General features: G+C 35.3%; 1 protein-coding gene and 7 non-coding genes across 8 annotated transcripts; all 8 read right to left on the reverse strand.

Annotated features, from left to right (window-relative positions):
* Positions 1-14,477: 14,477 nt before the first annotated feature.
* On the reverse strand, positions 14,478-15,882 carry LOC145680459 (heat shock protein hsp-16.2-like). Its single transcript, XM_081751021.1, has one exon. The coding sequence runs from the start codon at positions 15,520-15,522 to the stop codon at positions 14,962-14,964; it is 561 nt and encodes a 186-aa protein (XP_081607147.1). The 5' UTR covers positions 15,523-15,882; the 3' UTR covers positions 14,478-14,961.
* Positions 15,883-42,971: 27,089 nt separating this feature from the next.
* TRNAA-AGC (transfer RNA alanine (anticodon AGC)) lies at positions 42,972-43,044 on the reverse strand. Its single transcript has one exon. It is a non-coding gene; the product is annotated as a tRNA-Ala (tRNA).
* Positions 43,045-43,123: 79 nt separating this feature from the next.
* On the reverse strand, positions 43,124-43,196 carry TRNAA-AGC (transfer RNA alanine (anticodon AGC)). The gene has a single exon. It is a non-coding gene; the product is annotated as a tRNA-Ala (tRNA).
* Positions 43,197-56,873: 13,677 nt separating this feature from the next.
* Positions 56,874-56,946, reverse strand: TRNAA-AGC (transfer RNA alanine (anticodon AGC)). Its single transcript has one exon. It is a non-coding gene; the product is annotated as a tRNA-Ala (tRNA).
* Positions 56,947-57,024: 78 nt separating this feature from the next.
* TRNAA-AGC (transfer RNA alanine (anticodon AGC)) lies at positions 57,025-57,097 on the reverse strand. The gene has a single exon. It is a non-coding gene; the product is annotated as a tRNA-Ala (tRNA).
* Positions 57,098-57,175: 78 nt separating this feature from the next.
* TRNAA-AGC (transfer RNA alanine (anticodon AGC)) lies at positions 57,176-57,248 on the reverse strand. The gene has a single exon. It is a non-coding gene; the product is annotated as a tRNA-Ala (tRNA).
* Positions 57,249-57,326: 78 nt separating this feature from the next.
* Positions 57,327-57,399, reverse strand: TRNAA-AGC (transfer RNA alanine (anticodon AGC)). The gene has a single exon. It is a non-coding gene; the product is annotated as a tRNA-Ala (tRNA).
* Positions 57,400-62,677: 5,278 nt separating this feature from the next.
* TRNAA-AGC (transfer RNA alanine (anticodon AGC)) lies at positions 62,678-62,750 on the reverse strand. Its single transcript has one exon. It is a non-coding gene; the product is annotated as a tRNA-Ala (tRNA).
* Positions 62,751-72,089: the final 9,339 nt, after the last annotated feature.

A 72,089-nucleotide genomic window follows, 5' to 3' on the forward strand; every position in this document is an offset into this window, starting at 1 on the left:
CTTGAGCTTTTATATTCACGCATATTATTTAATTGAACCCAGTAAGATCTATTGATTGCAGTATGTCTTGACTTGTTAAATACTAATAATATCATAGGTTTGATTCATTAATTAGGAATTAGTGGAGAAGTCTGCAAAATGGTAATGTTATTAGTTAGTTAAAAAAAAAAAAAAAAAAAAAAAGAGAGAGAGAGACAGTTATAGCTAAAGTTAGAAGTAACAGTGGCAATAAAATGGAGGAATCTTCAGTTTCAAAATTTGTGTTTCCAATTATACAAATGTGGCTAACTGGTCTCCAACTTGCACACGGTTTGGTTCAATCTGGTAACGAACCCTATTTCCCTCAGTTTCCCCCCCCAACCAAATCCAAATAATATAGAGCCAGCCTGAATTAGTTCTCCTTCATTTCAAATCGTTGTTTGTATAACATGTTATACTGATTCCAGTTGTAAATTGGCTTTGTAGGCTCTAACTGGAAATTTTGATAAACAAGTATGTGACCCGCAGCATACTCATAGTTATTGAAAGGTTGTCTTTTACTCTTATGAACTTAGATCCTTTCAATTTCCATTACACCCTGCTTAACTACAAAATCACGCATAAATTATTAGTAATGAATAAAAATATAATAAGACTGTATTATTTACTTAGATTATAAAGGGTGTATTATTTATTCAGATTATATTGAGTCCGAGGTCCTTCAGGTCGAGAAAGTCCGAGGTCTTAAATTTAATCCAACAGCATTAAATAAAATTGAAGAAGTAAAACACTGAAGCCTTTATCGTTCAGAATTTTGCAGCAGCACTCATTTAAGAATGTGAAGTTTCAGAGCTTTATCGTTGTTTCGGAAGCAGATAATTTTGAAAATATAACTCAAACTTTCTGTAACACTTTCGAATCCAATGGAGTCACTAAGATATTATATATCTGTAGCATGAAATAAGCAAAGTCCCTACTTCGTTTTACCACATAATAATACAACGGGTTTTAAAATTTCGAATCCTGTAAACCGTAATTAACATGTTCAAGTTTGCTATTTTCTAGGGATATTTTGCTCGTATCTGTAATCAGTTATCATTCCTTTGCGTTACTTCCTTCATTTGTGCATTGGAAAACATTTGAAAGCTCACGTTCTTCTTGGCAAATGCATTTTTTAAGATTCATTTTATCTAACTTTAAACAAAAGTATAAATTGTGGTACAGTAAATATTTATCATTGCTATTCTTGACAGCGGGCTCAAAACCACTTACTAGACCTAGTATAATTTATATATATATAGGGGAAACTATACAGTCTTGGGCACTCTGATAGTGATGGGCACCTATGCCAATTATTTTCAAATAATAAGAGTCTGAGCGCCTGTAACGAGCTATTGACGACTTTCAAATGTTGGCACGCCTTTCTTCTTTACGCTCACAGTTTGCCAATTGTCTTCCTTCTTTCGTGTGTGTGGCAGGGTGTAGAAAGGTGCGCGATGTAAAACGTTGTGATGGTTGTTGTTCATTTCTAACGAATTCTTTTAATCAGATAGGTGTACTGATTAAGGTTTCCTTTCATTATAAATCAATTGTAAATCAAAATTTTGTGTTTGGAGTGATTATTAAATGATAAGAGCACTTCATGCTAATGAGATGTATGTCTAAATGAGTTTTGCTCTCAAATCATGAGGTGCTCACCACTGTATTTTAATTTAATGGAACATGACAGTGATGGGCACCTAGTGCCCATAACTATATTTTACTATACGAATTTTTTTGTCGTTATTTTAAGCCTAAAGTGCATTTCAGGCTGTTGTGTTTCTTGCTCGAAAATTTCATGAAATTTAAAGGTTATTTAACAGTGATGGGCCCAGTGCCCATTACTGTAAACTCACTATGCTCATCACTGTATGTTTATATTGGATTACGCCACGGCCTCCTTTGTTATACAAGCCAGGACCTTGAATGTGGCAACTGCGCAAATCGGCCTGTCACAGACTATCCACCTTCAACAGTTGGCAGTTCACAGACTATTTCTCAACCATTTTAGCGAGGATCCTCCTTTTCTCTAGACATTAATGCAGAGAATTTGGGCAGCCGGTTGTGCTGGGTGGATAGTCTGTGGAAGGCAAAAAGGCGCAGTTGCCATTTCAAGACTGGTCTGTATAACAATAAAGGCGGCCATGATTAAGCATAACAATAGAACTAGGCTTATTTTATAGAGAGCCCTTTCTGGAAAACATGTACAAGGGAGTGTATAACTACGATCTCGGTATAGGGCCCATTATAATCAGGTTACTTAAATAGATTTAAGTTTCTCATGTGTCTGATTACATTTAATTTTAGGGAAAAGGAGGAAATCTGCACTATTACCAACATGAAAGGAAGGTTTCGACGCTACGACTCAGCTAGACCTAGATCATGATCCCAAAATAGAACAAGAAGGGAAAGCACTGCACAAACGTCAGTGTGCGTTGGAAGTCCGAAGCCTCTTTTTTCATATTGTTAAGTGTACAGTTTTTTCCTTGAAAATTAATAACAAGGCCTACAGTCCTCGCGCTAGGAAAAACGCCAGTGAGTTACGTTGTGGCCATGTACAGTACTTACACGTGAAGTTATGCAGTATGAAATAGGCCTAGTAGCTTTTTAAGCTGAATTCTGTGATGTAATGGCCAGTGTCTATCGGTGGTTTTTGCATTGATGCCTCGGATGTGATTACTCAGCACATCATTTTCCACTGCTGTTAATACCGGCTTTTAAGAAACTATTCACTCAGGTAGCTACCCAAGTTAGTTTTGCGGCGCTGAGTGAGAACTGAATTATTTCCAAGATTATTTAAATACAATTTAAATGCAATCAAGTTTTCGTGATTTGACTCATGAGAAGTTTTGTGAATTACTTGGGCCCGAGAATTGTAACCTAATAAAACAGTTTACAGATAAAGCTCCAAATGGTCATGAAGGAAAATGTGAAGATTTTTGCCTTTGTAAGAAATTTGAAGAATTTTCTAAAGATGAAACGCTCATAAAAATCCACACAAATGATGAGTTGCCGTCAGATAAAGCCTCAAACTCATCAAGATTACAACAGACTGAAAGTGCTTTAGCTGAACAACTTGAGGAAGCAAGCACTTTTCTACAAGTTGAGGTGACACCAGAAGAGCAAAACAGAACTACTGACCGGCTAAAATGTATCCAATCAAGAAATCAGATATGCCGCTTTTTAAGGACTGTTTGGTATGGCCAGAAACGCCAAAGAGGCAATATTCAAAGATTCTCATTTGTAATAACATCAGATAAATGGAAAGAACTGCACAAAGAGGAAAGAATTACAGAAGAAAACCAAGAGAGGGAGAAAGAGGAGAGAAAGAGGAAAAGAGAAGTTAAACAGTCAGGTCCAGCTGGGAAAGTAGAAAAAAGACACGAATATACTCCTAGTGTTAATCTATTTTCTTCTGAACATACAGGTATAACTGGAGCTTATGTGGAGAAATTACCTTCTGGCCCTCCGGCTAAACGAGTGCCTTTTGGCGAACTGCAAGAGAACAAAAATGAGGGAGTTCATTGTTCTTCAGCATCCAAAGAAGATTCAAACATATTGAAAGTGAGGGTGTTGGAAAACAGTACGGAACAATTAGAAAACCGTCTTGTTTCACTTTCTGGATTGTGTAACCAGTGTGGCGAGAGTGTAGGATCTCGTTTACCAGGAATGAACTGCAAACGCTGTGGACAGGCTTTTCATAAAGCTTGCCTTCTTGCTGTGGAGAAGCCTACGATTATGATGTATGTTACTGTATCCAATGTTTGAAAAATCTTAGACGAAAGTGAAAGTGACAGCGATTAGGCAAACAGAGTGCCTAATTTCATAAGTTCTTAATTTTTTTTAATTAAAAGTGTTACTATAAAATTACAAAAAGTCAAAACGAGATGCTGTATTATGCATTTATGTAACAAAGTAATGTATCTTGACATTATTAAATAATTTTAGAAATTTCTGCACAGGTGCCCATAACTGTAATCAAAAGTGCCCAACTCAGTCTCTGTAGGGCCCATCACTATAAAAGTTATAGTACTTTTTAAAAAATATATATTACACGTACCTAACATTACATTTCATTCCGATATCATATTTATTTTAAAGCCCATACTGTAACGATATTATTTGACAAATATTAGATACATATGGCCAAATGTATAAAAGTTATAAATTAATTACTTAAAAAAATGCCTTAAGGTGCCCACGACTGTATAGTTTCCCCTATATATATAAATATAAGTCTCTATGTTTGTGACTTAATAACCAGCTTGAATCACCCGGCTGATCTTGATCAAATTTTCAACATAGATGAGGTTCAGGCCTAAGATGTTTTATTATTATTTCACTTTGACGGTGCAACTTACGGGATATATATATATATATATATATATATATATGGAAAAGTAGTACACAGTGGATCAGAAGGCGTTATTCATTTATTTATTGCACAAAATTCAACTAGCGCATATCAGTTATTCTGTTTTCACATTACACACTTATTAACGAAATATCAACAACAATGGATGCTTCTCACTTGTGGTGAAGTGAAAAATCTGTTTTCCTCGTGCTAAAGTAAAAAATTAAGTAACAGAAGTGAATGCTCTGACTTTATGATTTATCTTGTAATTTACAATATCATGGGAACATGGGAAGTAGGTAAGAATGTATTTGTAATATAGCATTGTTTATTTTGTTCTTCTACTTTAATAGTTCCTTGTGGGAAATTGTTTGGATTGACAGCAACAAGTACACAGTGGATCACATCGGTGTGGTACACAGTGGACTGATCCACTCTGTACCTCATTGTGTTCATAGAAGTTCAAGTATTTGGCATACTCATTTAGAAACACATCATAATATTGGGATCTTACCGAACTTTTACGATCATGTTACATGTTTCAGATGAATGGTTTGACCACGAAGAAATACACACAAGGCAACATGAAAGAGATTTCGATGAGAGAAGCAGTGCAATTAGTGGTAGAGCAGTGATATTCTATTAGACGTGTTGGTAAATTGAAGAACAGAACTTTGAATAGACATGTCAAAAAATAAGAAAGTACCAGGTGACAATGCTAAAATGAAGTCAAATTATTCTGTATGACAAATTTTCTTTTCAGAGTTGGGCATTTATTTCCGAAATATATATAAAAATGTGCAACAAAATGTGCTAGTCTACCGTGGCCGTGAGGTATTTGGCGTATGAAATTGCCGAGAACAACAATATATCGATACCTGTTTCGTGGGGAAAAAACAAAATTTCAGGTCTAGAGTGAATCGTTATAAAGATCTTAGTATTAGAAATCCCGAAGATGTGTTGGAAAGCGTCAATCTTGGACTCTCAAGATTGTTGTCATTCAACAAACACAGTGTTTAGGTATTCTTTAGTAATTTATGTAACTTATCTACGAAATATCTCAAATTCTGTAGCCTTTCACGTATTTCCAACTTAGACATGAACTAGAACAGTTCAGACACCCAAGAAAGTAATAGCAGAGAAAGAAGCCAAGCAATTAAATCTGCGCACAAGTGGCGAAAATGGGGTCCTCGTTATGACGTGTGTGAGCATCGGGTATATTTTTGCCACCAGCTATGGTTTATCCTAGGAAATATTTTGAACAGCATATGATCAATAAGGCATCGCCTAACCCACTTAGTTTGAGAACTCCATCAGGATGGATGAATGAAAAATTGTTACCACATTCTAGCAATAAAATACAATCAGTTGGATGTGTCTGTTTTCGTATCATTGAAAGCACATTAAAATGCAGCTGTGGGTACTTGATTGTTACAAAACCCAAGAGTACCCATGTCAATATAAGCAGCAGCTCAATTTTGGGAATAGTATTTGCACGACCAGTGATTCCAACCAACATCAAAGCAGGTTTTAGATAGACAGGAATGTTTCCTTACGATCAAAATGTATTTACAGACAATGGTTCTTTTCTACGCTGTATGTACGCAAAAACAGAGGACCAAATCAATGTACCTTCCTCAAGCAACAATCCTTTAATTCAAGAAGCAGAGTATGTAGATGCAGATTCGAAAGAAAATGCTTTCCAGAAAGAAGAACTTAGTGTTTTTGTGTCACCTCAAGAAACATCGTAGAAAGAAAGGCAGAAGCCGTTTTTTCACAAACACTCCGGAAACAGCCAAACGTTTTGACGGCAAAGCCAGTAAATAAAGGGGGTCTAAATTCAGCAGCAATCTGAAACAAAAAGGATAAAAGAAACACGTTCCGTCCCGAAGAAAGTGAAAGAAAATGGTAGTTCAACGGAGAATGATGATTTTCAGCCAATTGTATTATAAGATTCTTCAGAAGATGATACTTTAGAAAACGAAATCTTTTAGTTTGTCACACGATTATGTCCCTCAGGCTAAGGAAGACGGTCAATGTTACTTTAGAGACAGAAACTACTACTTATGATGATTTGAAACAGAGTCAAAGAGAAGTTCAACCTGGCGATTACGTTCTTGTAAGATTTCTTTCACGGACACATTACATTGGTCAAATCACGACTAGGAAAAACAATGAAAATGACTAGATTTCGTTTCTAAGAAGCGAGAAGGTACCTGAAAGTTCCATCCAACCAAATAATCCAGATATTTCACCCATACACAATATTTGAATAGTAAGAGGGCTTCCAAACCCTATTGACTAATAATTTGTATAATCAGACAAATTGAATCCAGTACAGAAAGTTAAATTCTCCAATCTTATAATAAATTGCTTATGCTATTGTGCATAATTACTTAAACTTCTAAATTTACTAATTCGGAACCAATGATCCTCTGTACAAGATATCAATTTAATTGTCTAAACCGTTTGTTTTATAACAGTCGTTTGTATTGTTTATTTTGGTAATCAATTCCTGAAATTAATAGTATGCTATTAAGATCTTGTAATACTTCAATTCTAACTTTTATTTAGAATTTTAAAATTTATTTTGTAATGTGAGTAATAGTACAGATTTCGACAATAATGCTTACAATTTTATGTAGATTTGGAGATTTTCAAATGATGGGCCCCTTTATCATATGTTTCTATTCATTATTTTCAATATATTGTTCCTTTGATAAGGTGGTACACAGTGAATCACTTTACAAGCATTAGCGTTAACTGTAAGATATAGAGCAGCGCTACAAATAAATAAATTATTTACGAATGTAGTGGAGACATGTGTCCATGTTCTATACTAAACAAATTCCAGTAATACTTACATTAAACGGATTTATGCTGAAAGCTTTAAAAATTGATCCACTGTGTACTACCTTCCCCTATATATATATACAATGATCGAAAACGACCGATATTAGTGTCGAATTCATAATTTTCGGGGTCGCTGTGATGAACAGTGACACTTCCGATGCCGTTTAAATCCAAATTTACCCCTTTATGTCCAAAATAAAACGTATTCTTCGCATGCAAAGAATGGACATTCTGCTAGTAAAATATAAATCCTATCTCAACTAATAAACTTATCCGTTTGTGCCAACAAAAGGAGGGGAAATATTGTTTCCATTAGGGGTAAAAAGTAAATCAGAGGCAATTGGCAACAGTAATAAAGACATCACTGGGTTTAAATGGAAAACAGAGAGAATTACTGCAAGTTCCCGTATCTAATGAATTTTCAATCTAGGTTTTGATTGTTGTCTTTGATTTACATCAGGATTAGCCTTATGAAAAGGATAAAGAGCTGTTTTTACTTCTATAGTCATATTTTTTTTTATGTGAAGAAAAACATGCATGGTACGCCCCAGTTCGGACACAATCCACTAGAAAAAATCTTTCCTCTTCATCATGCAGTGCTTCTGGAGTTTAATTTCATAAAGTAAAATATATTACATAACAGTGAAGAAAAATTCAAAACGGTTTCGAGGAACTCTTCACCTCATCCTCAGCACAACATTGTAAATTCAGTGTTGAACTTAAACCATCAATTTTATTCTAAAGGATGGATAAACAGGAAAGTTCATATCATGTCTTAAGTTAGCAACAAGTTTTCTTTAGACATGCTGAAGAAGAGGTGTGGAGTGCCCCGAAACCGTTCATAGATTTAACCGTTCTTGACATTTAACGTGAGAGAACTTCTTATTTACTGTTAAATCTATCATATTAATCAGAAATTATATCTCACAAAGTAGATTTCACAGGTTTAATCAAACGATTCGAAAGTAGAGTGGAAGCTGTATATTCTAATACTGGTATTTTGTAATGGTAATGGGTATTTTAATTGTAACATTAACTCCCAAGAAATTTATATTTCATGCTAGAAGTTTGGTGGTGTAAAGAAGCATTTTTTTTTTTCAATAAGAGAAGTCTGCTGTTTCCAATGCTTCACTATGAAATATTTCACTGCAGCTAACAACATCCAGATATAAGAAACAAAAGAGTTTGTCTCTAAAATTTGGAATTCAACTCAATCTAGCCTTGCGCCACAAACATTTTTATAAGTAGTCAATCAATGAGATTGTGGGTGATCCAATTTTGTTGACAAAGGCAAAGGCAAGAACTGCTGAGATAGTATACAGGAAAAACATCTTGGGATCCAATCTAAGTTCCCTTTCTCTCTCATTTCTTGTTTCTTTCTTCAATTTTCCAACTTTAATAAAAATGTGTCAATTCTCTTTTAATAAATACAGAATTTATAATTTTAATAAGGCATATTTTCACAACATCGCCATTGAAAACGACGGGCAAGTGAATAATTTAAATAACTTGCAATACTAAGCTAAGTAATGTAAGTGTATTGGAATACACAAGATGATGAACCCCAAATGTGGGTTTAGTTCAATATTACATTTATTTTATTTATTTATTTAACAATCACCAGATACAGCTCAGAGGCCATTTTACACTGGATATCTAACAACAGCAATAACAATGAAAAGGATTTGGGAAAGTATCGGCCAGGACCTGTTTAGTAGGTACCATCCCGGCATTTGTCTGGTAGTACTGAGGAAAACCCTGGAAAATCCGTCAGGATGGTGGGCAGCGGGAATCAAACCCACGACCTCCCGAATGCAAAGCCAACGCTCTACAACTTGAGCTACTTCGCTCGGTAAATAATTAGATTTTTGAGGTAATGTAGCTTTAGAAAAAAGAAAGCCACAACTAACACTATCATTTCACCTTGGAACAGCACCTTGGAATAAGAGTGTTCACCTCTAGTTCAACTCCAGCCAGGTAAGTTTGTGATGGATAACATCGCGTCTACGAGTCTTCTCGGAGTTCCATTCCGTCCCACATTCTGATATTACCAATTCTTAGATAGTCATTCACTTTCATTAATCATCCGTGCGGCGGCTCTGTGGTAGAGCGTTCACCTCTGGTGCATGGGATTCTTGGTTCGATCCCAGCACTTGCCAAGTGAGTTTTGTGGTAGACAAACACCGTGTGCGTGGGTTTTCTCGGGGTTCTCCCGCTTTCTCCCAACTGTATTGATTCCACTATTTCATTTAATATCATCATCAGCCTAGCCAGCATAACAGTGGGACGAAACAAACAAACAAATAAATAAAAAAAATTAATTCTCCACAAAAATTCCACGCGGCTGAGAATTTAGTCAGTAGAATAAGACCATTGTAAGAGAAAACCATTATTTGAGCTCAGTTCATGCCAGGCATTCCGTTACAGACCTACAATTCAGTAAAATAATTCACCAAATAGATGAAACTTTTGACATATAAGAAGCAACAATCAATTATTGTAGTACCTGCAGACTACAGATTACAATAATATTGCACAGTGAAAATTTGTGACTGGGTAAAGAGCTGAACTTGGATCCGCAATTTAAAATACACAAAACCTCTAATCTAGTTTTGTAGCCAACTGGTTCATACTAGCTTTGCTATTATAAATAACTTAAACTAAAAAATTCCCTGAATAAAGCAATATTAATTTAAAAATAATAAATGCGTAACAGTTTCGTCAACTAACGGAACATACTGGCTTCATCAGACACTATATCAATGTTGCTTTGTTTAGTGAATCGTATTTCTAGTTTAGTTGAAGATTAAAGAAGATGACATAAATTCAAACGAATAATGACAATAGATGGAATAAAGACATCGTAGAAAGAAAGAAAGAAAACTAAGTACTTTTGCACATCTGAAGGAATATGATGTTGTCCACTGTTAAGCTGTCGAAATTGCTTGGTATGCCAGACATTCACCAGGTACCTGGGACAAAGCAGCGGGCTCTCGTTTTGTCACTGAACTATTGTATCCTTGAAGAAGTAATGAACTAATAATAGAGCATAAAACAAATTTCACTTACCAATTAGAGCTTCAGCATATTAGTGGACTGACATCTCTTCTCAGTAGAAACATCACCGAACAATATTTTTGATTAAAGTATATACCATGTTCCAGAATTACTGGCTTAAGAGTACATTATAAAAGTGCGGACAATTTCCTTGTGCCTATGAAGTTTTGGCCCGGGACAACCTGGGTTCAATTCCCGGCCGAGCTCATGTCGCTCGGATCTTACATTAAAATGAAGATTTAGGTTACCTATAGCTTCGATGCTGAAAGACACACTGAACTCAAATACGGCCAACCAAATTCTGTACAATTTCCTCGCGTGCAAAATTGTATTCAACGAAAAACTCACCAGATAAGTTTCTTATGGATAACGCGCGTGATCAATATCAAACATAAATCTTTTTGGCTGGCACAACTTTATTAAATTTCCACCTACGTATTGGTATAAGTAGAGAACCTTCAGAAGAAAAATGCATAATTTTAAAAATATTGCACCGGTTATTATGAACTGTACTACAACAACTCTCTTGTCACCTAATGTCGAACCTCATTAGGACAAATAATACTGTAGTTTAGACACCTTGCTTAACACCAAAACAATATATGTATCACCAAATAAATAAAAATAACGGCAGATAGAAACATCCTAATTTTATGTGTTTTGTATTCTTAAACATAAAAGAAGAAAATTCAGCTAAAGTACTTTTATTGGATTTAATATTAACGGCAATACAAAAATACATGTACATACAAAATGAGCTTTGACTGTTGACAAACTATGTCACAACTAGAGAAATTCAATAATATATAGGTGCCATATCCAGAAGTTTTACACTTCATAATAATGAAATATCTACACAAATGACTACGAACAGAATCAGTCTTCGTATCTACAAAAATATTAATGTCTTAGTACATGTATTAAAAAAAATAATTATCATAAACTACGAAATTAACACATACACTATAAAACAAATTCTTAAGAAAACGAATTACGTAAATCTCTTCAAACAAACGAGTTTTTTCTGAAATACCTTACTAAACGTATTAAGTGAAAGAAGCTCTTTACCGATACAAAAAACATGATCAAGTTCTAAATTAATACAAAATACAGTCTTTCAGTTACAAGATACGGCAGTACAGTTCTCAGGAAACTAAAAGTAATAATTCGTGACAATTGAGAATATCAACGCGCAAAAAAAAAAAAAAAAAAAAAAAAAAAAAAAAAAAAAAAAAACCCTCATAATGAAGGCGTTTAAAAAAGTATCCTATTAGGATCTTTCTACTTTTCCCGCACTCACAGCATACATTAACAATATATTAGTATCTCTATTATGGCCATCAACATATCATTTCATGATAATAGTAATTTTTCTAAAACACTTAATGATATCAAGCTTCGTATTTTATCAGCCAGTTTATCATATTTCCAAACGTTTACTGTATTTAGGTATACGTACTTGTTATGGCAATTATTCCCCCCCAGAATCTTACAGGAAAATATACAAATTCAGCAAATGTAGAAAAGAATTCTTCCAAAACTCTGTGACTGTGACTTTCGCAATAATATTACAATAAATACACATATGACTAGACTTTAGTCTAAACACAAATTGAAAAAGTAAATTTTCCTTGTATCAATTAAAGAAAAATACAATAATAGAATATCCACTTTTGTCTTAAATACATTTCCAATATTTTGCATATAACAAATGGAAAAGTTTTGACAAAAATAATAATAATAATAATTCCACACAAAAAAATTTCGTACTTAAAAAATTCCAAGTAATACAGTCAAAGGCGTTTATGATTTCATTCACAGTTGCGTACTCATAATAAAAACTACAATGCATAAAACACGAACTAATGCGAAAACAAATCAACTTGTGTTAGGTGAACACTAAAAAGCACAAATATTATTTGAGTCAGGGCGGGAGTACAGCAGGAAGCTCGCGCGGAATCAAGCGTATCAGCGACGGTGGGTATACACATAAACAAAGATGTGGGAAAACACTATAAAAATATATGACTTTAGACATTTCTATGATTACTCTACACAGTCTCTTAACTTTAATATGTATTCCTAAAAATACACTTTGCACTTCGTATTTCATGTAACAGACTACAGTTCGATGCACTTTGATTATTTATTCAATTTTATTGTGGAATCAAGTGACGTAATTCTTCTATAAATTTTAAATATAGAAACTTGTTCACGTAGGCGCCAAACATGTAACTGAACTATTAACACAAGAACAACACTAAGAAGTGTTTGTCATTACCATGTAATTACTTTCAAAAAGTTTTATTTTTTTAAATCTCCGTACAATTTCAACATTTCCTGATGTCTTCCTCGGCAAATTGGAAATTACTATTGTGAACTTATGTCACTTTTCATGACGAAAACAACGTCATTTCAGCTCATATTAAGAATTAACGAACAACACTTAGATGGAAGTTAGTAATTTTCCTTTTTTAGCATGTTTGATGTAACATGAAACAAGATACGCACTTCCTTAAAATCGCCAAGAATTGATTAGTTGTTTCCATGTGTAAAGCAGAAACAATGTGCATTTAAGAATTTACAAATAACAATATCTTAGATATGAAATAATTGTAGACATATCAAAACCGGGGAGGAATAACAGGAATTGTTGAAACTGTAAGAATATTTTTAAAAATAAAATGCATTCAGAGATCAAGTTCCTTACCTAATAACAATCAACAGTAGGTTACACATTGGAATATTTGCTCTTATGGCTGTTATTTTAATTTATGTTAGCTCTCAATATTTTAAATCTTTTCGTATTAAGTAGGCATGCGCCAACAAAACCAAGGAATTCTAAATGCCTTCACAGACCACTTTGGGTACCAATTTAGATTAGGGATCCACATATACTGTATGTAAAATTTACAGAAGAATGCTGTAGTAATATTTTAATAGACGTGTGTAAATAGTAATAATTAAAAAAAAAAAAAAAAAATGTTGCGTTCTTGACTGTGAGATGGGTATCTACGCAAAATTACATTAATGAAGATCTCACATGTTATGCACAGATTCCTACATAGTCCAGCCATTAAGCACAGTATACAACGTGAATTGAAGTTAAGTATCTAAAGGCAGTGTGCTAACCTTTGACGTGGAAGCATAGAAGTGTTCGAGAGTTAAGAAATTAACATATTTCTGAAATTTAAATAAGTAATGTGGGCTGATATTTAGTATCTCCCCCAATCTTGCACATATAAGATTTCCAATGTTATCTCCAGTGTTACTTACTTCACAAAATGTAGCTGAGCGAGCGAAGGAAGTTAGAAGGTCCGCAGTTTTTTATATGGTTATAGTTAAGGAGCCGTACTTCCCATTTAGGGAAGGACGAGAAACGCCGTACTTTCAGGAATTATTCATTGACTATCTAGGATGTTAAAAAGTAGGTAACAGACTGAGTTCTTGCCCTTGCACTTAGGGTGTTTAGGTAGTGCAACAGTAAGATGTATCCTCGTGCACGGGAGATGAGAAGTAGCTGTTCTTAACTATTACCTTTATATATATATATATATATATATATATATATATATATATATATATATATATATATATATATATATATATATATATATTTAATTAACCTTTATTACAACTTCTAAAGATGAACAACAAAGTACTCGGTTCTGAGGTCATGAAGTGAGTTGGGACAGATACTAAATGCCATCCGTAATGTGTGATGTCACATTATTTTAGAACGTTAACGTGGAAGCAATAGAAACCCATAAGGATCGTACCTCTAGTGTCTATAATAGCGTACAAAATACATAATTCAGCAGGTAAGGCAAGTGCTTTTATGTTATATAAAAGCTAATGCGCGCTTCTCCCTTGCTGCGATTCTACTCTGATTCGGATAATATTAGTATCTTTTATTGGCAACCTATCATAAGTTAGTGTTATTGCACAGTATTTTTTATAGCATATGTGCACTTAAGTCCTCCTAAAGTGAATTTACACCGAGGAATAAGAGTTTAAATACCAAAAACTATAAGGTACACACAGCCGATTCAGTGAAAAAGAATTTATGCATGGATTCCTATAGTAAATCTGCACCCTACTTTGACCAACAAACTTGATGTTGCCTATATTTAGGAGAAGGAGTCTAAGTACTCGGATCATTCATTTCTCCTGTAAATTTTGTTTTTTTTACGTGTTTCTGGACACCTTGTACTAAACACACTCCCTTGATTTTAATCTTTAATATAGGGTGGCATCCGGATTCTTAAAATGTACTTATTATTTCAAATGGATATGCCAAAGTATACTCTTGCTATAAATTTAACATTATTGTCACTAACATATAGAATATTACTTGATGAGAAAGAAGTCACTCTTTGATAAGACACAGTAAGAAAAGACAAACACCGACACTAGCTATTAAAAATACGAAGCTGAATTTATTAAGGCATCGAAATTTTAACTTACGTTGTTCTTGGTCTGAAAGCTTACTGCTTCCTACTTTACGTAAGACCCACTATTTCTTTGCACAATGTTACAACAGAGAACTTCCTGCCGGTAGCATTACTAATGAAGCGCACAACACATTTTACACAAAATTACTTCCTTCCAACACTGAAGTACGTAGATAAACTACATCATAGTTCTACAAAAATTACAAATAGCCTACATGTATGGACTTATTTCTTGTCTTTAGATTCTGCCTCGAAATTAATGGGAATTTCTTTAGGTTTCTCCGGCTCCGGCAAACTAGCTTCGATTGAAAGCACACCGTCATTACTCAAAATCGATTTCAAAGTTGATATGTCAACCTTTTCTGGTAAAGTGTACTCACGAGATATCTCCTGATATAACTTGCTCCCATCTTCTGCCTCTCGCTGCATCTTTGCATGAATAGTAAGCTTGCGATCCTTCACTGAAACTCTAATGTCTTCAGGTTTGAAGTTCGCGACATCGATGTTAATTCTGTAGAGATTGGATGCAGTGTCTGTAGTCTGAACAGGTAAAGATCTTGAAAAGCTAAACGGCAATCGTCTGAAGAAACCATCAAAATCTCTGTCAATTCTTTCCATCTGTCGATCCATTTCTCGGATCATGCTTCTCATATCGGAGACTGGATCCCATCGCGATCCTCCCCAAAAGTTTCGTGAAACTGGTCTGGTTACAATAACTGGGGAGACAAATGACTTAAAACCCGAAGACTTAAGAATTGGAGCTAATTTTCTGCAGTGATGAGCCATGGAGAATTATGTTCAGTAACTCTTCTCCAAAACACAGTTCTAAAACAATATTACTTGTTTATGTTCAGTAACTTTTCTCCAAAACACAGTTCTAAAACAATATTAGTTGTAAGTTACTAAATAATACACAGTCACTGTCCAGTGCAACTTCACAAAAACACACTACCACTTGCTCTCCAACTTAACAGCTCTATTACACAACTCAACTTGGTTCACTCTCAACCCCACCCTGGTTTTATATAGTTTTGAATTTCCACAAAGTTCCCGCAACTTTCATCATCCTTTGCCAGAACGCACTAGAAAATTGCGCCATGCACTAATGTTTTGTCATCAGCTGATCTTAACTTCTCGAAGTTGCCACTAGGTGCCAGAAAGAGCTAGCAGTGTTTCGAACTGACAAATTTCTTTGTAGTAGGATTTTTTTTTTTTTTTTTTTTTTTTTTTTTTTACATTTGACTCAAGGAGGGAATTTTATGATTTGCCTTGATTATTTTTTGTCTCTCCTAAGTTATTATCTCAAATGTGTATTACTGTATTAGACATTTAGAAAAATATAAAAGTTAAAATAAAAATGTATCTTCGAAGAATTTAGCGCTCACAATGTTGGAACACATATGTTACATTATTCGTTTACCATGAGATTTAGTTGGTACTGGCATCTACCGACGTAACTCTGAACTTGATGAATAAATCGGAATGGAAATCATATGGATAGCTAGCCTACAAAGAAATTCTGTTGTAGAAATAAAACATTTCTCGTTTTTTTCAAATAGGAGAGTTGGGAATGAGGCACAATCGCTAGAAGTGAAACCAAACCAACTGATAGGATTTAATTGTGAATATTTCCTTACTGCCACACTGCAAATCAGTGCATCTTTTAAAGAAATCTCTACTGGGTATCCAGGCACAAAAGGGCCCTTGACACACATAGCAAAATTCAAACGCACAGACATCTTTTTAAAGTGCATTTTTGTATAATGCACACCTTTGAAATAATGACATACAAAATGACGTATATGTCAGACTTCTACTAACCGTTTCATTCCCGATTCAACACATCGCCATCAATAGGGGGTCTACAGGAGCGGGCATTATCTTTTTTACATTTTGGCTCAAATCCGCCTTCATGCCGGTACTTAAAGATAAAACCGAACTGTGCTCTCATAATTGGATATTTTCCTTCATTTGTTTATTTATTTTTATATCCATAGTTTTAAGTTGGTCATAGACATGACAAGGACAAAAAATGCGACTTGTACAGATGGAGAGGATTAAAAAAAAAAAAAAACAATACAAGACAGAAACTACTCATCAAGGATATAACAATACATGAACTCGACTAAACATTTCCCTAACGAAATCATTTTATGTGTACGTATGTATTCAATACTAAATATTACTACAATACTTTATTTTTTTAAGAAACAGTATAATCAAAAATTTATCTTATCAATGGTTTAAATCATAGCATGTAAGCTTTTTGTTAGTGGTTCCACTCCTGCTATAATTTTTACACTTTAAATCTCAATCTGTTACACTTATAACTGGTTAATTTCTAGTATTATTTTCACACTTCAAATTTTAACATCCCATATTATTTGGTTTCTTACCTGTATTACAGCATTTTAGGCTATTTGTTAATGGTTATACTCTTGCTATTATTTTCACACTCCACATCTGAATGTGTTCTGCAGTGTGTGGTTTCTTACATGTTTAGAATATACTTGAGTAAGTTTCTCATCTACAGTTACCATAGGCAGGGCAGGCGCTAGCAGTTTTGCCGCCCTGGGCGGTACTTTCATATGCCGCCCCTTTCATCCGCAAACCATATTTTGACAGAAGACGTTCAAGTGTCAAGAAAAAGTAAGATGCACCATTTAAAAATATGTATGAAATGAAAAAGTAAACAAAATATTGAATTACTTCTCTCGAATGCTTACCTAATATTTAAACGACTTCATACATGACACAATATTCAGTATGCTCGATTTCGTTGTATGTAATATACAGCAGCGCATACAGCAAATAAAATTAAAAAATATGCTTTAGTTACGACTCAGAATGTTAATTTTTAAGCTTATTTTATACCGGAAGGTGTTTCCAATAGCGTATGGAGTATGAAGATAATATAGTGGATCAGACATTGAAGGCAAAACTAAGTAATTAACCTAAGCCTTACAATGTACTGAAACACAGTAGAAATACTGTACATAAATTTAACATACCTTAATTGAAAGAAACTTTGTTTGCTTTGAGATGAGCAAATTCCTTTATCACATTTGCGTAGTCCAATGTTTCACCAATTAGTATTCCATTGATATCATCACTAGACCATTTAAGCGTGTTTCAGACATAGAAGAACGTAGATAGATTTTAATAAACTTAAGTTTCAAAAAACTTCTTTCTCCGCTTGCCAATGTTACCGGTAAGGTTAACAAAATCATAAGTACAACACTGACATTGGGAGCGAAGTCATGTTCCTTAACTTTAAAGTCTCTTTTGGTGAACTTTTAGGCTTAATTATAGCGGATAACACTTTCAGTTCGTCTTTCAAATCACTGGAGTTAATATGTTTCGATTCTTCGCGTGTTAAAATGCACGCAAGTTTACACTTTTCAGACAGAAGTTCAGGTAGCATATCTTTAGGATTACTTATATTGTAATTTTAAAAACTCGAAATACTCGTTGTTATGTTTAAGTTGTCCAAACCTTTCTCTTGAAACTAATACAATCGCGCCTAGAACTTTGCAATAAAAATCTATCTTGTTTGTGGATCTTCAATAGCTTCATCCTCTGCCTAGTACTGAAACTGTCTCATCTTTCGACTTCGAGCTTGCACTGTATTACCTATCCGTGGGTCATCCATATTGAATGCTGATGCCAACTCCATCGCATCAACTAAGTAAGATTGAAACTTTGCATCATTTCTGCTCCTCTCAAAGTACCCAGATATATTTTCAAGAAACCCAACTGCATCCAATCCATGAGAATCAATGCTTTCAAGACTTTTGCTTACTATATTTATGTGGAGTGAAAAGTCATAACAGATAACGAGTGAGCAAAGGAAAGGAAAGCCACGCAGCTGGTTTGCTCTACATAGAGAATCTTAGGCGACTATTCTATCTGTTCTATTGTCATTACTTATTTGAAGTAAGACATCATAAACATCCTCTCTTTGATATCTAAGTGGAGTTAGAGCATCAATTCGGCTCTCCCACCTTGTGGTGCTGAATGGTTTTAGAGTGAGGCTGCTAATATGTTCCTTTAGTATGACCCAACGTTGAACTGACGCAGAAAAGAAGTCATAAACTCTTTTTTAACTATACAAAAAAAATGAAACGGTGGACTGAGATGATGTGGCTAACGACAAAGTTTAGTAAAGGAACATAGAAGGCTAGGGAATTTATTTCTAAAATTTCCTTCTGCATACCTGAATGTTTGCTTTTCATATTGAAACCATTGTCATGTCCTTGGCCCTTCATGTATTGGATAGGAAGTTCATTTTTTTTTCTGTTTAATTATTACTTCTCAGTCCTAGACCAGTAGTGTCTGTTACTGATACGAAACCAAGAAAGTGTTCGCCAATTTTTACAAGGCATTCTCCATTACCGTGTGTAATCTATACAGAACGAACGATTATTGTCATTTGCGCTGTACCAGAAATATCTGGTGTACAGTCTAATTGTATAATATTTTGCAGCTCTCAACAAAGACAGAATTTTACTTTCAATTTGTTCCCTGAGAATTGGAATAACTTCATTTGGACATATTTTTCTAAGGATTGGTGGTATTTATTTTGTCTTTCCGTGGTTCTTTTAATGTGTTCGACCATGACATTGTCAAACTTAGCAAAGAAACCAGTTTTAGAAAATTACCATTATTACTTGTGTAAAGTTTGTCTGATGTTCCGGGTAACGGTAGACATTGTTCACCTAAGAATTTTATAATTGCCACTAGTCGTTCTACGAGGGCTATCCAGAAAGTAGATTACGTTTTCGTCTGTGTCCGCTAGGGGCGGGGCTAGCGCGGCCATCTTGGGGTCAGAGCGTTGCGCAGCTCAGTCGGCATCTAGCCGTGCTAGTGAGAGGTTCGTGCTGTGCTCCGTTAAGATACTGTGACGGTTTGAAATGTCTGCGTTAATTGAAAATCCCGCGAGCTGCGAGGTGCGTGCAGTAATAAGGTTTCTGACAGCAAAAAACTGTAAACCGATAGAAATCTATCGGCAGCTGTGTGAAGTGTATGGGGACAACATTATCACTGAAGGTGGAGTGCGACAGTGGGTCATAACATTTAAAAATGGCCGAACCAATGTTCACGACGAAGATCGAAGTGGGAGACCCAGCAAAGTGACTGCCGAACTTGTCGAAAAAGTCGATGTTAAAGTCCGTGAAAATCGAAAGTTCACAATAACGGAACTTTCTTTGAGTTTTCCACAAATTTCGCGAAGTTTTTTGCTCGAAATCATCAGCGAAAAGCTTGGTTACCACAAGTTTTGTGCAAGATGGATTCCAAAAATCTTGACAGAGGACCACAAAAATCAGCGAATGGCTGCAGCGTTGCACTTTTTGGACGCCTACAATAAGGATGGTGACTCTTTACTCGATCGCATCGTTACTGGTGACGAAACATGGGTGAAACACGTGAACTGTGAAACGAAATTGCAATCAATGTAGTGGGGGCACACAGGTTCTCCCCAAAAACCCAAGAAATGCATGCAAACAATGTCGGCAAGGAAGATGATGGCGACTGTTTTTTGGGACAGAAAAGGTGTGATTTTGGTGGACTTCCTGGAAAGAGGCACTACAATAAACGCTCAAAGGTATTGCCAAACTCTGCAAAACCTCAGAAGAGCAATTCAAAACAAGCGCAGAGGAATGTTGAGCTCTAAGATCTTGTTGATTCACGACAACGCCCGGCCCCACACGGCAAATGTCACGCGTGAAGTTCTTGAATCTTTTCAGTGGGAGTTGTTTCCTCATCCGCCGTACAGTCCCGACCTGGCACCAAGCGACTTCCACCTATTCCCAGCAATGAAGAAGTGGCTGGCTATGCAGCGTTTTGATGACGACGAACAACTGCAAGAAGAGGTAACGAAGTGGTTGAAGTCGTAGGCGGCCGAATTTTTCGACGAAGGAATTTCCAAGCTCGTACATCGCTACGATAAATGCCTTAATTTGAATGGTGACTATGTCGAAAAGTAGTATTTGTGTGTGGCTTTCATCTGTATATAATAAAATTTGTTTCCTATACTTTGTTGATTTTTTATTCCAAAACGTAATCTACTTTCTGGATAGCCCTCGTATTACGTTCTTTCAATGTTGTGCTTCGGCATTTAACATTCTGGTGTCCTGCGTCAATGTAAGACCACTCTTCAGTCTTACCGAAAGCTCCATCCATCTTCTTTGTGGCTCAAGGCGAATAGGAAACCTATCACGGCTCAGACGTACAGTCAGATAATGACTAGGGTACGTAGTTGCCAATCTATCCAGCAGAAAGAAAGTATGAAGTTGTCTATCGAAAACGGGAAAATCCTGTAATGTATGCGCAATTGCGCAAATGATTCTAGCAGACACTTCTCAAGAAAAAAATATGTGTACGATTTCCCATATTCGGAATGAACAATTTGTAAATTGGATAAAAACTCGCTGTTAGAACTTAAATGTCTTTAGATGCAGTAGGCTAGAACGGTTCGTCTTAAGTCACCTCTGTTCATCGTCATTCACGTTTTGGTAACTACGCAGTCCTCCTGTCCACCGGGAAAGGGATTCTTCAACATTAAATTCAGTTTCCTTAATGCTGAATCCCTTGCTGTAAGAACATCAGGCAGTAGATCAGACCGTTAAAGAATTTTCTGCATCTGCTGGAAGATACGCGTGATGTCATACATGAATTTTCGGCCCACCCGTCTAACATTCCTTTGGCAGCAGCTCGATCCTTTTTTCCTCCTTCCCTGAAAATGGCCCCCTCAAACCATCTTGCATCCAGGTAAGTTGTGAAGTATGGCGGCAACCAATGTATGCAAGTGTTCAGCAAATCGCACCTCAAAGTAGGCAGGGACAGTATGGAAATCAGGTGTTGTTTTGTGCAGCATTTTTGTTTTTATTTTCGATGTTCTGAAGTACGTTGCAACACATTTCAAACCTGACAGCCATTGTGTCACTTCAGGGACACAGTCCAAAATGTCCTCCATTCCAAGATCGGATCTGTGGCAAACACACCAAATAGTAAGGATGTTACGGATGCTAGCACTTTTTCTGTGTTGGAGTAGAATGAAAGTGCTAGTATCTCGAGGTAGACAAATGAGTACGCGAAACGAAGGAAAGAGGAATATCTGAAATTTCAAGAATGAAGCTCTCCTATTTTCTATCTATCCACAGAATACAAGTTAATATATGCACTCGCAAAACCCAAGTAAGTAATGTATTGTTCAAGTTCTCTTCCCGTAATTTAATGGTTTATGAAGCGCACTGGGTATCCAAACTGCTGGGCCTGGGTATCCATTTGGATACAAAAAGGTAGCTTAAAAAATGCCCTGCAAAACGCCGAACATGTATTTCAAATTTTGACTGTTTCTGATTTTGAAAACCCTCCTCCGTAGACTATAAGTCATTACTCGGTATCTTACAGCCCTATATCACATCGTCATAACTTTTTAAGGTTGTAAGTAAAAACTTGTGACCTTTATTGAGACGTCTGGGTTGCGAGTGGAACGAGCAAGAAAATTTTTAACAAATCTATTTCTTTGCAAAACGGCAACAATATTGATTTAATAGGGCGCCAATATTTTCGGCGCGTCGTCTACACATTTTGAACAGTTTTTCTTTCTTCTTGCTCGTGTGGCGCCCTCTTGCTATCAGCACCCGGGGCGACCACCCCGCTTGTTCCCCCTAACTACGACTCTGCTTGAGGGCAGTAGTTGTAGGTGATGTTTGTATCCAACGTGTGTGGCCCTAGAAACAAAGGATTGGAGACAAATACCTTTTGTATTCGTAATTGAGAAGCACCAGCGGGTCGCCCGCAGACAATGGGTAGAAAGTATAGTTGTATAGAAATACACTATTGTTTAAATGACATATGATGACAGGTAATGGTTGGTGTAGTATTGTATGCAAAGGAGTTACAGAAAAGAGAATAATAAAAGATGTCAAAGTTGTAAAGATAAATGAATTAAAAAAAAAACTTGGAAACTTGTTGAACAATGGCAGCTTGTTATAAAGAATAATAGAACTATAGATTACTTTGCAGGTGTATGTTTTAAAATAATAAAAGAGAAACCTTGGGAAAATTATTGAACAAGGGTAAATTGTTATAAAGAAAGAATAAAGCTATACAATACATTGTAGCTGTATGAAAAGAATAATAAAAAAGAAACCTTTTACCTGTATACTTTAGCCGGCGGGGGAAACGCGGACGCGGCGCGGGAAGGCGCGGGGGCGCGAACGGAAAATACCCGCGGGCGCGAGCGCGTGACGTCATTTGAAATTTTTATTTAAATATTGGTTTTAAAAAAATAGACATGTATAGTTTTGTTAGCGATGGAGAACCGTCAGTTTGTAGAAGACGTTGATGTGAAGCATAAGTTAGACGTTGAGAATGAATATCCAGATTCTTCAGATTGTACATTTGATGAAAATGAATTAGAAAGATATGAAAGCGATAATATAACAGTTTATGAAAGTGATAGTGATGCGGGAATAGATAATGAAGTGTATGAATTTTCGGAGGCGGAATCAAATGATGAAGTGGTATCAAATGTGGATACGCCGCCATGTTCACCTGCATCATCAGAATTAAGTTGGAACTGTGAATGTGGTGTTAACTATGTGGATGTGAACTGTGTAAGAGATTGTATATTGAAATGGAAACCAAATGATTATTTAATATGCTATGCATGTTATTGGCATGATACATGTGAATGGTCTCATGAATGTTTTTATTGTAATGAAGACGTTTTAGACATTCGTGTTTGGTCTGTGTTAGTGAATCCTCGTGTACAGGAGGAATTATTTGATATTTATGCAGAAACACATACAGTTATTACAACATTAACAAGAGATTATTTTAATATTACATTTGGTGAACTATCAGTGGATGTGAATGTACGAAAAGAACTTTTAAGTATTTTTCTTGAAAAAGACAGATCGAACGAGTATAGCGAGGTGTGTTTAGAAAACGTACTGTACATAATGTATTTCGAAAATAATTTTTGTGTATCATGTAGTGAAGAACATATTAGTGAAGTTTGTGTTTTAAAAACTATAAGTGCATACTTACGCTTTAATAATATTTTTTGTGAACAATGCTTGCTGCATCTTGAACATGAATGTTTATTTCATCATGATATTGGAACTTTTGCTGTAGAATATTTATCCAACAACATAACTCTTTTTGATTTATTTGAAGTGTTTGAAAAACACCATAGTGAAATTTCAAGTATAAACTTTATACGCAAAGCGCGTGATTGTTTAAAGAACACTGAATTTGTTGGACAAATTATACCGTTTTTCTTAGAACGTAAACATAAAATTTCACCATGTGTTAATGAATACATTATTGACATACAAGGTTTTAAGATTTCAAATCATGAATTTATTATACGTGAATTTTATTTAACTGCCTGTGATGATACAGTAAATTTGCATTGTTTAATAAAATCACCAGTAGAATATAATGTACTTCCATTAGGTTGTCAAAAACAAATTGAATGGTTAACATTAAACTTACACGGATTAACTTGGAATGATAAATGCGGTTATACTGTATCACACATACGTAACCTTATATATCAACTTTGTAAACAAGATGCAACCTTTTATTGTAAAGGTACAGAAAAAACACTTTGGATTAAAAATATTTTTGCACTAGCTAATGTTATTGATTTGGAAAGTAAACAGTGTCCACCATTAAACACATTGCATGCAAACGTATTTAATGATTATTGTGCTTTTCATGAACAAATTAAACTTGACAAAAAATCAGGATGTGCATTTCGTAATGCACAACAGTTATGTTATTGGTGGAAGTTTCAACGTACTATAACATTAACTAATGCATTTGCAAAGTTGTAAAAAGGAAATGATATGTTCTTGTAAATAAAAATACAAGATTTTAAATTGTAAATAAAAAATTTTATTAAACTAATCTGTTTTTTCTTTTTCATTATAATGGTTACATGATTGAATACAATTTTATCATTTTGTTTAAGATTATTTTTTTGAATAAATTTAAACATTCGTTAAAGCTTTTCTTTCGTACAATATGATGTAGAAAGTACAGCACAAATTGTCCACACAAGATTGAATTATCATCTTGATATGCGGAACTACTGTATTTGTAAAATATATATTACAATTTTTATTTAAAAAAGTTTTTATTTCTTTTGGAAATGGTAATGCTAAACTATCGAAATAGTATCCTCTTTGATTTTCATCAAAGAATACACACACCCAATGTGTGCCACCTGATGATGAATTGCTTAAATTTATAATAAGTCCAGCCGGTGGTTGCACAGTTTTTGGTATTCTATCAATAGGATAAATGCCATGCACATTTGCACCAGTAAGTTTATCACGAAGTAACACTTTTATTAAATCATCCGTGTACATAACTTTTGTTTTTTAAATTCACATCACTTCACTTCACTTTACATAAGTTTATACGCATATATGTTGGAAGACCTAGTGGAGTATATGGAATATTCTCATAAAACGAAATAACATGTTTAAAATATTAATGACAGATTTTTTTATAACTTTTCCAATATCGATGAATGGTGCTAACGCATAAAAATATTTTTAACAAACTTCATAGTATGATACCTTGCAACTCTTTGAATAATCAAGCAAAAATATTACAATATACAATGTTTAACACACTTTGTACCAGTAGGGCGCATGTAATTGATATGCTTAGAAGTGAACAGTTATACTTCTTTTATTAAAATGATACTTTTAAAAAGTATTATCAGTATATATATTTCTATCTTTATCAATTTGAATTAAAGAATCAAACTGGGCGTAAACAATACATGTTATAGGTTCAGTTAAATTTTCACAAAAGGAAACTTTAACATTTACAGGTGCATCACGCACAAGGTCCCAAGTGCAATCATCTAATGTTGCTGTAGGTGATAGAATAAATGCATAAAGAGTATAGCCGTGTGGATATTCTTCAGGAGTAATAGTATGTGCATCATCTTTATAATATAAACCAGTACCGGAAAACAGAGAATGGTAACTTAGAAGGTACAAATTGTTTTTAAAATCGGGGGTGAGGGGACTGGGAGGAAAAGATTTTGATCCAACTTGTAGCTGCAGTTTGTTAACGTTAAAGTGTTGAAAATGAAATGGATTTAGTTCAGATTTTCCATTAAATGCCGAATTGGAAACAAATCCGATAACAACACCTTTAGGTACGTTACCCAGGAAAATATTATCAAGATTATATGAATTAACGTTTGCAGGAATAGTATATGATCTTGTTTGTACTCTTGTAAGGGGATATTTTGTTGTTTCATGATTCATATTAGTATTGATTTCCATTGCCAAATGAGGTGCAACATCGATGCGACGTATATGCAGAGTAACATATTCAAGTTTTACTTTATAAGAAGTATTTGCAGGAGATAATAAACAAAAAGCATCTTTACTACGATGTAATTTTATACGAAGACCTACTTTATTTACAAGTGCTCTTGGTAATCATGCAATATCTGTATACAAATGCCCATACATTTCAAATGATTTACTATTTTTAATATAATTAGCACGTTGTTGAAAACCTACATTAGCATTACCTATGGTATCAAATTGTTTGGCAGTATCTTTATACCACATACCTAATTTCAAATGTGTATCAGAAGCATCACGGGAATAATTTAATAATGTTTCAAGGTACGCACGATAACGATAAAATCCTGATGAAGAAGTAATTAATTTATCATTTAATGAAATGTCAATTTGACTAAATAATGAATGTAGGAAATTATTTGTTGGTGCTACAACATCAGTGTCAGCTAATGTTGTGTCATCAGGTTTTGTAATTTTACAACGTACGTAAAGATACAGATATGCCGTATGAATAAATTCTCCTGTTTCACCGGGAATAAAAAATTCAATAGGTCCATCAGAACTTAATGTTGAAATTGGACGGTATTCAGCATTAAAGCAAGATTCAATTGTAGTTTGTGTCATTGGAGTGCTAAATAAATCGAAATCGTTGGTACAACATTCCACACTGCTTGAATTAAGTAGCGCCATTATGAAAACATATCTGTAACACGACTTATTTTTCTTTTTACTTTTCTTTTGCTTTTGCTTTTGTTTGTACGCTTACGTTTAGTTGGAGGTCCAAAACGAACAATTGCCGGAGCTTTACGCTTGCGTGGCCGTCTCTTACCACTTCCAGTTAATAACTGACTAACTTTGTTAGTAGCTTTTGTCTTTGATGTTTCACCAGCTTGTTTTACACGTGCACGAACAGATTCTTTAAATGGTTTATTTCTAATACATCACCCGCTACTTGTATTCCCGTTTGTAAAGCTTGTCGACCTAAAGTTTTTGCACCCTGTTTAAGAAATGGTAATGCAAAACGAAATAATCCTTGAAAGAAACTACCTATACCATGTCCCCGTTGATATACAGGTCCTGAAAAGTATGGGATACCATGTCCGTAATGTCGTATAAATTTCATTTTTAAAATATAATTAATTAATTACTTTTTATTAGGAGAGCGCTTAAAATGAAGTGTAACACTTAGTGTCCCAGAACGAAATGGTAAATTTCGTCCTGCATGGTCTTTTAATAGTATTTCAATACTGTTAAATGAAAACTTTGCAAGTGGAAGATAATGAATATCTTGAAATGTTAATGTTTTCACTTTACCGTATTTTACATTTGATATTGTTGCAATACGTAATAAAGGTGTTTTTGTATCACCTAGAAACTGATATTGTATGATATCAGTATAAATAAAAATTTGATGAGAATATCCAATATCAACATATGGTTGTTTAAATCCACGTTTATACAAAACAAGATCTTTATGTTGACGAAGTCCTAATTGCATTGCTAATGTTGCTGATAATAAGGCAGATTCAGCACGATCACTACAATCTACTTGTACAATATTTGATATAGAAAATTTTATGTCTTTTGATATCTTATTTAATTCATCAATGATATGATGTGCAGAGTGATAATATCCACTTACAATTTTACCTTTTTGTGCTTCTTCATTTTTTATTTTATACCACATAACATTTTCTCCATCGTTAACATTATAACATGTTAAAGGAACATGTAATTCACTTAAACCTACATGCCAATCGGTTTCTGATAATTGAATATTATTTTTTAGTTGATTAATAAAATGTGTTGGACTATTTGTAGGATATACATCAGTACTTGCGTTTGATACAAGTGTAATGTAAAAACTATCATCAATACTTTCAGAAATCATTTTCGTTTAAAGTGAAGTGTTAAGTTTGAAGTTCCAAATTCAAATGGCAATTTTAAACCGTGCTCATCTTTTAAGTTTACTTCAATCGTGTTAAAATAAGATTTTACAACTTTAACATATTGTGGTGTGTGAAATAGAAAACATTTTACATCTCCGTGCTCAATATTATATGCACTAACTTTACGAACTAGTGGTCCAATATTTTCTTGTTGTTTTACAATATCAACACAAACATTAAAAACGTTTGGTATATTATATTCTAAATTGCATGGAAATTTTGCACGCGTTACGGTTGGAACATCTTCACTAACTGGTTTTACAAAGACAGCATCTGTAAACTGTTGTATTTTCATTTATAAATCTAAGTAAATGTTGCAATCCACGTGTCATTGCAATAACACAAAAATCTTTCAATTTTAAAGAATGTCTAATTCCAACTTGATTTTTACTTTTATAATATTTTAACATGCGTAATTCTTCAGGAATCATTTCTAAAATGGATGGAATAGAAGTATAGTATCCTGGTGTAATATCAACATCTGCAATTTCAAGTTCATCAGTAACGATGGTTTCAATTACATTTTTTTCATTTTTACCCACATTATAAAAACTAAAAGGAACATTAAGTTGTGTTAAGGCAACATACCATTCTCCTTCACTTAAATGAATAGGTTGTGCTAACTTTACTATAAATGAAGAAGTCGTATTATTAGTAAAAATTTCACTACTAGCATTTGAAGGAAGAGTAACATAGAAATCATGTTCTATCATTGAACTCATTTTGAAGACTGAACAGAATTTGTTTTAATCCATGAATTCATACTTGATGGATATCCTAACCACTTTACATACATCATATCTTTTTTCGTTTTAATACTTTCTCAATTAAAAATGTTTTGTTTGAATTTACATTTACTTTTTGTAATTCTTCTGTGTAAAATATTCCTTTAATTTCCTCATCATTCCAATCTTTTAATTTATATGTAATAGGATTTGTCCGAATACATGTATCAACAATAAAAATTTCTTGTGACCATTTTGGTAAATATCCCTTTTCTAATTTATGTTTATATTTACTAACACGCACATAATTACCAGGCTGAAATTTACATGTTAATTTCTTTTTATTCATTTTATCACCGTACAACGTATTCCAAACTTGATCAACATTAGAATGATTTACATTTGCCGGTGCCATTTTAATACTACTATGATACGAATGATTATAATTTTTTAGAAATTGATTTAACACATCTATATAACGGTATATATTAGAGGCGTAAAATAACGATACAATTTTTCTTTTAATGTTCTTATAAAGCGTTCAGCTAATGCACATTTAATTTCTGAATGTACACTGTAATGATTAATTTCGTATTCTTTAAATAAACGTTTTACATGTCGATTATAAAATTCTGTACCTAAATCCGTTTGTATATTAAACAAAGGTAGTTTAAATTTTTTTAATTTTTTTGATTGCTTTTGCCATTTCAGGACCTGTTTTTGTGTTCAAGGGAACACAATACGCATACCGTGCAAAAATATCGATACAACATAATATATACTTATAATTTTTGTTATACTTGGCAATATTTTGCATATCTGCTAAATCCATTTGTAATGTTTCATTTGGTGCACTAACATAATATTGTTTACGTTCAAACACTTTACGTGCTGGTGCGTGTAATGTATATGCATCTTGAGATGCTAAACAATTTTTAATTTTCTTTTTTGATAATTTTGTTTTTGCTTGTAATGTTTTAATACTAGATAAAGAAGCAGGATTCGTATAATCATAATATAATTTTGACAATTTTCCCATTTTTATTTACATTTTATATTCTTTCCAATTTTTAAAAATATTTGTTACTAGTGTTGGACTTTGTGATTTTTTAACTTTGCTATGTGATTTCACTATAGGAGTAGAAATAAATTCACGTGGTACATTAAGATCATCCAATAAACTTTTAAATTCGTGAATGCTTATCGGATTTCTTGAATATTTTCGTGTACGAACAACATCATTTATTAAATCAATAATATTAGAACCTGGTATTATTTTTCCTTGAATACGTACTGTTCCTGATTGATCCCAATGAATTTTATTAGAACTTGTTAACTGTTTTAATAATAGATCTGTTTTCCTTCGTTGTGCTTTTGGTACTGATTGTAAAATGCCTGATACAAAGGGTAAAATAGAATTATTTTTTTCTTCTTCAAGTAATGATGATGATGTTTGAGGAACATCTTTTTCAATAATAGTTAATGTAATTGGATTTTGTGAAACTGATGAAGTATAATTTAAATATTGTTGTAATGCTTGCTGATACAATTTCCATTTTTCATCAATACTAAGATTACGACGTTTTAAAATACTATTCATTTCTTCATCAAAACGCGATTGATGTGAATATACTGATTTTATATTTGCATGCATTTGTTACATTGCATTTTCAGGCACTAATATCATTTTACGAAATTCCGACATACCTATCTTCCAAACAAACTACTTGCTACTGCACCAAGTAATGGTCCTAAAATTAATGGTAAAAATGCACCACCTTTCTGCAATAAAATTTTCTTTTTCTTATTAAGTGCTGTACGTTGTGCAGATAAAGCACGCAAGATCTTCTTATGTCTACGTAAACGTTGCTTCTGACGCGAATTCAACGGAATGTTTCCTTTTATTGTGTTTTTAGCAACTTGTGAAATAGTACGTATTAAATTACCAGATGCATGTCGTATAATTTGTTTTCGCTTTGCGCTTTTGCATTTGCACAAAGCACGGAGAGTATCAAAGTGTTGTTTCACCTTCAACTTCTTGAACTAAACTAAACGTAAACGACTGAATTACTGTCTTTTACATTTGCATATACATGCATTGTTTCATTAGGAAAAATATTTGTACGTAATCGTAATGCATCATTTGTTTTTTGAGTTAAGTCAAATAACATAAGTGTGAGGTTCACGTGTTACATCTTCGAACACATTCACAACTTGTTTACTATATAGTGGAATAATTTGTCTTGCTAAATATTGTATTTGTAATTTATCACGCGGATTTTTAAATACTATAATATAATGTGCATTTAAACTTATATCACGTGCATGTTTTCCTTTTGGAAATAAATTTTGAACAATAAATATTAATGTTATTTTTTTATGATGTGCATATTTTGTAAATAAGTTTGCAACATCACCATTGGTTTCAGACATTAAGTCATCTAATATTAATAACGAATTTTCTTGTATTTCAAAATTATTCATATCTGGAATACCTTCTATAAAACGAATTTCTGAACTTGCATCCAAATTTGGTATAACTGCACCATAACACCAAACAATTTCATTAAATTTCATAGTAAACATTTGATCACGTTCATTTAATAATTGCTTTACAAAACATGTTTTGCCTGCACGTGAAGGACCAGCAATTAAAATGGTTGATGGATGTTGAAACTTTAACATCTTGTATTAAACTGAATGCATACAATAGATACTTTACTTTATATACAGTCATTCATGCACTCACTCACACAATTAACAAAATAAATTAAAAATAAATTAAGAATAAATTAAAAAATAAATATTAAAACTTAAAATGACTAGAAGCTGATGTTGTTATGAGTATACTTTGGTCTACAATTTATGAGTTTGCACAGCAAACGATGGAATAAATAAATAGTGATACTCTACTAATGTTCTGTTAAAAATAAATAAATAAATAAATAAAACCAATCACTTATAAGCCAAGCTAAAATTATTATTGTACGTATCAATGAGGTAAACTTTTTGTCTTTGGTACTGGTTCGTCACTTTGTATATCGTCAATACGTTTACGTTTTTTGTTTACCTCTTGGTGTGTTTTTGTCTCTTTACGTGAAAAGATAGTGAAGCCTTGTTTCCGCACAATGCTATTTGGATTTTCTATAGTTGTACAATTAATATTTCCTGTCACTAATCCATAGAAACTCTCAAAGTTTATTCTTTGAGAGGTCCTATCATTTAGTGTAATTCCCCGAATTTTGAAAATATTCCGAAATTCCCCTGCGGCATTTTTAAGCCGCATACTATAATTTTTTGGCCCTAAGCCTATAAACGTTACAAACTTCCACCCTTCTTCAATTTCATCAGTGAGATCACCCAAATAGTTTCCAAGCTTCAACGGAGGTTCCCTATCTTTTTTACACGTAAACATAATACTGTCTGTGTCACAATAAATTACGTCATCAGGTCCTACAGTCACAAGTAAGTCATATAATTGTAGCCTGGCCCATGAAGTATTAAAACCAGCAAGCACGACATTGGAAAATTGCAGAGGTACATTTTCAGTTTCCAAGTCTTTATATGTTAGAATAAGATGTTCGTCACCAACTGGAATAACACTATGAACCTCATATCTCGGTGTAGCAAGGTACCTATGGAACTCTGTCCCACTATCAATAATTACACACTGTGTCATATCTGTACGTTGACCCCATTTTCCGTATAAGGAATTGAGGTACAACTTCGCGCATCGTCCAGGGTTCGACCTAATATTATCTTTATTTAATCTTATGCCTTCGTGAACATAGTAATCGTCAATATATTTATCCTTGTCTTCTTCAGTTTTACACCAAGCAGGATACCCTGATGCTTCCTGCTTCATCTGAAGAAACGTATTCACATAGTCCCGGAATAAACTAGGTGAATTCCGATCTTCAGAACCCATGAGTTCAAATTCCCATATTTCATAAATTTTGACGATCTTATAACCGTTTTCAAGAGCACGGTGAAGCTCTGGTGTACAAAAAGTTCCAGTTAATGCACGTTCAGTATCACTATGTGTGCAATTATCAATAGTTTCTCCTTCCATACATAGCCTACAAAGTCCAAATATTAATCGGCTTTGCGCTACATACGGTAAAATGGGAAAAAAGAGTTGTTTAGGAGCCAATACAGTACATTTTACAATCCCATGAATTTTTCCCACATCTGGGAAAACAGGCCCCTTATGCACCTTAGGTGCCCCCACCGGAAGAGGTTTCCTTGCCATTACGTAGGGGTATAACGATGTAATATCATAATAAAAATGGATTCATCGTCCGCACAATTCACATATGAACGGAACACTTCAGTACGGCCTCCGTTGTAGCAACTCTTAGGAATAAGAAAGTCGGCAGTAGTATCACAATGTTCTTTAAGGAACTTTTGTAAATCTACATCTGTGCGTACTTTATTATCCCAAGAGCACTCCCATATTTCATACAAATTCATTATAGAATTTCTGTGAAATATTTTCGCCGGATTTCCGTATGTTCATACCTTTTTTCAAATGTGTTGTACGGACCATGTGCATTATCTATTATGGCATTACGGTTATTTGGAAAACACGTTTTACAAGCATGCCAGTAACATCCCATAAATTCGAACACGGCATTAAGCTCTGCATTGTATCCGTCAACATTATACCTTCCAAAAGATTGTTCTCCGTTTCGTCCAGCATGCTGGATTTCTATACCCAATTGGTGTTCCGTATACTTTAGCCATTTCATTGCTTTTTCACTGGTTTTCGTTTTATAATGGTACACCAAAGGTGGTATAACAGAAATACTTTCTTCTGGAAGATATGATGTACGATGTTTGCATGGCTAAACTTGCAATCGTAGACGAAATTAAAAAACATTTTAATCCACCCGTTTTCTCTTCTATAATATTACTAAATTTAATAACAGCTTCTGTGAGAATTCTCACATCATTTTCACAATACTCCAGCATTTCCTTTTGCAAATTAAATTGCTCTCCCAATTGCACCCGTTCTTGGTGCCAACCCTCCAACCGCTTTCTTTCTTCAGCACATCGCGATTCAGGATCATAGTACTCTATTCCCGGATATGGTCCTACATAATTTTGGTTCTCTACTGTATTAAACAAGTATGGGAAATCTCCCTTCTTTAAATTTTCTGAAAGGCCTAACGTTTTAGGTAATTTTGATAATTTTACACCAACAAACAAATAACTATCTCTAAAAATTATTTTATTATGAATAGAAATACTAAAAATCTTTTGAACCTGAATTAAAGTTTTTGGAATGATATGCTGGGACTCAATGAGAGATCTCAAACAGAAAATGTTATCAAATCGACTACCATTATGACTTATGACACATACTGAACTAAATATGTGTCTATGTAATAAAATATGTGTAATAAATTCATCAATGGTTTTAAAAGAAAACGAGCGGTTACCGTTTTCATCACCGCATGTACTGCAGGCTTCATCAATGCCTTTGTTCATACATTTATGGCATACATGTCTAACGCACACCAAGCAAACAACGTGTTCCCGCTCCCCACGCTCATTTTCCCGTTTGAGCATGGTTTCTACGTCATAGACAATATAAAGAAACCTCTTGATATGAGTAGGTTTTACTTTCTTCACATAACATGAGTGACCTTCTTGTACATGTTCACGACACGTACTGCAAAAGTATTCACCATATGTATGATCGGATTTACGTGATCTTAAATCATAAAGTGCATTACAGTTGATGCAAACTTTGACATATTCACACACATTTTTGCGAATTTTATTACCTTTTAAGTGATTGTCAAAACATTCACCCCTAGTAAAATATCTATTGCATGCATTGCATTTCATTTTATACATCGTAACATCTACTTTGTGCATATGTTCGCAAGATGAACACATTAACTCACACTTATGTAAACGATTGAGACCTTTAAATCCCTTTAAACAATGTAAGCAGTACTTTTCTTTTCTTAAAAATGATGTTATTGTACGAATAGGACGGAAATGCCCAATACTTCCTCTTTGATCGTAATAAATATAAATCGGTTTTGCATCCTGCAACTCTGGTCTTTGTACTTGTGTTTCCGGGTAACGTACTCTAAATTCACGTTTGCTTTCGGGCACTTTTTCATAAATAATAATTTGATAATTTGGACAAATGTTTTTGAAATAATTCAACGTCATTAAAATCGCAACCATCTTTTCCTTTAACGCTAACACCTGCCTGAGTACAAAGCTTAATAGCTCTACCTTTTAATGTATCTCTAGTTGGATCTGTTAAATGACTCAAATTTCCACGTGTTTCGGTATGCTTTGCTATACCCCAAGCAATACTTTTAGGCAAACAAACTTTCTCATTATCGGTTCCCGGGAGCTCAACCAAATGTTGTACTAAAAATTCATTTAACGGTAAATATTTGTTTAGTGTGGAATTATTATCACGTGTTCTTCCAGCACCAAACATCGAATTTAATATATGAAATCGAAAGAGTACATGATTACCTAAAAGGAAGTCTTCATTACTATTTAACACTCTAGTAATGGAAGCTAAAACGGACTTAGCAGAAATATCTTTGCGGCGTCTCCATGGAACATACACTGCTTTCTTATCCTTACTATTGGAGGAATCAATGTACATTCCAACAAAATCGTTAGGTCTCGCATTGTTTAGTACATTATCCAATGAGAAGTTCATGAGGTTTTCAATATAGGCCGCAGGATTTCTAATTTCTTCATTCCCCATTGGCCTTACCGCCATTTCATGTCCCACCAAGTTAAACTTAATGAAACTTTTTCTTTTTTCATGTACTACTTCGAAATTACCTTCCCCTGTATTTTGAACATCTGTATGTCCGCTACGTTTACTTGGAGGAACGTAGCCGGAGGTACTAGGCTGTGGAGAACCCATTCCGTAACCACGAGTATCCCGTGAACATTGTACACTTGATACCTGTTTTTCATTATTTACAACATCCACAGGATTTTGTCCGTTTTCACATAACTCGTTTAATAAAGCCTCCACATAATCAGATGTTCCAAACTCATCGGAATTTGCTAAAACTGCGGAATTTTGAATTGTTTGTGTACCATCTGCTGCTTCATTTTCTAATTGTTCATTAATAATTTCATCAATTAAATTAAAATCTTCTTCTTGAAGTATGTTTTCCAAGGGTTGACTTTCTTGGTGGACCGAGGTTACGGAATTTTCAACAGATGGTATCACATTATTATGAACCAAAATAAAACGCGATCCATAATTACAAAATTCGGCTACCTCGGCTGCAATTATCCTATCACTTTGTGCACAATTAAAATAATTAAAATGTACGAATTTGTCATGTGCCCACTGGTACATGACTTGCTCACGGAAAAATCCGTGTGCAAATAAGTCAACAATGTCAGCACTAGACATCGTGTATTGTAATATAAGTGCTTGATTATCATGGTAAAAATTAAAAAGAGCTGATAGCAAGGTATCATACCTTTCACTGCCACGAAATCCTTGCCTCTGCTTATCCATAATTCTCCTCCAGGTCTCCAACACGCGTTCCTTCGTGTTCAGGCCTTCTATAACAGCAGCCAGGTAAGTTTCATCGATTTCATTGAACTCGTTTACCAACGATGTGCCGAGGAATTCCATCTGAAAATATACGTACAATAATTTTCAGTATTTTATAAACAAACAAATACAAAACATATACAATAGAATTTTCATCTTTAAAAAATCATCAAAACTGTTATACTGTTGAAATATTAAAATTTTTAATAAAACACTTAATGAGTGTAAACCGAAAAATATTTAAAAATATGATCTGAAAATAATAAATACATGTGTTCGCTAAAATCGTTATACACAAATGTATTAAATTTAAATAATTGTATTGCTTTATTCAAATACTCGCATATATATATATATATATATATATATATATATATATATATATATATAAAACATAATATATATAATTTTCATTAACATTCAATATTTCTTTGAAAATCAGCAAATTCAATCTTAAATAATCAAGTATGTATAATAAAAATGGACTTACGATTTTCTTCTAATTTAATTTGCTAACTCTGCTGAAAGTCTCACAACAGTTCTTCTTTTTTCCCTTTAGCGTTTTTTTATGCTGTCTCTTGTGCTCTCTACTATTCTTAAAATCTTCTTTATATATGTACAACTGCAACAATACAGTTAATATTAATACTTTTTTCTAAATATAATATTTTAGTATTTCTTTTAATATATGTTTCTATAAATTTATTCACTAAGTAAATATCGTGTTGAAGGTATGGATACCAACAATCATATGATAATATTTCCACAGCAACGGGGGTATATATACACAATGCCTAACAAAGAAAACAATAAAACTAGTTTAAACCGGTTTAAACACCTGTAGCAAGGCAAACAAAAGAAATTCCTAGCATTACTAACAAAGGAATTTTTAAACCCAGTAAGATAAGGGAACAGCAATCATCTATGGTATGCTCACACAAAATGTTCGAGTAATTTATTACGTAAGGTTAAATAAATAAGGAGTTTGCACAGCAAACGAGTCAATAAAAAATAATACAACATTTACAAATTACATTATATTCTGTAATATTACTGTTACTAATTTAAAATATGTTAAAACAACTGCGTACGAGATTACAAAACTAATTGCATTTGGGTATAAGATTACAAAACTAAGTGCGTTTGGGTACGAGATTACAAAACTAAGTGCGTTTGTGTACGAGATTACAAACTGTGTTGCAGCCTATACAAGTAGTAGTGTTATACTTACTGTTAATATTACAACTAATATCGTTATAAAATTACAATTACTAATGTTTAAAATTACATTTACCAAACGTGTACGGGAATTGTTTATACATTCTTATGTTTATGTTCGGCAATGTTCGGAACCGTTCGTGTGTTACATTAACCAACATGTAAAAATTGTAGATAAACTCTTATGTTTATGTTCGGCAATGTTTGTAAAACTTCGGGAAACTTCGGCAATCTTCGGAAATCTTCGTGTTAACTTGTTCAAATTTCCAATTATTACTATTTTATAATAAGATAATACAATATTTGAAAATAACGTTTACTAGATTAATTGTAATTTTTTTCAGTTATACAAATATTATAAATATTACATATACTACATATCATTAATGCAAAAAAACACATTAAAATCCAACCGCCATGTTTGTTTGTATCTTAAAACAACGCCATCTGTACACATAACATTGACATTAGTGTGTATAAGACTGTGCGTGTGTGTACATGTACCATAGCAAGTTACCGAGTGTTGTTTGTTTTTATAATCGGCAATACCCCGTGCAGTTTCCGGGCGGCAATATTTTACGCGTCCCGCGTCGCGAAAACCTTTTTCCGGGCGCAAATACCACGCGGCGCGCACCGGTAGCGGTAAAAAGGCGCGGAAATGGTATTTATTTTAGTAATATCATTCATTTTATTTATTCATATAAAAATATATCCTCTAATAAGCATATTTCCAAAGTTTCAAAAAACTCGACGCCATATTGTTTATGCAAATTCATTAAATTTTTATTTTCAATTTACAATGTTCTAGCCTATATAGTAGTGTTCCTTAGATCCTAAGGTTCAAGAAAATACCTTTCTTTACTTTCTACGACCAATGGTTGGCCGTAAAAAGCGAAAAATAAAAAATGTACTTTTTGAACAAGCCTCGTATAAATTCGAAAAAATAAAAATTGTTCAAGTTTATCATGTAGGGTGTCTTTCTATATAGATTTTGACCTGACAAATCGATTTCTGTTGTCCATTTTGTCCTACGATCAATAGTTTACGAAATATGATCATTTAAAATTATTTTAAAGTTACATTGTTCTAACTTGTATCGTAGTCTTTCTTAGGTTCTAAGGTTCAAGAAAATACCTTTCTTTACTTTCTACGACCAATAGTTAACCGTAAAAAGCGAAAAATAAAAAATGTACTTTTTGAACAAGCCTCGTATAAATTCAAAAAAATAAAAATTGTTCAAGTTTATCATGTAGGGTGTCTTTCTATATAGATTTTGATCTGACAAATCGATTTCTGTAGTCCATTTTGTTTTACGATCAATAGTTTACAATTTATGATCATTTAAAGTTATTATACGGAAAAATCTTACTTTTTTAAATCAACGCCATCTATATACCAACATATATCATTAGTAAACAGGTTTTTGTGCCGATAACACCAAAACTTATCGGGTTGGCCTTATTTGTACAAACGGCAATGCCTCATACGTTTACCGACAAAAATATTTTGTCATTTCCCGTGTTTTTTTTCCGCCATATTTTAGTTGTTCGTATACAGTTCCCGTATGTGCTTCAAACATTGAAGAGGATGACATTTTGTGTTAGGTAAGCATCATCGTTTTAACATTTCTATAATTTGCATGTGCTTTCCAATACACTATAATATAGCTTTACATAGACATATCTTCTAATTCCATTTGTAATGTTTCAAATGGCACACATATCTTTAAAATAATAATAAATAGCTAAAGAAAAAAATAATCACTCAAAAGCATTTACATATTCACTTACAATCTCAATTTATTCTCAATAAGCCGCGCGCATAATCATATTCTGCATACTCCACTGTTTTCAACAAACAAATTATTCGTTTTCGTTAATTTAATTCAATCAATTGCTATTCGTTTTCTCTTGGGTTACGCGAACTTGCAGTTTTGCTCTTGAAAAAACAAGCTATCTTCCTTCCTTTCAAATGTCGTAAATTCCATTCCATTCAGCTAGCAATAAAAACCGCCTAAAGCGTACGTAGTAACCGGAGCTATTCACGCTTTTTTTCCTCGCCTCTCACACACACCAACGTATTTATGCGTGCTTCCAGCATTCTATCTCTCTCTCTCTCTTTCTCTCTCTCTCACACACACACACACTTCGCCCCCTCCAACAACCTGGAACACACACACACACACCAACGCATTTATGCGTGCTTCCAGCATTCTCTCTCTCTCTCTCCTTCCTTCAAACTAACAACAATAATATACCCTTCCGCCCGCTCCTAGTTTAATCTGCACGCAAACTTTTTTCTTTTTTTCCTCTCTCTCTGTCTCGTTCCTCCTGTTGCCGTTCATAGTTGTTTCCAATGGTAGGTAACCTGTCTGTCCCCTATGCGCTTCTTGGCGTTTCAAATTGTAGCTAAACCTTTTTTTCCAGCCCTCATAGTATTCATTCATGCATTTTAAACGAAAAACTATCCACGAAATACTTGGCACGCGTATTTTAATCTTAAAATCTTCACAAACAAATCTCAATGTCTTTTTCGCTCATAACAACGGTTATATCCTACATTTGTCCAATAAATAAAAGCAAACACAAGTCATTTTAATTCATGTAAATACATTTAATATTCAAGTTCAATATTTTTTATCATATTTATTTATATAAATGGTAATTTTTAACTTACCTTTCCTTCCAGTAATTCCAAAATTATTCTCCAAACAACACACTTACACAAAAATACACACGCCAAGTTTCCACAACGCCAAAAGCACACTATATAATTTGGTCTCATTTCAAACTTCCTTATATATATATATTGGTTAACCTGCGTGCTTCCAACCTTCACACACACACACACACACAACTGTATTCACCCTTCCGTTTTTTCACAAAAACAAGTACAGTAGCTATTCTTTAAAGTTAACAAAAATCTTTTCCAGAAAAAGGTTTTTTCTTTCTTTTTTTCATACTATGAGGGTAGAAAACATGCTAAATGGAACATTTTCTGTCTAACGATTCAAAAAAATCTTTTTTTTCTAAAAAGAGTTACATTCAACTCAAAATTACAGGGGGTCGCAAGTAACATGAGGCTGTTTCCATCGTCAACAATAAATGTCACATACATTTTCTCAATAACTTTCATAAGTGACATCTACATTCTAACAACTCAAAAGGGTTACACATACAGGGGGGTTCGCAAGCAACATGACGTTCTTTCATCCACACAAAAATATTTCGCTTTCTATTCCCGTAATTTTCCATCTACGTTCCAAGGTCCTTAACTATTGCCTAACAACTCGCACGCCAATTAAAAGCAACCCTTTGCCCAAAAGGACAGTACAATTCCCCCATGCAATCCTTTGTCCCGTCTCTCAGTATGGGGCAATACATTAACTTTTTACAAAGTAACATTTGACATTAACTATCTCTTTCTTAAATTCTCTGTCCTTCAAAATAATCAGTGTTATTTCTCCATAAGATAGAAGTCACAGCTCAAATTAAACAAGGTCTTTTACTCCCCAGGAGAGCACACTTCGCCCCCTCCAACAACCTGGGCCACCCAAAATTACAACATAGCTGCGTCTATGTTACAATCTTTACTACGCATCAAAGGGTTCTCTCCCTCCCCCGCCATCCTTACCTAACATTCAATGTCTTTTAACATTTGTTCTTTATCGAGATTTTCCCATGTTTTCTAAATACACGAAACTAAATTATTTGACATGTTTAAAACACTCTTTTCTGGCTTCCAACAGTTAAAGTACTATCCGACACCCATATCTCACTTTTAAATGACAGTATCTTCTTTCTTTTAATGACAAAATGATGAAATTACGTGACACTTACAAAAAAGCTACTCAATTTCAAATTCTAACCTTTTCTATTATGTTTCCCATGTTTCTAAAAGTTATTTCACATGTTTTTCTCACCTCCCACGGTTAAACTATTCTCACAAATCTATATGTCACTTTTAAGTGACAGTTTCTTCTTTCTTTTAATGACAGAAGGTTCAAATTATGATAGTGTTACATAAAAGCTTCTCAATTACGTATACAAAGGTATTTGTCTCCAATCCTTTGTTTCTAGGGCCACTCACGTTGGATACAAACATCACCTACAACTACTGAGGGGGCTCGATATTCATGAGTTTTATCATAAGCTAACTTGTTTTAAAAATGTGAGCGTGATTTGAGATTAATTCGAAATATAGGTGAGTTTGAGTCTAAAATCACGCTCAATATCGGATATTATTATTTTCACAAAATAATGTAATCATCCATTGGTACGTTTGCTTTTGTCCGATCTCTAGCGCTAGAAATAGCTCCAGGCGACTAGAAGTGTATCTATTTCAAATTATATTTGTTTAGTGGAATTTATCATATTTTTTTACTGTTTGTCCAAAAAAAAATAATAACTCGATAGTTACATACAAACCAAAGACAGAAAAAAATATCTTACCTTGTGTATAATTGGTAAGTTTATCTTAGTTTTCAAGAAGTCAACAGAAATAGAGAATGTTGTAATCTGTAAGTTTTGTGAGGAAAAAGTATCCCAATATCATAAATTAGTAGAATAGCCGTTCTTCGTGGGGAGAATACGTTTCATTTTTGACATAAAGGATTGAATTTGAATTTAAACGGCATTGGAAGTGTCAGTTTGTTTGTCTCAGCAACCGCGAAAACCATGTATTCAACACCAACAACGGCCATTTTCCATCATTTTAAAGTATTTCCCCCTCCCCTAAGTTGCGTCGTCAAAGTAGAATGATAAAGACCATCCCAGGCCCGAACCTCATCTGTGTTGAAAATTTGATCGAGATCGATCGGTTGGCTCAAGAGGTATGATGTCACAAGCATAGTCATTTTCATTTTTATCTATACAGATTCCTCTCACTGTTAATATATATATATATATATATATATATATATATATATATATATATATATATATATATATATATATATATATATATATATTTCCTGAAAATTCTTCATGCAGAGATGCGCACGAGACAAAATTTGAGGCTGTCTGACCTCGAAAATGTGCTGTTAAAGTGATGTCTTGACTCGAAAAATGTATATTTCTCTATTGGAAGAGCATTGGACATGTTTTCTTTTCTTTCCTTTCCATTGTAAACTTGAAGCTTTTGGTGTTTTCAGGATTAAATTACATTTAATTCTTTATTGCAAGCAATAAATTATACATAAGTTAAGTTTTCTAGTAGTCTATGCTTCTCTGCTAGAAGTCAGAAATATATTATTTATATGCAAAATACTTTTAAAACTGGAGATGCTGGTTATCAGTCCCAGTACCTTTCGCATGCTAAGCGAGCGCTCTACCATCTGAGCTACATCCCCTTACACCGACTCTTTACACCTTTAGTTTCCTAAAGAAAAGAGTGTCTTTTTATCAATGAAAATAAAGTTAGTTGGAGATGCTGGGTATCGATCCCAGTACCTCTCGCATGCTAAGCGAGCGCTCTACCATCTGAGCTACATCCCCTTACACCGACTCTTTAGTCTTTACACCTTTAGTTTACTAAAGAAAAGAGTGTCTTTTTATCAATGAAAATAAAGTTAGTTGGAGATGCTGGGTATCGATCCCAGTACCTCTCGCATGCTAAGCGAGCGATCTACCATCTGAGCTACATCCCCTTACACCGACTCTTTAGTCTTTACACCTTTAGTTTCCTAAAGAAAAGAGTGTCTTTTGTCAATGAAAATAAAGGTAGTTGGAGATGCTGGGTACAGAGTTGGCGTGGGTCAATGAAAACTTGACCCATGACCCACTGACCCATCACCCACCGTGACCCACGACCCACAGACCCAACACCCTCCGTGACCCACTCTGACCCACCACCAACCATGACCCACTCTGACCCACAACCCACAGTGACCCACTCTGACCCACCATCCACCGTGACCCACTACCCACCATGAACTACTCTCATCCACTTTGACCTACTCTGACTCATCAAAATCCATCGTCATCAATTCGATCCACGATCCACTGCCTCTTCTGAACTGACTAAAGAGTTTACAGTTGTAATAAAACAAGACTGTGAAATTGTCACTAATCGGAGTTTAAATTTCTAGTCAATCGCTCAAGCACCACTCTGTTACAATAACAGTGGATCTGACCTTTACGATATAAACTGGTCAAGTGTTTGTCAGTGAGGAAATTGAAACAGTTCGAGGTGAGGGGGGGGGAATTAGTGTGTGCCTAAAATATACTTGTACTAAGAGAGTATTCTTTCAAGTGTTAATTTCTGAACGCATTCCACAAAAAACTTCTATTCGCAGGAAAATATCCCTGTACAATATGGAAACGGTTATGGTTTCTCAGTTCACAGTATTTTTCTCACAAAAGACTTGAAAAATCAGTTGTTCATAGGGTATAAAGTAGGGATGGCCAAAAATTTTCGGATCCGGATATCCCGGATCCAGTGAGATCCAGCAGATCTTGATTCGTATCCAAACCTACATCTGAAATTGTGATGATAAAATTGAATATTTAAAATTCGTTAAAACTTTTTTTAGGATTCACTGATATTGTAGGTTGCTGTGCTTTTAAATGTTTCCATAACACGTTTTGTGTTACCTTTGTTCTTTATTTTATTTTAACCTTGCAATATTTACATGTTGCACTTTCTGTCGAAGTATCTTAGTAAAATGTTTCCCAGTTCGATTTCTTCCCATTTCAGAGTATAGTGAACTGTCTGAAAACTGATATAAATGGTAACAAATTTTTGTGTTTAGCTCCTCTTCGAAACTTAATGTTAGCTTCACATTGAAAATATTTATTTTATTCTTAGAAAATAAACTTTCTTCTTTTCTCATATACAAATGAAATATCTGTTAGATAAGGCCCTTCTAATCGCAGGGATAGTAGACAAAACAATCTCTTTATTAATAGGTGCCTTCCATTTCAATTCAGGCAGAGCATGTTCCATCACCATCTCAGATATTGTTGAAACTTTTTTTTTATAGCAACTAGACATGTTTTTAAGAGACCCATATTTTTTTGTTTTGTCGAAAAAAAATTTCCCGCCAAGTAATGGGCCATCAAAGACGGGGAGTACAATTTATGAATTGTAGAAGACATGGAAAATGGTCAATTTCGGAGCCTCGCCATTCGGCTATGGAGAGAGGTAGAGTTATAATTCTTGTTGTGGTATGTACATAGGGATATAAATAAACTATATTTTATTATAGTTTGGTTTGCGCATGCGTATCTTTTTGTACATAAATTAACAAATGAACGTCAATTTATCTGAAAAGTCGAAGTTTGCGAATTTTTTTCGAGCACTTCCGGTTCGAATTTTAAAATTCTGTTTTCACGGTTGGTAAGACCTAGTTACCCGCTTTCCGAAAAACATTTTGTATCGCTTCTGTGGTTAACCGTTTTGTCGCAAAAAATTCGAGAAATTGTAAAATTTTCAAAAATCGCCATTTTTGGGCGCCATTTTCTCGAAAACACCATTTTTTAAAATTCTGAAATTTTGTCAGATGGTTCAACTTTATATGAATAATAAACACACCAAATACCATTCTCGACCAATGCTTCATGGATTAACTGCAGCCTTTTAAAGTTAGCGAAGTTTCGCTAATTTTGATGTCACAGTTAGCAACACTGGGAACAATAAAAGTGCAATGATTTGACGATGTTTGTGGTTCATACTCATTAAATGAAGAATAAAAGGTTTTCTTGGCTAGTTTTTTATTATTTTGAACAAAGAGGCTCTCTGAAATAGTAAAATGAGCCTCCCCCTACTCCTCCGTTTTCTTAAACTGAAGTAATCTGAGGTGGAAATTACGATTACGAAACACACAAATTTTAAGTTTACTTGAAATGACCATCCAATGAATTCTGATGATCTATAAAAGGCCTAAACTATTACCTCAGTATGATTTGGAATGCTGCAGACAAATTCTCAATTAAGTGCGATGTCATTACAGTGATCGAAAAATGACAAAAAGTTTAAAAAAAATCGAAACGTTTTCTTACGCGTTCCAAAGAAATTTACTGAATTTTTAAACAGAACAATCCCAGCATAAAAATGGGTCAATCGGAATTTTATAGTATTCGACTAAAGTGTGTCAGTCCGCAACCTGAGACGGTAGTGTGTGTGTGTGTGTATTGTGCAAATTTTAAGTTAGCTGCTACTGCGTTGCTAAAAATCAAAGGTGCAACCTGTATTGAAGCTGTCATGAGTGACCAATTTTCTTTAGTAGTATGATCCGTAGAAAATGACAGCTGTCTTCTTCAAGAATGTGGTGAATGTCCTGGAGTGGAAGAAATAAGTGTGGTGTCTTTAATTATTGATCCTGATGAAAATGAAAGTGGTTACGTATGCCATATGGGAAAATAATGATCTCGTTACAAAAAAAAAAAAAAAACTGCCACTTTCTGTTTTCGTATCGTACATTGCCGGTTTAACTGTAAGAATTGTAATTCATGACTACATCAAGAAAATCCAAAGAGAATAAATTGCTACCGAAAACCACCGTATAAAATTTCAAGATACAAATTCTATTTTACTTCATGTGGACTTCGTTGAAAACTGGACTGTTATTCTGCAAAGTGAAATTCAGAGTTATCACCGAAATATGAAACAATTGACAGTTTTGTTGTAATAAACGACGATAAAACACACGATTCGGCTCATGTACTCATAGTCATGGACAAGATTCTAAACATACTCGAAGAAAAGCGAAAATATATTTTATAGAAAAAGGTTTGAATACGTGAAAATAGGTGGCTACAATTTCCCAAACCGTGTCAGTGATTTCTGATGGTGCTGCATCCCACTTTAAAAATCGCTTTCAGATATTCGAGATGCAGACAGGTCCGATAAAGCAGTGTTTTTGCAGTGAAACCGGCCATGCAAGGGTCTCTGCGACGGTAGTGGGGAAGGGGGGGGGAAGTGGCAACGCGCCATAGCCTTAGGCTAAAACAGATACACAGTATTAAAACCGCAGAAGAAAAAAGTGAAATGAAATCTTTAAGTTTTACGTTCCACGCTTATGCTAAAGGAGACGGTGATTATGAGAAATGAATGAAATGATGGAACGCAGAACGGCACGAGCTGGGATTGAACCAGGGACCCCAAGCACCGGAAGTGAACGCTCTACCACTGAGCCACCGCGTCCCCACTAAAACCGCAGGAGAATTCGTGAGTATAGTGCAAGTACAAACTCCGGGTATTACTCTCGTTTTGTTACCTGGAACTGAATTCGACGACTTCCGGAAGAAAAAAAGGGAAAGTATGCGACCGGTAACTGGTATTCAACGAAGTTATCTTTGGCTTTCGGAAAATTGCGAAGTTTTTATGGCAGTAACGGGTCACCATGAACTAACTTCATACTTCCCCCAAAATCGAACTTTTGCAATTCAAAGTGTAGATTTAAGAAATCTGCAAAAAGGAACTTTTGTTATATACATATATGTATGATAACCAGTGGTGCGTAGCAGAAATATTATGAATAAATCATGAATTACGTGAAGTTTAAGTGTTGTTTATGCTTCCACATGAACCTTCAGCAGGGTACAGGTTTGCAGAAGAGCATAAGAGAAGTGAAAATAAATGTTTTGTGACTATCGACAATGTGCTACGCAGGGGCGGATCCAGGACAGACTTCTGGGGGGGGATTGTAATACTGCTACTTAGAGCTACTGTTAAGAGCTCCAAACTCTGGGATGGGTTTTATTTATATATAAATAAGAAAGTTTCTTCTTCTGGGGGGGGGGCGGCAATCGTCCCCCTAGATCCACTCCTGGATGAGTTATGAGTGAACCAACATCTATCGGAGCATCTGCACGGTTACATGCTATTAGCAAAGAAGACAACAACCAAGCAAATGATTGGTCCATGTAAAAAAAAAAAAAAAAAAAAAATCAGTGAAATTTTGTTTCCGAAGACCATTTTAAGTAAGTGAACTTGAAATTTGTGTGTTTCGTAATCGTAATTTCCACCTCAGATTACTTCAGTTTAAGAAAACGGAGGAGTAGAGGAGGCTCATTTTACTATTTCAGAGAGCCTTTTTAATCAAAATAATAATAATAAAAAAAACAGCCAAGAAAACCTTTTATTCTTCATTTAATGAATGTGAACCACAAACATCATCAAATCATTGCACTTTTATTGTTCCCAGTGTTGCTAACTGTGACATCAAAATTAGCGAAACTTCGCTAACTTTAAAAGGCTGCAGTTAATCCATGAAGCATTGGTCGAGAATGGTATTTGGTGTGTTTAATATTCATGTAAAGTTGAACCATCTGACAAAATTTCAGAATTTTAAAAAATGGTGTTTTCGAGAAAATGGCGCCCAAAAATGGCGATTTTTGAAAATTTTACAATTTCTCGAATTTTTTGCGACAAAACGGTTGACCACAGAAGCGATACAAAATGTTTTTCGGAAAGCGGGTAACTAGGTCTTACCAACCGTGAAAACAGAATTTTAAAATTCGAACCGCAAGTGCTCGAAAAAAATTCGCAAACTTCGACTTTTCAGATAAATTGACGTTCATTTGTTAATTTATGTACAAAAAGATACGCATGCGCAAACCAAACTATAATAAAATATAGTTTATCTATATCCCTATGTACATACCACAACAAGAATTATAACTCTACCTGTCTCCATAGCCGAATGGTGAGGCTCCGAAATTGACCATTTTCCATGTCTTCTACAATTCATAAATTGTACTCCCCGACTTTGATGGCCCATTACTTGGCGGGAAAATTTTTTTCGACAAAACAAAAAAATATGGGTCTCTTAAAAACATGTCTAGTTGCTATAAAAAAAGTTTCAACAATATCTGAGATGGTGATGGTACAATTTTATATTTTTTTGCCTGAGTTGAAATGGAAGGCACCAATAGTAGTTTCTGACTCACGAGTCCAACCACCAACAAATGTAATAATGAATATCTTTCACTTCGAAGGTATATACAACAAAAAATATAGACTGGTTGGCGTGGAACAACAGTAGATTTTTAAACATACACACGAGAATTTCAGGAGAGCGATATGGTTGTGTTCGTTGTATGACTTTATTACCTAACTTATGGCTGGCTTGCCTTTCTGAGGTCGGGAGTTTGTTGAAGGAGTAAATATAAAAGAGATTTCTGTTATTTTTTCTTCACCCTCCTGGGTTCTTTAATCATACATTGCAGGACGTAACCAAAACATATCCATGCATCGTATCATTGAAGCATTTTGTGTTTTGTATATTAAAGTGTTCAAAAATATTTAACATATTCGCATTTGTTCATGTGATTTCAGGTTCAATTCTCGGTGGGAACATACATGAGAAAATTGAAAGCTGAAACAATATGAAAGTCAGGAAATTGATATTAAAACTTTAGCTATCTATTGGGACTGTAAGGCTGTAGTTAAATTAACCCACACGTTTCGTGAAGATATATTACGTCATTATTGTTTATTTACTATAAGCTACCAGATACATCCTCAGAGGTCATTTTACACTATAGTAATCAACAGATGAAAACATTGGAAAAGGAATGAAAGGAAGGTCTCCAGAGCCTTAGATCAAGGTACTATCCTAGCATTTGCCCAGTATAACTGAGGAACAACACTGGAAAATCTTGTCAGGATGACTGGTCTCCGAATTCGAACCCGGTATTATCCAATTGCGAAGCAAGAGTCCTAACAAGTAGCCTAAGCTCGCTCCGTATTATATTATTATTTAATTAACGTAATGTTTTAAAATTAGTGCAAATTAAACCGTACTTTCTTTATTGCTGATGTTATAGTTAATAAGCCTACATGAGACATCAGTCCCCCATTAAGAAAGAATACTAGAACTGGAATTCAGGAAGCGGGGGTGAAGAGATTAATACGGATGAGGAAACTATGTACGATGCAAAAAGTGAGTAATTATGACTTCGTCACAGATATATTCACTTACATACGTCATTTAATATTTCTCTGATACAGTGCACTCTTACTTTCTATAGTGGGAGGAAAATGGCACGCTTTTGTAAACGAACACACTAAGCACGTGCGTATAGGCGCAATGTCCGTGCAAAGAAACATAGGTAAAACTAGAAAAAAGAATAGGGTAAGCGAGGAGAAAATGATAAACCGCCCTTCAACTTGAAAAAAAAAAGAAAAGAAAACTAAAAATAACTAAACTTAGAGCTACGAAAGACGCGAGGCGAATTTTATTGAAAAGATTGTTTTTCCTTAGTGATTAATTGTGCTAACTATGAACATGAATTAAAAAGAAAACAAGTAGCTAGCTCTGAGTTTCCCAAACTAGTTGAAAAGAAAATATTGGATAAAATTTAATAATAAAGAAGCCATTTATGATAATTAAAACAAACTAAATTCTTGGCACGGCAGTCCTTTGGTTCCTACCAGCGGGCTTACGTTGAAAGTGGGGATGTGTAGTCAACGCATCGACACCCGAAGTCCCTAATGCCTTTCTAGACTGCAGTCCGCTACCTCTTACTTAAGATAACTCCCCAATTGTCCTCACGATGATGGGTCAACATCGAAATTGTTGAGTGCCTCTCCGGGAATTGAACCCATGACCACGGGCACCTAAGGCACGCTCTCTGTCTTCTATAGACGAAAAACTATAGTTACCCACATTGTCTAATACAGAAATAAGTTCTGATTCTCTAATAGCTGCTGATGGTGATAGTCAAGGTTCACCGAAGCATGATCCCAAACCCAAACTGAGATATTGATGTCACTGGAATGCCTGAAATGTCATTGTGGGTAAGTGAATTGCCCACTTATCAGGATGAAGGGCGATGGTGATGTGAAATGCGGGGCTGTCAGAGGTACTACTTATGATAATTGGATTTATAATATTCTATGTTGCCATAAGCCCTCTTCAGGAACAAAACTGTTAAATTAGCTTTGAAAATGTTACATAAGGAGTTTTATTGCTATCATTAGGTTGCATAAGGAATTATCGGATTTATTTTAACGCTTAATTTTTACATCTCTTCTGATTTACGAATATTTAAATCGCGATTATCCCCTTAAGGTCAATTAGTGATATTTTAAATCATTTCGAACCAACTTTATATATGGTTAGTCTTGTTATATGGGAATAATTGAGACCAGAAGCAGTCTACAGGCTAAGTCCAAAAGAATAAACCACGTCTTTCAGCAAGGGGAATTGTGGCAATCCGATACCCACATGAGGAAATCTTCGGTTCAGTGTGAAAGCTTCAATAAGAACCAGCACTCTAATCAATGAAATGTGCTTTGCTAATTTTTATTCAATGTGAAAGTACCTAACTTTATTGCTAAAAAAGAAAAGGCATTTATTTCAAACAAGTCGCCATTACAGTTTTCGTATTTGAACACAACACTCATAAAAAGTCATGTTAAAGCGCAACTTGCCCCTGAAAATAAATATTTATCTGTTTTTAGTTTCTCGTGTTCCCCAAAGTACCGGTACATGCCGAATTAGTGCTCGCCTTCCGCTCGCATTACCTAGGTAAAACGGCTACGATCTTGGTACTAGCACTTGTCTCGGTGTCCAGATCTCAAATATTTATCTTTCAGCCTGATTCTATGTATGAATCCGAAACTTCAAATCTATATAAGGGGCACCAAAATTCATAGTTTATTCTCGGTGCTCATATTGTGATTTAATAAATAATTATTAAATCTAATTGTAAGGTATACATTTGATATTTAGAGCAAACTGAGCAAGATAAATATACGTAAAAGCTAGTCAATACTTGTCTTAACTGTTTGTTTTCTTAACTGTCAATGAAAGAGGTGTATTGAGGAATTTTAAATATTCGAGTTTTGTATTCCGGTTTCAAATATAAATATGTGTAACGTTCCTCTTTGAGCGTTACACTTTCTCAAAGAGATTATTTGTAGAGATGTTTAATCAGCTCTTAGTTAGTGTTATTTTCTTTATATTTTCTCAATTCTCGACCCTCATGAAGGATTCAAGATGGTCGACAATTGGACTAGCATGTGTAGTTGAAATATGCTACTTTCTTTGTATGTCTATGGCTTGCGTCGAGCGGATGTCTCTCAGTCTCGGCATATGGCACTGACTGCTTGAAATAATTTGAATTTTGTGTTTCGTTTAAAACGGAGGGATTTGTTATAAACATATATATATAAACATTGATTCATGTAAATTCTATTTTCATTTAGTTATATATATATATTACTATTAAAGTTGTCGTTTCGGTATTACGCTCTGATGCGTAGTAAGGAGCGACCAATTAGAGTGCGAGCGGCATGCAGAAGCGCGCTCCCTTTGTCTTAGTTCTTCGCACTGAACAAACATGGTGGTGGTGAGAATGGAGGCGTAGTTCTTCGATCTGTCTTTTAGACACGAATTACTGCGTGTCATGCAGCAAAGTGATGGTTTTCTATTACAAACCCTTTAATGGGAGATGCCATGACCGAATAGTGATAATAGATTCAGTGTACGTGTAGTGAATTACGATAACTCACCTACGAACACTCAGCTCGTGCTTGTTCCGGATATTACTGGGATTGGCTTGATACTTGTTAATCGTTTGCTATGTTGTAAGTGGAAGTCTGATAGTCCCACCGAGAACTATCTCTTGGATCAAGTTCGATCTTGTGTATGGCCTCTTTCTCTTGAAGTAGTGACTCTCCGTCCTCCGCCTTTCCTTAATTTGGGACTCCATCCCTTGTTATTTGCCGACTGATTCCGCCTGCTTCTGTGGGACCTAAGCGTATCATTCAGTGAAATCTTCATCTGTGGTTGTTGTTGCGAACGTAAGTGTTCCAGCAACTTATACGATGAACTCTTATTCATCTGGTGAGAGAGTTAATGAAGTATACTTGATTGCTGTTAACCGAAAGGAAGGTCGCTATTTGGTCAACCTGCACTTGTGGCTATGATTACTGTTACTACGTGCTGAGATGCCTGAGAGGTCATTGGAACCGGTTGCTGCCCGAAGATGCTGCCCGAAACTGAGCCCTTTGAACTGGCTTGGGGTGCCGGTATTGTCTGCTAGTAAGCGTCAAAAGGTTGGGTGAGCTTTGGTCTCCGTTTCAGGTAATTCTGTTTCACTATTTTCCTATCTCAATCTACAGAAGGAGTAATGTTGTCCTGCAAACTAACGAATCGTCCGCCGTTCATATAATTCGCTCAAGTTGTTTCTGTCTATAATATTCAGTGTTGCATTATCACTGTCGTGTGTTTATCCTATTGTCTCAAATCGTTTTATAAAGCAAAAACAATATATATATTTATCCATCATTGGTTACTTAGTGAACTTACATACTATATGTATATCAACTCTACAATGTCCATAATATCGTTTCAAGTAAATCTTGTCCGTAACATGTTTGAGTAAAGGAAAGTGAGTCTCTATCCAGTAAGTTGAATCATACGCCGACGGGGTAGTCTGATATCAACACCATTTCTCTCTTGCTTTGAATGAAATCATTTCTCGAGTTGCGCAGATGTATAAAGTATCACTCGCTACCATCTAGCTTATGTTCGTCCAGTAGCGGGCACTCCGTATTGTCTATTCACAAGTACTACGTTTGGTGAAGTAAAAGCTTGATTAGCGATGGCTAACTCATGTCTGTCCGGTAGTGGACACTCCGTATTGGTTATTACAATATATATATAGTTTATAATCTAAGTATTAAGTTGCCACACAACAAAAATCTATGTAAATCCTCGAGTTGTTTTCATGTCATATCTCTAGCTATAATGCTACTTACTAGTTCAGTAGGACGCGTCGAAGACGGTGGGCATTGCGATAGCACTCACACTTTGATGTGATGGTGTCAGGGGTAGAGTCTAATTTACTGGTTGGTCTTGTACTTCCTATAATGTTTCTGCAGTATGTATTATTATTACCGCCGCTGTTAAATTGTAAGTTATGTAGAGGGAAGTGCCCTCTTAACAGCTGGTTGCGGAGAGTAGTGGAAACGTTATGTGTTTAGGGAGGAAGGTTAGTCGACACAGCCACATGGTTACTCCCTCTGCGGTGAGATGTTTTGTAAACAGTAATGTAATTTGTAATTTCCCTTCACTCGCTGTGATGCAGCCTACCGAAGATTATGTCCTAATATTTGGTCGAGAAATGTAAACAATTTTTCTGCTGTTATTAAGGATAATGTTCAAACATTGTTGTTAGTCATCTTTTAGTTGTGTTGGCGCTAGAAGTTTCTGGAATCTTTAAAGACAGAATACATATGATTTTTTTTTCTGACAGTTGAGTTTAGCTGTCCATGATCACTAATGTCGAAGCTAATTTCAATATTATATGTTATTTACAAGAGAGTTAAATAAACTTGATTGCAAGGTATGTGGTGTTGTTCTGAAATGATTTTTTTCCTTATCTTCCTCTTTCTCCGTACCGACGACGCCATTAGTGTGCAAGAGTCTGGAGTTAAATAGCGTTGTGCTCACTGGTCTATAATTGTAGATTAAGAAAGGAATAATATCGGCGACCCAAATTTTTTTTCCTTCTTCCTTTCCCCTAACGTCAGCTATAAACAAAGAGAATCGAACTAGCGTAAATAGCGCTTTCCAAGTTGACGTACCCAACCAGGTACGCCTCAAGTTGGCGTACACAGCCAGAATTCTAATTACTGTAAAATGTTTCGCCTCAAGTTGGCGTACACAGCCAGAATTCTAATTACTGTAAAATGTTTCCCTTCATATGTGTGTACTTCATCTCGGTTCTGCAACCGGGTGGACCTAGATTCGACATTCGAATTCTCATCCAGGTCAAATCAGATTATTTTTTAGTAAGGCAAGCATTTGATCTTTAGTGTAGAATGAGGGAGACAAATAGACTTGTCAATATCAGTCTTAATTTTCTGTTTTCTTCTTCACTGTCAGGACTTCGTGAAATTACTTTCGGTGAATTTTTGATATTCAAGTTTATCACAATTTGGGTGGGATGTGGGTTTGGATAAGAATCAAGATCTGAGATCCGGATTTCGGATGCAGATCCGAATTTCGAACCCAGATCCGGATCCAGATCCGAGATTTGAGATCCGGACCCAGATCCGAGATCCGGATCCAGATTCGAAATCCGGATCCAAAGGATCCGGACTCAATCAGATCCGGATCTTCGGATCCGGCCAGATCCGGATCCGGCCATCCCTAGTATAAAGGTACTCGGGTACCCTCTGTGAGAGTGTCTCCATAAAGTATGCTCATAATTGTAATTTGTGTAATCACTAAAACACCACGTTAAATTCAAGTTACAAATATGCATAATTGCAATTATTATGAATATTTATTCAAAGTAGTTTACCTAAAGCAAAGAAGAGACTTACTAAAAATTAGGTATAAAGTTGAGTAACACAAATAAGCCATTAGTAATGCAAGTAAACATTTTCCGTAACTGGTAATTTTCCACCTTAAAACAAATCTGAAATCGGATTTATTTCCTGTTGGTAACTTTTTGGCGGTAAATCATCCGCAGTGGAATGATGTCCATCCTTCAGCCAAGAAATAACTAGATCGTCTACTTTGAGCTTGTCTAGCGGTGGGCCATTAACATTGATGAGCAACAAGTTAGACAATGTTTGAGCACAATCTATTTCTAATATCAGTCATCTGTAAATTCATAAGGGGAAATCCCCATTCGCACTCTGTCGTGGAAATTGATAATATTTCTACCCGGTTTCTGCAACTTCTCATCGACAATCTGCTTGTTAGACTTAAGTGTGATAACGATTTTTCTTGGTCAGGTTTGAAATACTCAGCAAGAAATATCATCTCTCTATCACCATACAACATCTTTTCCATATCGACCATGTCCGTTGGCAATGTCGACCCATGTAGAACAGCAACTTCATCTACCACGCCTTTGATAGGAAATCTTGTGAATAAATTATCAATTAAAACCTGATAAACTGATGATTTCTTATTTGTTCATAAATTTAATTTTTGTAATTACACATGAAGGTTTGATACCATTACCAAGTTCCCTCCCCCGTCTAGAAAGCGAAAGGGAACGAGGTTCCTGGAAAGTGTTCAGAGGTGAATGGGAATTTCCCTCCTTCTTCCCCTTCAATTATCTCACTGCTGTTTGCCATGTGCCAAATTACGATGAATTTCAATTAAATTATTATAGTATAATTATTTCCTTGTTGAATTATCAATACTTTTCAGTGGAAAAAAGGATGAAATTTCCAAGTTCCAAATCAAAGTAAGTAGACCAACGTAAAGGGAGAAAAAGTGTAAAATTTTCCATACAATTACGCGTACAATCCAAACTTCAAATTTCCGTGTAATTAAGCTTACAGTGCAAATTTTATGCCTATTTTTCTCACAACTTTATGGGTTGATTGCTCTGTGCTGTAAGCGCTCCATATAATAAATATAAGCTTCAGCAATTATTATAGCAGAAAGCAAAGGATATATGAAGCCAAGCACTGTATTTTTTGTTTCTAATTTTTTTTTCTTAAATAACATCGATCGTTTTCGAGAATTTCAAAAATTCTAGGACACACTCTGTTTATTTTCAATAAAGAGTTAATACACTGAATTTCATCTCCGTAAGTTTATCGGTTTGCGAGATACTCATTTTTTTTTCGCAAAAATTCGGATCCTCACTACCTCCTTAGGATATTATCCATTATAATAAAAGCAATATAACATCCTAATCTGGATTAAGGCCTAACTATATACCAAAAGTAATTTCATTTGACTTTGCAATTTGACCGTGATGATCAGGCACACATAGCTACATTCATTTTTTTATATAATAATTTATATATTACAGTGATTCAAAAATGTATTTTTTTTTCAGTTGTTAGCTCTACAAACTTACAGGTCTCGAAAGCCAAGTAGTAGTATAAGTCCTATAAGTATTATTACTGTTAAAAATATCAATATCCAAAAGTGCCTGAAGTTCTTTTTTCACTTGGTTAGATTTACTCACCTCAGGTAAGTAGACAGAAACAAGTGGAAAAGAAAGGAAAATGAAGGTCTTGAAAGTAAAACGGAGAGAAATTTACCAGTCCTCAGAAGGTACTGTCTACAATGCAGTGAGCAGAGAGGGTCGGTAGATCATACGCAGTCGGTGGGTCGCATTGGGTCACGGTGGGTCGCAGTGGATCATGGTGGGTGGTGGGTCACAGTGGGTCATGGTGGAGGTGGGTCACAGTGGGTCACATGCTGTTGACCCACGACCCACTGACCAACCCAGGAAACTTGATCCACTGACCCACTCCATCTCTGGCTGGGTATCGATCCCAGTACCTCTCGCATGCTCTACCATCTGAGCTACATCCCCTTACACCGACTCTTTACACCTTTAGTTTCCTAAAGAAAAGAGTGTCTTTTATCAATGAAAATAAAGTTAGTTGGAGATGCTGGGTATCGATCCCAGTACCTCTCGCATGCTAAGCGAGCGCTCTACCATCTGAGCTACACCCCCTTACACCGACTCTTTAGTCTTTACACCTTTAGTTTCCTAAAGAAAAGAGTGTCTTTTATCAATGAAAATAAAGTTAGTTGGAGATGCTGGGTATCGATCCCAGTACCTCTCGCATGCTAAGCGAGCGCTCTACCATCTGAGCTACACCCCCTTACACCGACTCTTTAGTCTTTACACCTTTAGTTTCCTAAAGAAAAGAGTGTCTTTTATCAATGAAAATAAAGTTAGTTGGAGATGCTGGGTATCGATCCCAGTACCTCTCGCATGCTAAGCGAGCGCTCTACCATCTGAGCTACACCCCCTTACACCGACTCTTTAGTCTTTACACCTTTAGTTTCCTAAAGAAAAGAGTGTCTTTTATCAATGAAAATAAAGTTAGTTGGAGATGCTGGGTATCGATCCCATTACCTCTCGCATGCTAAGCGAGCGCTCTACCATCTGAGCTACATCTCCTTACAGCGACTCTTTACACCTTTAGTTTGCTAAAGAAACGAGTGTCTTTTATCAATGAAAATAAAGTTATTTGGAGATGCTGGGTATCGATCCCAGTACCTCTCGCATGCTAAGCGAGCGCTCTACCATCTTTTTTTTTCACTTGTTTGTTGTTAATAATTGATATTACATATCAGCGCAAAATTCAGAAAAACAATAAGACTACAAACTGGTACAGTTGGTAATTACAAAGTGAATATATATAGTAGAGCAAATAACAAGAATTTTACATGTCAATTATAGTGCATACCCATACAAGAGGTAATTCAGGTAATGCGCAAAGAGCTTTTTCTTTCTTGGTGGTGGTAATTTACCGTGTCGTAAACACAGGAAATCTTTGTAGTTGTGATGTGCTTGAGGAGAACTAGGGGACAGAATAAATTCAATGGTAGTAGCAGTGAGCCATACAACAGTGTGCTTCTCATTAGGAAAAAACTTAAAATCAGGAAACAAAAGCATCTGAACAGTAATAGAATCCATGCTTATTTTACACAAATATTGAACCATTTCTCGATAGGTTTTCCAAACTGAGGTCGATCCGTTGCAGGTGGTGAGACGGTGTTCTAAAGTATCAACTTGTCCACAAAGAGAACACTGGTTCTCATGTGTAATATGAAGGTGATGTCGTTTAGCTTTAGTATCTATAATGATATGAACAGTTCTGTACCATAAAGAGCGGGCTGAGGTTGACACAACAGTAGAGGGAATTGTTCTCCAAATACGTTGCCAATGTGCAGATGGGAATTTTGTAACTATGTGAGGACATTGGCTTGGTTGGTCTTGTAGAAACACGTTATAGAGAACTTTCACGCTGTGAGGTAAGGTGTGAAGGCCACGGGCAGACAGGTAGAAATAATTACATATTACATCTTTAAAATACCAAAAGTCGGGAGGAATCTGAGATAAGTTCACAGGTAGTACTCCATCATTGGTAGCTACGAGAGACGAAAGAACGGTCGTGCTGAGTTGATCTTCAATACCTTGAATGTTTTGGAATCCTCGGTAGGAAAATAAAGCTTTCGTTTTACTTGCAACGTGGATCAAGTTGAGCCCTCCTGCAGCAGATGGTAAACATGTAGCTGGATATCGTACTCGAAAAATCATACCTGTCCACACAAACCAGTTACCAATGCTCGTAAACTTCTGAATGTAAAAGGTAGGCATAGGCAAAATTTGACTGACGTACCACAACTTGGAAAAGGCATATGTATTCACAAAGTAGACACGAGATATTAACGACAGGTGACGAGATGTATGTTGATGTAAAACAGAGCGAACCTTCAGAAAAATATCTTCAAAATGTTTTGCTATACTCTCATCCAAGTTGCAGGAAAAATAAATACCAAGTACTTTCATAACCTTCACTACCTGAGGAAAATTGGTATATGCATTCGTAGAACCACTTCCTAATGGCATAAGTTTAGATTTTAAGCGATTAAGACGTGCTCCTGACTGTTCAGAGTACTTGTGAACGCAATCTTCAACTACTTCTAAATCCTTGGGATCACGAAGGAAAACATGTACGTCATCAGCAAAACTATACACCTTAACAGGAACATTGCAGATAGTAAGGCCTTGGATACGTTGCGCAATGCTGTGTAGGAAGGGACAGATGGAAATTATAAAAAGAGTCATGCTTAATGGACATCCTTGCCTAACGCTGTGTTTGAGTTTAAGAGGTGTAGTCAGGAACCCATTGATTTTTAATTTCGATTGAGCGTCACCATACAGGACGCGAATCCAACGGACAAATAAGTCTCCAACGCCCATATGGTTCAATACTGACCACAAATAATTGTGATCTACACGATCAAAGGCTTGGTTAAAATCTAAGGATAGCAAAGCGTGACTAGTAGTGTGAGTCTGAAAATTTGCGATAACATCTCGAACAGTTTGAAGTACGTGATATATTTTTTTCACTCCAACTCGTGCATATTGAAATGGTCCAGCGAGAATATCAATATAGTGGGAGAGTCTGTTGTTCAAACAACGAGCAAGTAACTTGTAATCACAATTCAGGAGAGTGATGGGTCGATAATGAGTAACACTTGTAGGTTGTGCTTGCTTAGGGATAAATACTGTGACACCAGGACTTCTATACTGTCTCTGTGGGTTATTACTGAAATATTCATTAACGAGACAGGTCAGTGTTTCACCAATTAGAGGGGAAAACTTAACATACCATTCTGCAGATATGCCATCTAGTCCTGGAGATTTACCTTTCGGAGCTGCGAGAACAGCGTGATGTACATCTTCAATACTAAAAGCGCGAACAAGAGATTGCTGTGCTGCATCATCAAGAATACCAGAAAGTGAAGCAGATAATTCCCCAGACGTTGTAGTAGTGTCTGCAATACTATAGAGTTCTGAGTAGTGCATCCAAAACACATGTTTAATGGGAGCAACATCCTTATGAAGGTGTCCGTCGTCATCTATGATTTGATGGATCCATTTTCCTTGGCCTCGTTTGATTTCTTTGAGGACATGATGTAATGATGGCTCTTCATCAGCATCTATTATGGGAACCTTGCTTCTGACCTTGATGCCAACTACACGGCGGCGATGCAAATTGAGAAGCAAAGCTTGATAGCGCTTAACCTGAGAAAACATAGATAAGTCAGAAACAGCAGCACAGCGAGCTTCTCGCAAACACCTGGTATAAAAGTAAAGCAGATGACTAAGATCTCTGGATTTTTCAGATGAGTACCACCGACAGAAACTTGCAAACCGTGGTTTGAGATAAGTATTCCACCAGTCGCCTACTGTGGGAAAGTATTGGCGTTGCCTAAGCCAGTAACGCCATTTGGACTGAAACTCAGCACAAAATTGATCGTCTTCCAATAACGATGTATTGAATTGCCAATAACCCCTACCTCGTTCAACTCGTAGATCAGGAAAGCTGAAAGATACTATATAGGCTGAGTGATCAGAAAAGGAGGTGGGGACAATTTCAACGTGCTTAATGCATGGTACCAACACAGGAGAGAAATATATGCGATCAAGGCGAGAGGCACTCTGGTGTGATAAATAAGTGTAATCCTGTGCTTGTGGCTTCAAACAGACCCATGTGTCTCGTAAATGAAGTCCATTGACTAACTCGTGGAGGGTATGGCAGTAGTTAAATCCCGGCGTTTGATCTTCAGGCCTTAAAACGCAATTATAATCTCCAGCCAAAATTAACCTGTCAACATTGGGTCCAAGCGACAGAGCAACGTCCTGGGAAAAGAAAGCATTTCGCTTAGTGCAAGCTTGTGAACCACTCGGAGAATAAATATTGACAAGATTGATGTCTCCTAGATTATCCCGTATTATTCGAGCAGATGGATGGAACACAGGTGAAGAAAAATTTGTTGAATGTCGGTAAGCAATAGCTGTACCTGTGCCACTATTGTCAAAGTTATTTTCTACAGCATAGAATGGACTGATTTAATTCAGAAATACCAACCTCTTGTAAAAGGGCAACGTCAATGCCCTCTATGCGCAAAAAGTCACAAAGAGCAAACTGCTTGGCGGAACTTTGCAAATTATTAATGTTAATCGTAGCAATTTTAAGCATCATCACACTGCTAAGCACAGAAAACCACCGACACAAAAGAATGAGCAGAGAAAGTAAATATAACGGCATAATTTCTGACAAGAGAAACAATAAAAGAAAGCTTAAAACATCTAAATGACATACATATTAATGTAACGTGTTATAGAAGAAGAGATTAACGTGTCGTAAGATACTTAAACTGAATTCATTAAAATATAGCACATGTACTGTATTAAGAACCATATTACGACATAGTGTCAGTATTTGGAGACAGAATAGACGTATTCGTGTCATTTTCAGACTTTTTATATAGCTTTTGACTCAATTCATTACGTTTCGTACGCTTGCGTCGATTTCGAGTGTCTTCACTAACTGTACTTACTTCCATGGTAGGAGAAGCGACCTCCGACTCACTACACGGAGATGGGGGGGAGAGGACATGAAACCTTTCTTCAGGAGAACCACACTTTGCTTGGGAGTCAGGCGAGCAGCTCTCATTACGATTAACTGTCGTAGAAATCGGCGCAGTAGAGAGATCTTGTCCCCCAGGAACTGTTTTGAGATCAGAAACAGAATTAGATAAAGGTGCATCAGATGGGCGTAGTAACGGCTGTGAATCATCTTGTTTTTCAGTGGAACAACTAAAACACGCACTTGCGGACGATTCGGAGGAAACACTCTTAGCACTGTTCGGCTCGCAGCAAACATTCGTACTTGGTAGTTCCGGAAATTGAGAAGCGTCTATTGTAGGTACATTTGCGTCAGATGAGCACGATACACTAGTGGTGGGTTTGTTCCAGTGTCGGGAAGGAATGGGCAAACTGTCAAATTTAGGCATAAGACGCTCTGCAGGATCGTTATTGCGAAATATAGGAGCTACCTTCCCTGCATAACTATTCGGATCACTGGGAACTCGAAGGGGACAATTGGAGTACATATGAGCCCCATTGCACCTGAGACATGTTCGGATCTGGTTGGGGTACGTGACACAAAACTTTTGTCCTTGGATGACAACAAAAGATGGAATAGGCCTTTTTACTTCCATACGTATTAATTTACGCCCGGTTCGTATAGGGTAAACATGATCAACGGAATATAGTTCATCAGAAATTTTTGAGATCCCATAGTCCCCAAGAACTTTCTTAATTTCAAAATCGTCAAGTTCCATTGGTGTACAAAGCAATTTAACTGTTACAATTTGCACATCAGCCCACAAAACTGGTACCGCATGTTAACCATCTATAAATATATCACTATAGTACACAGTTCCGTCAGAAGCACGCAAAACGTTTTCACAAAGTTCTTCAGTACGAAGTTTCACATACAATCATTTACGATAAACATCCATTTCAATACTCAAGACATCATCAACAGAAAACTTGAAACAATCACTGAGCCACTGATGCAAACTCAAGGTACTTGGTCGCTGTGAAACACCACCAAAATCATATTTTAATGTATTGACCCTTTTTAACGACATGGTTCATTCAACGAATTCACTCACAAAAATAACAGAGGAAAAAAAAAGAACAAAAAAAAAGAACAACAGCAAAACTGAATGCTAAGGAAAGCACCGTGGAAGGTAAACACGTCAGAGCTTGTTGCACAGAGCTACCATCTGAGCTACATCCCCTTACACCGACTCTTTACACCTTTAGTTTGCTAAAGAAAAGAGTGTCTTTTATCAATGAGAATAAAGTTAGTTGGAGATGCTGGGTATCGATCCCAGTACCTCTCGCATGCTAAGCGAGCGCTCTACCATCTGAGCTACATCCCCTTACACCGACTCTTTAGTCTTTACACCTTTAGCTTCCTAAAGAAAAGAGTGTCTTTTATCAATGAAAATAAAGTTAGTTGGAAATGCTGGGTATCGATCCCATTACCTCTCGCATGCTAAGCGAGCGCTCTACCATCTGAGCTACATCCCCTTACAGCGACTCTTTACACCTTTAGTTTCCTAAAGAAACGAGTGTCTATTATCAATGAAAATAAAGTTAGTTGGAGATGCTGGGTATCGATCCCAGTACCTCTCGCATGTTAAGCGAGCGCTCTACCATCTGAGCTACATGAACACATGAACACAATAGCATCGAGGAGAGATAAAATTCCTCCCTTGTTACTACAGAATGATTCGAACCTCACCGTCGTCATCCTAATGCTTCAGACCGCTCGGCTTCACCCACCGACTACCTTTCTTTCTAGAAATGAAAGTCAAACTCTTAGCAAAGATAATTTGCAAACAAATCTCTATTTAATAAGTTGTATTAAGTCGTAAACATTTTTTCTTCAATAGAAAAAATCCCCCTATTCACCAGGTTATGGCGTATTTTGATGATGTAAGTTTAATAGGAGATGATAGGAGATCGATAGGAAGAAGTGCAGAGGTCTTATTAAACGTTTGCAAGAACATGGGTTTAGAAGTAAATACAGAGAAAACTGTATATATGAAAGTTCGTCGGGATCGTAATACTGCAAATTGTGGATGCGTTAAGATATAAATAATACTTTTGATAAAGTTGATACTTTCAGGTATCTAGTATCTATATTTACAGATCAAAACCATCTTCACGAAGAAATTAAATGTCGATTAAAAACAAGAAGAAAGTATTTGAGAAGAAAGTAAAAACTGGATCCAGTTAGCTAAGGATAGAAGTCGATGGGGAGCTTTTGTGAACGCGGCATTGAACGGGTTCCATAGGCCATAGAGTTAGTTAGTTAAGAAACTGACCTAATAATAATGCTGACCCAATAATATTTTTTTATAAATAAACATTTGAATCTCTAAAATATAGCATTTTTAGTTCCTCAAGTTTTAAAAAACGGGAGTTTGCTGTTAAGGGTGAGTTTTGATCGAACATTTTTTTTTTCAATTAGGGTTGTTACTTGTTTTCTCTTGTGTGAAGGCTCTGTACAACATCAGGGCTCTATTAGACGTACACCTACAGTTTAAGGTGGAATCCGAATCACCCTAATCTGTTCAAGGTTCTTCCCCAGGGAATCGATCCCGGAACCATATGCGCGAAAGACTATTCAAAAAGAAGTATAACGGTTTTAATTATACTTTATAAATGAAGTCGCATATACGCAAGGAAGATTTTAGAGTTAAACCTCCCCCCTTGAGGAAGACATTATGCAAAGATTTATCCTGTTAAGATATGTATACAACTACTTGAAGAGCTGTGCGACCAGTCCTGGGTTCTATTCACGGTGAAGACACTTGGTCGAAAAAATGTAAAAGCATTTTCAGGCTAGCCATCCTGAGTGAGGTTTTCTTGGGTTTTCCTTGGCAAATGTCGGGATGGTACCCAACATACAGGTCCCAGGCTGCTTCCTTCCTTCCCCAATCCTTTTTTCCTTCCCTTCCCTCAGATAGTGTGCTCACCGATCGACGCCATCCCTCATACGTGACGGGCTAACATGACCATAGATGCCGAAAGCAAAGAAATTTAAAAATCCTAAATGCATCACTTGAAGACCTCCCTGGTGACTGTAAATTGAGTACGCGCCTGTGGCACGGGAGATCCGAATTTGATTTCCAGCGGAAGCTTATCCATGTTAAGCCACGTTAACCTGTAGATCCTAGTTTCATATAGCCTCATTGCTAAAGCCTGAACACCTGAAATGATAAGAATTTAGCAGCTTTAACACCCCTGTGGACCAGGGGCGGATCCAGGACCTACTTCTGGGGGGCTGTGGGTTGTCATACTGCTACTTTTAAGGGCTCCAAACTTTGTGATGGGTTTTATTTATATATATAAAATAAGAAAGTTTCCTCTTCTGGGGGGACGATCGCCCCGATCGCCCCTCCTGGATCCGCCCCTGTTGTGGACAAAGTTTTATGAACACCATTGCATACATGAATATTTAATTGATAACTTTACAACATAGAATAAATAATTCGTTTCTCTCAGAAAAATTCAGAAAGAGGACCGTATTGGTTGGATGAACTGGCAATGCTACCACAGACCAAAATCAAAATCCAAAAAGTGTTAATGTTTACGTGACACTTCAATACGAGGAATTCGTGTTATTTTTCTGCGTTCAATCTCGCTGTAATTGTATTCACCACGCGCTGCATTTAGTAGTAGTGGTAAAAACCAATTGTCCAAAAAGAAACATTTAAAAAAAATGAGAGAGAAAAAGTAATCGAAATGAAACATAAAAAGTACACTGCTACACTGTAACAAAGAAACTTTAAACAACTGATTTTGTCCACCAATGCATGTCATCATAATATATTGATCGATTGAACTTCCTATGTTGGAATACAATAGAAGCAAATTTCCTGTTTTCACACTGCTGTGCTTATTCACTTTAATTTAATGATCAATCAACATTCTTTCTGTTTCTAACATGTATTTTTTTTTTAATTTTATGTTTAGTTCAGTAAATTTGTTGTTGTTATCCAAATTCAAATTACATTTTTTTGTACAAATGTTATCCTATTTATAAAAGAGAAAGTAGCGTTACCCTAATGTTTACCCAGGCTAATGGGTGTATTCATACCTACGCTATCTTTGCCTGTCTGAAGCTAATACAGAGAAATGTTCTTTTTTTTTTCAACCCTCGTTAAGCCACCAGTAGATGGCAAAATGAAAAGTGGTCAGTCTGTTCATTGGAGATCGCACATTCTCCATATTAAAAGATAGACTCTGGTGTTCTACTATTTGTAGAGTAGTGAAAGTTAAACCATATTTCAGTGCAATCTAAACGCCCACCAAGTGTGAACTACATGATATAATTCCAGACTCTTGGTATGTTTTGAGCATTAATATTTGTGTTCGAAATACCCGCTAAGTGTGAACTACGTGATATAGGCTAATTCGAGACTCTTAGTATGTTTTGAGCATTAATATTTGTGTAGACTCTGGTGTTCAACCATTTGTGAAGCAGTGAGAGTGAAACAGTATTCGAGCGCAATCGAAATGCGCGCCAAGTGTGAACTACATAATATAATTCGAGACTATTACCATGTTTTGAGAACTATTAACTATGTAACTGCATGTTTATAGATAAACAAATTCAACATAATAATAATAATAATAATAATAATAATAATAATAATAATAATAATAATAATAATAATAATAATAATAATAATAATAATAATAATAATAATAATAAAGTGTTGTCACGAGAGAAGAGTACGCGCTATTTCGTCTTGAAAAGTGTAGTCTCGTCTCGAAAAGTATATATGCTTCTATTAGAAGACTCCTGTCTCGTCTCGTAAGTAAATTTGTTAAATATGAACAATTGAAGCTTTTAATTACGCACGATTTTAACCTCGCGCAACAATTAGTCAAAATGAACAAAAAGCTGTCCATTACAATAAGATTGCGATGACTTGTGTTGATAAGAGAAAATGAAGACTTGTAGGAGGAATCTGCTAATTTAAGGACTGTAATGCGCCCCTATTCTCTATCTGTTCGGGATGCATTACATATTACGTATTTCTTATATTATTATTTATTTGTTCAATTTTATGTGTTTAATGTTTAATACTTTTAGTTTGAATTTAATGTAGGTAATAAGTCCGGTAATCTGTACCTGAAGATATTTTCAGTAAAAAGAAAACGAAGAAGAAAAATTGAATTGATAAATGTACTTCTATGAGATTCTATTTTGCGATTTTTCAAACGATTCTTTTTGTGTTTTAAATATTGGCGAATATAAGCGGTAAGATTACGAATCGATTAAATACTATTTTAAAATAATTAATTAACATTCGTGCTTTGGAGTGAAATTAGACATTCCAGCGTTTGCAGAATAAGAAGAAATTTTATATTACAAGGTAACCATAGGATTATAGAATAATTTCGAAACCAGGAGGTTAAGATGAAAATGATGCTGCTCTAAAAGTTTTAGGTTGGGAGAGATCTATCTCTCTCTCCCATATTATTTTGCCACCAGGAATAACCAACATTATGAATTTCTGAACATAATAAATATCTTGACAAACCTTATCCAAATTTCATGTATCCTCTTAAACAATCAATTTATAATATTCAGGCCGTTTTAGCTGTAGAATACGTACTTCAAAAATTTTCAAATACAAGACAAAATATGCATCTACTATATTTTAACATAATATACATCATAGATATGTGCTTTACATTTTATATTCTGTTCAATCATCCATCTGAGAGATGTAGGATGTTATCTATTATTTGATCAACCTGGTGTCTACATATTGAAGATGTCTTCTGTATAACCGGTACTGCTGCCATTGCTAATGATTAAAATGAAGAAAAAATAAATATTAGACAATTATATGATGCACTAAAGCAAAATAATGTAAACATAGGAAATATAAGCATTGCTACGAAGAAACATGGAACGGAAATGAAGCGAATGTATAACTACGGAAGTTTAAATGATATAAAATAATTTAAATAGTAATAAAAAAATATAAAATAAGTTTGATAATAATAATAATAATAATATCTAATGTAAAAAAAATAAATGTGGTACTTACCGACAACAGGGCATCATCATAATCATCTATAACGAAGATATCCAGGAACTCTAAAAATAACTATTTAGACTAGAACAACAATAAAATATAGAATATCAGCTAAAATATGTAAACACAAGTATATCTATGTATGAAGTTTTACTATTTATCTTACGCTTAACATTTCCAAAATAGTACTCTGAATTAAATACAATACTTACCTGTTAACAAATGGTCTTCAATATTACGATGTTATGACAAGTATTATGTTATGTATGATTTGTGGTATTCTCGGGTTTCGATACCAATCAGAATACAAAATGTAAATTGAAGAATTGTATACTCAAATTTTCATTTGTATATTCCTAGAAAGTCATGATTAAAGGTTTTCTGTATTTATTAATTATTTAGATCTGTATTTTTTTTAAAATTATGAAAATACGTGAGGATTACACATAAGTCTCACCTCGCGTTGTGATTTGTATTTTTGCTTCCATGTACTCACGTCATTACCGCGAACCTAGAATTTTCCCCATTTTAGGAAAATGGGGTGGCGTATCCACTGGGCCACAGATGCTCACTTCTTCGCGGATGGAGACTAAGCCCGAAGGACGACACTGCATCTTCAATTTTGACAGTTGCGCATACCTGCGATATCGGCAGCTGAAGGTTAAATACTCGTGATTGGGTTGCAAATATGATGGATCCAGAAAACACCATACGGATTGACGCGCGTCTGCACCACACAAGTAAGACATCGGATGCTTGCCAGAGCAGGAGTATTACAAAATGGCGAACCAGCGACGGATTTGTTGTCATGGTGACAACCGTAAAAGGTAATGATGTTGAGAAGTTAAGGAAATATGGTGTACTGTTTGTGATCCTAAGTAAATTTTTCGAGAAAAGTGTTTAAGATAAATATTATATGAAAGTTTTATATGTACAATTTTAAAGTGTTCTCTTCAATTTTGGAGTGAATGGTGGCATTAGAAGAGAGGGGAGAAGAGAAGAGCTCTTCCAATCAAATGTTAAAAAAAATGGCAGAAAGTGATAGTAGTGGTAGTGTACTCTGTGTATGTTGCAAGGACGAAAATGTCAAAGACAGTACAACAGAACAAATGCTGAAAAACAAAAAACTAATAGCTTGTGACGACTGTGGTTCGTGGAATCATTTCAGTTGTGTTAAGCTAAATGAGGACGAATATGACTATTGGAGTAAGGATCAGGTCAGGTGGATTTGTGAACCATGCAAATTAAAACAAAATCTGAATGAAGAGAGTGTGGTGGAATTGTCTGCAAGTGTAGTAACAGAGCCGGAAGTAAACAATCCTGGAGAGAAGAAGAAAACAAGAAGTGATACTGAAGAAGAGAAGTCGAAAAGAGAAAAGAAGAACGATACTGAAGAAAAGAGGTCGAAGAGAGAAAGGAAGAAAAGAAGCGATACTGAAGAAGAAAATTCGAAAAGAGAAAGAAAGAAAAGTAGTGATACTGAAGAAGAGAAGTCAAAAAGAGAAAAGAAGAAAAGAAACGATACTAAAGAGAAAGGAAGAAAAGAAGCGATACTGAAGAAGAGAATTCGAAAAGAGAAAGGAAGAAAAGAAACGATACTGAAGAAGAAAAGTCGCAAAGAGAAAACAAGAAAAGAAACGATATTGAAGAAGACAAGTCGCAAAGAGAAAGGAAGAAAAGAAGCGATACTGAAGAAGAGAGGTCGAAGAGAGAAAGGAAGAAAAGAACCGATACTAAAAAGGAAAAAAGACAGTCGAAACGTGATACTGATGACGAAAAGAAACATAGGACAGAGATGAAAGAAAGTGAGAATATAGAAACTAATAGTATGAAAACAAAACCCGTTCTGGAAGACACAATTGAAGAAGAGAAAAAAGAAAGAAAGAAGTCGAAACGTGATATGGAAGGCGAAAAGAAGCATAAGGGAGAAAAGAAAGGAAGTAACAATATAGAAACTAATAGGGAGAAAATAAAATCCGATCTGCAAAGTAGAATTGAGGAAAAGAAAAGAGAAATAAAGAAGTCGAAAAGCTATATTGAGAGTGAAAATAAGAAAAGAGAGAAGAAAGAAGGTAGTAAAATAGAAGCTAAAAAGAAGAAGACAAATTCTGATATTGAAAATAATAAAAGCAAGAGGAGAGAAAAGGAGGAAAGCAATGGTAGAAAAATTGGAAGCAGAGAGAAGAAATATGAAACAGAAGATGGGAAAAAGCAAGAAGATAGGAAAAAGCAAGATAGGAAAAATTTAAAAAGGAGAGATTTTGAGGACAAACATAAAAGAAGAGAGAAGAAACGTTTAGAGATTAATAAAGAGAGTGATGATCAGTTGGAAAAAAGCTTAAAAGAAATGAAAAGGAAGTCTACAAAAGAGAAACAAATGAAAGTTCACAATAGGAAACATGATAAAGAAACCCCGTTTGTTGGTTTTTGGGAAGAGACAACAGAAGAACATGAGAAGATACTGAAAGATATCGATGAGATTAATTTTAACGAGATGACCCAGAATGAGTTTTTGCGGTTTTTCTGCAAACAAAATAAGCAGTTTCAGAAAGAACTGAATATTAATATAAGTCGTAGTTTCGAACAATGTTATTCCTACTGGCATAATAAGATGGGCGAACTCAGACAGGAGATAGGTGAGTTCAAGATCGAGGTTAAAAAGGATGTAAATGAGAAACTGGAGAAAATAAAAGAAGAAATCCATGAAGTAAAACGAAAGGAAGAGGAAAAGAAGGAGAAAATTGATGAAGTTGAATCCACAATAGAATCAATGGTTACATGGCAGGATAGTGTGAATACTCTAATTTGCGACATAAAGTCCGACCAGGAGAAACGGAAGGAAGAAATATATAGAACTCATGTAAAGTTATTAATGTTCGAAGGAGAAGTGGACAGACGAGTTAAAACCCTGGAGGAAGGATTTCAAACACTAGGAATACATAGAAACATACACAATACCCATAAACTTAGCGAAAATAAATTTGAAAACATACTGCCACGTGTTGCTAGTGTCACCACAAGTTATACAAATTCCGTTGTTACCACTGTAAGCCAAGCACAGTCTCAACCCATGTATGTGATGACATCTGCATTAAAAGATAATAAAATAGGAACCGATTCGCGAATTATAAGTAGAGTCGGAGAAGAACAATGTAAGCCACTTAAACAGCATATGACAGGAAGTTTGAACGATGCAACAAAAAGAACTGAGCCAGCGGTACAACCTATGGCGCTATTCCCTATGTTCGAATTAAATGACAACAATAACGAAATTGAAGGACAAAGAATAAAGTTCGGCGACCTTCGTGATTTTCCGAAATTTGATGGGCAATTCAATGGCGCTGCCAAAACATTTCTGGATAAGCTCACAAGGACATTGAACTTGTTTCAGTTATCTGAAAAAAACAAGTTGGTTGTCGCATCATTATGTCTAACTAGATCGGCTGAGGCATGGTTTAGGAGTGTCGAGGGTGAATTGAAAACATATGAGGATTTTGTGCGACGCTTCGAAAGACAATATCTGTCTCAACGAGTAGAGCGAGCCCAGAAAAGGCAACTACAACTCATGCGGTATGATAAAAACAAATATCAGACAGTGTCAGACTTTGCGTGGGCTCTTGTGCAGAAATATCAAAGTATAACAAGTGTTGTGGACGAAGAAGAACTTAAAGATTTAATTTTGAATAGTATTCCGGCTGATTATGCGAAGATCTTACGTGGTACACCCAGTAAAAACGTGGATGATTTGCTCCTGCGCTTAGCGGAAATACAGGACTACAGTGATAGTGATTATCGAAGAGGCACTGTGGAAAGCCGAGACCACAATCGTAAAATGTATCAACGACCACAAGTACATTATGTGAAAAATCTAACACTGATACTTCGGTCCAGACCGAAGTAACTGGTACTCAGGACTCACTGTCTACCCCGAGGCCTTTTGTTACGGATGCACCAAAGGGAAATAGCAGCTATCAGAAGAGGAATACCACACCAAGACCAAGAAGAAAAGGATGGGGAATCCCAAATTATTGGCCTCCTCCTCCCTGGTACCAATATAACCCATATTGGTGGAGAAATAATAAATATCGACAAGATGCGACCGAAAGAACAAATCCTAATCTTACGAGAGACACGCCGACGATTCACGAAGTCGCGCCTACTGCAGATTCGATTTCCTCGACCTAATCACAAGGAAACTAGGCTAGCGGCCTACTAATGTAGACGTCGAAGATTGCGAAAGTAAGAAATCCACTAATACGAATAAAACAGTAACATCTCATGTTGCACCCTACGTTATAGTAAAGCTATTGAGGAACTGTGCTATATTAGAAACATTAACCCACAAAAATCTGGGAACACATAACCTTAGAAACCTGAAAATATTCAACTGTACAGAGGACGAAAAACAAAGGATTTTGAATAAATATACTGTCTCATCTGACATCCCCGATGACAACAAAAAGGAGTAATTGAAATTTTATCTCAAGATAAAATTTTTTTCTCAACAAAGGGGAGAATGTAATGCGCCCCTATTCTCTATCTGTTCGGGATGCATTACATATTACGTATTTCTTATATTATTATTTATTTGTTCAATTTTATGTGTTTAATGTTTAATACTTTTAGTTTGAATTTAATGTAGGTAATAAGTCC

Source organism: Thermobia domestica, chromosome 3 (assembly GCF_964235325.1).
Source record: "Thermobia domestica chromosome 3, izTheDome1.hap1.1, whole genome shotgun sequence".
In the NCBI taxonomy this organism is placed as follows: Eukaryota; Metazoa; Arthropoda; class Insecta; order Zygentoma; family Lepismatidae; genus Thermobia; species Thermobia domestica.

Coding starts and splice junctions, on each gene's coding strand:
- LOC145680459 (XM_081751021.1), bottom strand. CDS start 15,522: ATGGCTCATCACTGCAGAAAATTAGCTCCAATTCTTAAGTCTTCGGGT.